The sequence below is a fragment of the Callorhinchus milii genome, unplaced genomic scaffold (genome assembly GCF_018977255.1).
Source record: "Callorhinchus milii isolate IMCB2004 unplaced genomic scaffold, IMCB_Cmil_1.0 Scaffold21, whole genome shotgun sequence".
NCBI classification, from domain to species: Eukaryota; Metazoa; Chordata; class Chondrichthyes; order Chimaeriformes; family Callorhinchidae; genus Callorhinchus; species Callorhinchus milii.
Genome location: NW_024704762.1, coordinates 9,612,220 through 9,676,730, shown reverse-complemented (window position 1 = coordinate 9,676,730; position 64,511 = coordinate 9,612,220). Strand labels below are relative to the sequence as shown.

The window sequence follows — 64,511 nt, the reverse complement described above, 5'->3', positions numbered from 1 at the left end:
TGATCAAATGCAAGGATTATTATTATTATAATGTGGGACAGGAAACATAGGGGAGTGAGGAGGGCCATTGTGACTTAAAAAAACACGTGTACAGTACAGAGGATAGACACTGCTGCCCATCATGTCAATCGTCAGCTGCTGCGTTCAGCTTTCAAGTTTTATTTGAGGTGAAGACTGAAGCTCTATTTTCTGGCTTCTCCCTGTAGAGGGGTGGGGTGGGGTGGGGTGGGGTGGGGTGGGGTTAGGAGCACAGTGAAGCTAAATATGTTGTTGTTGTGACTGCGGCTGTTCAGAAAGGGTTAAGTGGGGCAAAAGGGTTCTGAATGGGATTATGTGGCAAAGGCGGGTAATTGGTGTTGAGGTACAGATCGGCCATCATCTAAAAGAATGGCGGAACAGGCTCGATGGGCTGAATGACCTCCTCCTGTTCCTGTTTCCAAATAATATAATCCTATAAAATATCAGCCTGTTTTGATAACGGCGCCTTATCACGTCTTCCGAGACGCCTCAAAGCGCTTCGCAGAATGTACGGTAAAGTGAATCGACTCTTTATGTCTGGTGGGTGAATAATCCTATTTTTTTATAATGTATGACTACATATTAAAAGAAAAGAGAAAAAAAAACCCCCCACACAGGATCCAAAGAAGAATGGGAAGTTGAGGCTGTGTCTCTCCCCCAACGTTCCCTCCTAAAACAACGCTTCGTCGCGGAATTCTTTTAAAAAAAAGCAATTTCTCCCGCGTCAAATCTAGGTCAGCCGTGTTTGAAGCCAGTTTGTGCCGCGGGATTACATTATACACAGCCACACAGCTGTGTTGGTGTCACAATATTTCAGGGTTGCGTTGTAGGTACCTCGCTCGCTGTTCTCCCTCGCTCGCTGTTCTCCCTCGCTCGCTGTTCTCCCTCGCTCGCTGTTCTCCCTCGCTCGCTGTTCTTCTCCCTCGCTCGCTGTTCTCTCCTCGCTCGCTGTTCTCCCTCGCTCGCTGTTCTCCCTCGCTCGCTGTTCTCCCTCCCTCGCTCGCTGTTCTCCCTCGCTCGCTGTTCTTCCTCCCTCGCTCGCTGTTCTCCCTCGCTCGCTGTTCTCCCTCGCTCGCTGTTCTCCCTCGCTCGCTGTTCTCCCTCGCTCGCTGTTCTCCCTCCCTCGCTCGCTGTTCTTCCTCCCTCGCTCGCTGTTCTCCCTCGCTCGCTGTTCTCCCTCGCTGTTCTTCCTCCCTCGCTCGCTGTTCTCCCTCGCTCGCTGTTCTCCCTCGCTCGCTGTTCTCCCTCGCTGTTCTTCCTCCCTCGCTCGCTGTTCTCCCTCGCTGTTCTTCCTCCCTCGCTCGCTATTCTTCCTCCCTCGCTCGCTGTTCTTCCTCCCTCGCTCGCTGTTCTTCCTCGCTCGCTGTTCTCCCTCCCTCGCTGTTCTTCCTCCCTCGCTCGCTGTTCTTCCTCCCTCGCTCGCTGTTCTCCCTCCCTCGCTGTTCTCCCTCGCTCGCTGTTCTCCCTCCCTCGCTGTTCTCCCTCGCTCGCTGTTCTCCCTCGCTCGCTGTTCTCCCTCGCTCGCTGTTCTCCCTCGCTCGCTGTTCTCCCTCCCTCGCTGTTCTTCCTCCCTCGCTCGCTGTTCTTCCTCCCTCGCTCGCTGTTCTTCCTCCCTCGCTCGCTGTTCTCCCTCCCTCGCTCGCTGTTCTTCCTCGCTCGCTGTTCTCCTTCGCTCCCTGTTCTCCCTCGCTCGCTGTTCTCCCTCGCTCCCTGTTCTCCCTCCCTCGCTCGCTGTTCTTCCTCCCTCGCTTGCTGTTCTCCCTTGCTCGCTGTTCTCCCTCGCTCGCTGTTCTCCCTCGCTCGCTGTTCTCCCTCGCTCGCTGTTCTTCCTCCCTCGCTCGCTGTTCTTCCTCCCTCGCTCGCTGTTCTCCCTCGCTCGCTGTTCTCCCTCCCTCGCTGTTCTTCCTCCCTCGCTCGCTGTTCTCCCTCGCTCGCTGTTCTCCCTCGCTCGCTGTTCTCCCTCGCTCGCTGTTCTTCCTCCCTCGCTCGCTGTTCTCCCTCGCTCGCTGTTCTCCCTCCCTCGCTCGCTGTTCTCCCTCGCTCGCTGTTCTCCCTCGCTCGCTGTTCTCCCTCCCTCGCTCGCTGTTCTCCCTCGCTGTTCTCCCTCGCTCGCTGTTCTCCCTCGCTGTTCTTCCTCCCTCGCTCGCTGTTCTTCCTCCCTCGCTCGCTGTTCTCCCTCCCTCGCTCGCTGTTCTCCCTCCCTCGCTCGCTGTTCTCCCTCCCTCGCTCGCTGTTCTCCCTCCCTCGCTCGCTGTTCTCCCTCCCTCGCTCGCTGTTCTCCCTCGCTCGCTGTTCTCCCTCGCTCGCTGTTCTCCCTCGCTCGCTGTTCTCCCTCGCTCGCTGTTCTCCCTCGCTGTTCTTCCTCCCTCGCTCGCTGTTCTTCCTCCCTCGCTTGCTGTTCTCCCTCCCTCGCTCGCTGTTCTCCCTCGCTCCCTGTTCTCCCTCGCTCGCTGTTCTCCCTCGCTCCCTGTTCTCCCTCGCTTGCTGTTCTCCCTCGCTCCCTGTTCTCCCTCGCTCGCTGTTCTCCCTCCCTCGCTTGCTGTTCTCCCTCGCTCGCTGTTCTCCCTCGCTCGCTGTTCTCCCTCGCTCGCTGTTCTCTCTCCCTCGCTCGCTATTCTCCCTCGCTCGCTTTCTCCCTCGCTCGCTCGCTCACTCCCTAGCCTTGCAGCAAACGTGATCTGCAGTGCTCTGGGGCGCTATCCTGCACGAGGGGGTGCTGTATGAATACACGTTGTTGTTGTTCTAGTTCCACTCGGTGACGCTGGGCCAAGGTTTCACTGCAGGTAGCTCCCCCGCTCTCTCTCTCTCTCTCTCTCTCTCTCTCCCTTCCTCACCAGCCCTGCAGCAACCATTCTTCTGCAGCCTCCCCCCCACTCCCCTCCGCACCACCCCCCTCCCCCCCCCACCCCCCTCCACCACCACCCCCACCACAGGGGATCAGACCCCAAGCGCCTGACAAAAACTGCGACGTGCAACTTTTTAAAGCGTGGGACTAGCGCAGGATAAATAAAGTCTGTGGGGTCTCCCCTCCTCCTGCGTTTCACCCTTAAGCAACACGATTGATAATGGAGGAAGGTTTGGGCGCACACACACACGCACTCACACACACGCACACGCACACGCACTCACACACACACACACACGCACTCACACACACGCACTCACACACACACTCACACGCACTCACACACACGCACTCACACACACGCACTCACACACACACTCACACACACATACACACGCACTCACTCACGCACGCGCACTCACACACGCACTCATGCACTCACACACACACTCACACACGCACACACACTCACACACGCACACACATGCACTCACACACGCACTCACTGAGCGCAGGAGGTCGAAGCATTCAGGGCAGCAGCGAGTGAGCGTCTCTGAATGAATTGAAGCGGGTGATGTGATGCACTGTGTTCCTGCCGCAGCCGCGCCAGGTTTGTCTGGTTCAACCCAAACACACTGCGGGAGGGGCTGGGGGCAGATTTATATATACACATATATATATATATTTTGCCACATCTGGAGGGTGAGGGGTAAGCTGCGGCGGTTTGTTTTTATGTATTGATTGGCTGCCAAACCCCTTTTTTTAAAAAAATATACTGATTACGATTCAACCGCCACTAACGACGACAACGACAACTTGCATTTACGCAGCGCCCCCTCGCGCAGGGCACGGTCCCAGACACCGAGCCTGGCGGTGGGGGGGAGGTGACCGTAGGCACGGTTGAAAGGGAAGGGTCTTCAGGCACGACTTGGAAGATGGGGAAGGAAGGGACAAGGCTGAGACAGAGATGGAGGGAGAGTGTTCCAGACCGTAATCCAATCAAATCTTGTCCTCCTTTCCCCAGGTGCCGCAGTCCGCCACTCCCTCCGCTGCGTCTCAGCCGGTGAAGCTCACCTTCCCGGAGACTCTGGATCGGATTAAGGAAGAATTCCAGTTTCTCCAGGCACAATATCACAGGTAACAGGGGCCCCACACATGCGTGTCACGTGTGTCAGCCTGGCTCAGGGGCTATTCGAAAAGAGAGTTGGAGTTTCTCTCTCTTTCTCTCTCACCATCCCCTCCCTACCTCCCTCTCTACGCACCGGGACCGAGGAGCGCTAACCGAGTTCGGGGTCTGAGGGATTTGCTTTTGGTGATGGGTCTGAAGGGTAAAGGCAGGAGATGGGCGGCTTTCCCGCACTACCCGCTGTCTGCCAGCGGAGGGCGATGGAGTTCCTTTGATGTCCTTGGAAGCCATTCATTTGGCCTCCCCGTTGGCCCCGGGTACAGAGGGCTGAGCTGGCGTTAGACCCTGAGCCACCGAGTGTGAAGGGTCCGGTGTGACCCTCTGCCTCGCTGAGTTACCTGGTGTCAAAGCCGCAGCTGTAACACTGAAATTGGTTTTCGCTGGAAAGGGAATGGCAGTTGGGTTTGGGGGGTAGGGGGGGTGGGGGGTGCGGTGGGGAGGGGATGGGGGAGAGGGGGAAATCGGGTCTGTTTCTGTGCCTGCGAGCGGTGCAGTTTAACCCACTCCCAAGCACCCCCCCCCCCCCCATAAACCCCCCATCGCTGCTCCTGCTGCTATTTCTCTTGAGAAGGTCAGAAGGTTGTAGGTTCAAGCGTGAAGTTCGGGGTTAGGGTCTGGGCTCACAGTCTAAACTGAGGCTCCAGTTTGGCGGAGTGGGGTAGGGGTGGGGGGGGTTTGGGGGAGTGCTACACTGTGAGAGATATCATCCTTGGAGTTGAGATTCTGTTAGAGATTCCGTGGAGACCAATAGACTGTAACGTCTATTGCGTATTTTATGGCCGAAATGCAGCAGCCAATTGCGCACAGCAATGTGAGTGTTATAATTTATTTACTTATTTATTTATTGAAGGGATCAGTATCCCCGGAAACTGATTTAATGACCGTGTTTGGGACACAGAGAGAGAGAGAGAAGTCTGGGACATTGCCGCTGCCAGAACTCAGGCAGATTATTTTAAACAAGCGCTGTGCCCTTTGCTATGTTAATCGATTCGACTGAACCCGTACGTGTGTGGTTCATCCGAATGACTTTGGGGTGCAGTGTTCACACACTTGAGATCAAACCCCAGCTCCCACATCCGCGTGTTATTGCTGAGCACGACACAGCCCAGTGACGTGGGCGAGATCAGAACATCATTAGCATATAATTAGTGCAGCTCAGGAAGGAGTTTTATAATTTAATGGTTTGATGTGCATTAATTTGTCGGGCTGTAAACATGTCGCATATCACACTCAATTAAAGCTCCTCTATTTAACGTCAACTGGCAGGGCTCAGTGTCAACAGTTTGAAATATTACAGCGGTGTGTGTGTGTGTGTGTATGTGTGCGTGAGTCTGTGCATGTATGCACACATGTGAGTGTGTGCTTGTGCGTGTGTGTGTGGCGCTGAGGATGATGGTCATAATATGCAGCGCTTTTCACGTCGGGAGGACGTCGGGAAAGCTCGCAAAGCACTTCCCAAGATTTCACTGTAAAGCGTAGTAACTGTGTGTTTCTTGGGCAAACTCAGCAGCCGGTTTGCGCACAGCGACGTTCTCCGCCAACAGCTTGGAGTGAATGATCGATTTTTTTTTATATAGCGGAGGGAGCAATTAATGTTCCCAATAAAATACTGACGGGTGAAACACATCTGTTGACTCTCTCTACATGTTGTTTCCCCTTCCCACCCCCCCCCCCTCCCCCCCCCTACCCCATAAAAGCAACCATTTTGCCAAGAGCTAGCGAGCGAGTGCTGACCTGCAGGTGTTAATGCGATTGAACGGGAGCGCTGTCATTTTGTGTGTCCGCGTCTCCTGTTAAAATTGATTCCAGTGAGCAATTTGCAGCCAAGTCGTTGAGCTGGATGATTGCATCAAAATGGCTTTAAAACCATTCCTGTGGCTTTTTTTTCTCTCTCTCTCTCTCTCTCTCTCTCTCTCTCTCCTCTCTTAATACTGTTAAGGAGCATGAATAAAACATCCTCGGTTGTCATCCGCGGGGCTGTGTAATTGCTGAAGTACTGCTGGTTGGGTTGCTGGAGTGACCTTGAGCAAAGCAGTAACGTTCCCTGTCTCCGAGCTCTGTGTCCTGCATGCGACGGTTGTCTCATTATACAGTGTATAATTGGGCTTCAGTATTGCCTATTCACACGCTTTGACTGAGGCAATGTGTGTCGCCCTGTACCCTCCACTCTCTGTGATGGTAATTATCTGCCGCTGTTGATTGCTGGAGTCATCGCCGTTCCTTTCTTTGTTTAACCTGCAATGTCCGTGTCGGTGATGACATTGAACCTTCCTATCACTTCCCCCTCCCCACCCCCCCCCCCCACTTTTTTTTTAAACATCTCTCTCTTTCCCCCCCACCCCACACCTCCCTTTCCAGAAAAGGCCTGTCCTGTAGAACCTGCCCCTTGCCCTGGGTGTCGATGTGGATGGGCGTGAATTAATCACACTCTGCAACAAGGTGGTGGAGACTTTCCAATGTGTTAATTCACTGCTGGTGACAGCCCGGCCCGGCCCGGCCCGGCCCGGCTCCTCAGCAGGACTCGGAAGGGCAGAGAGACCAGTCACTAGGGGCAGGGAATCATCCCACTCAGCTCCTGTTAACTAACCCCGCCGGCCAAAGCTCCAACGGGTAGGGTGGTCCTCGCTGGACAAGCAGCGGGAAAGCTTGCCAGACAGTGCTATCAATGGCAAGCTGTGCGGTATTGGCTGGTTAGACTCCAGCAGTTACCCCCATCGCGCACTCTGGGCTCCCCTCCACCCCCCCACCCACCAAGCCTTTGCCAACCTGTGCCTAATACTTGCCGGAATTAGGTGACCAGGATGTGTCCCTCCAGAGAAAGAGAGGAGAGAGCGAGAGAGAGAGAGAGAGCGCACATGCCATTCCAATATTCTAGGTGGGTGTAGGTGGGCTGTGTGGAATTCTCAGCTTGGTTTGGAGCCTGTTAATTTTTTGATCTAATACTTGTTAATTTTGCTGTTAATTATGGTGTCATTATTCAGGAACCCGGCCTGTGATAAATGGAGACCAATTGCCTGGGGTGCTCCTGTCTCAGTAAAGCGTTGCCAACAGCGGATTTGTTACTGTCACAAACTGCCTCAGCTTAACCAGCTCTTCCGTACAATCTCATTAACCTTCAGACCCCAACCGGGGGGATGGATAGCGGGGGACAGAACAGCGCTTATTGAAGTCAAATGTCTTTTTGCTGTTTATCGGAGATTTTTTTTCTTAAGAGTGAGAGGTGTAATACGTACATGAGGTGTGTGTGTGTGTGTGAGAGGGGGGGGGAAGGTGTGTGTCTGTGGGAGGGGACGCATTAAGATTTTCGTGTGGGAGGGGGAGATTTGTGGGCGCGTGTGTGTGTGTGAGAGGTGGGAGGGAGGTCTGTGTGTATCTGGGAGGAGTGGGGGGAGAGATTTTTGTGTGGGTGGGTGAGCGTGGTGGTGGTGGTGGTGGTGGCGGCGGTGGCGGTGGGGGGCAGTGTGTGGGTATTTGGCAGGGGAGAGATTTGTGTGCAAGTGTCTGTGTGAGGGGGTAAGAGTTGTGGGTGTGTGTGAGTGTGTGTGATGGTGCCTGGTTACTGGAAGGTGATATTGTGACATTCATGTATATGTTCCCTGTGTACTGACTGTACGCCCTATGGTGTATTGTATTATCCGTGGTTGTTGCCCGAGGGGTGAGTTTTAGTGGGATGTTGTTCTGCCACCTCTCCCACCCCACCTCCCACCGCCCCCCCAATTTTTTTAAATGTTTTTCTAACGTTCCTTTTCTATTAAACCTAACCTCCGTGTGTTTTTTTTTCTTTTTCAGCCTTAAAATGGAGTGTGAGAAGCTGGCCAGTGAAAAGACTGAGATGCAACGACACTATGTGATGGTGAGTCCGAGGAGCAACCAAACAGTGACTAATATTGGGGTTCAGCATGTCCTTGCCCCCTCCTCCACCCCGGTTGGCTGCCACGTTGGCCCACAACAATATACACAGTCACTACACTTTACAGTGTATCCTGGGAAGCGCTTTGAGAGGTCGCAGCGACGTAATAAGGCGCTGTATCAAATGCAAGAATTATTATTGCTTAACTCGCAGTCTGACCCCAGAACAAAATCCCAATACTTTGTGATATCATTTCCCATTGATCCCAATGAGCAACAACTTGCATTTATGTAGTGCTCTCGCGCAGCCTGACCTCTCACAGCGTCTGCGAGTGAGTCACGATGCTTTTCTCTTGTTGTTTTAATTCTCTTTGCCTCAGATTTTATTTCCAAACGCTCTCCTGACGAGTGCATTTTCTTGTTTTGTTCCAGTATTACGAGATGTCGTACGGCTTAAACTTGGAAATGCATAAGCAAGTAAGTACAAGAGGGAATGGGGCGGTGGGGGGGTGGCTGGGGGGTGTTGATGAGGTTTAATGAGTGGAAATATACAGAGCGGAGCGGTTTTGTGGGGGGGAGTGGGGGGGAGAAGAGGGGAAGATGACTGAAAGGACAAAAAGAGAGACCTTGCGGTGGCTTTGAAATTGAGGTGGGGGAGGAAGGAGTCGGATGGCGGGGGCGGAATGGCTGAAAACTTCATGGAAAAAAAAATACAGGCGTTCAGAATTGTTCACGTGTGAGCGACGGTCAGGATGGTGGAAGGCGAACTGGTTGGACCTTTGGTCTTCTGTGGTCGACCAAATTCTCATGTTCTTGTGTAAAGTCAAATTTGGCAAATGCTGTACGTTCCGAAATGCTACAGATTAGAAACAGGAGGGGGTGTGTGCGTGTGTGTGTGCGCGCACGTGTGTGTGTGTGTGTGTGTGTGTGGTGGGGGGAATTCTCCCTGTTGTTATGTCGTGAAATGGGACAGTTGTTTAATGGAATGGGAGAGGGAGAGACAGATGGGGGGAGAGAGAGAGCGAGAGAGAGAACATTGACACCAGCTCCCACTCTGGGATCCCTTCTCTCGGCAAAAAAAAAATCTGCTTTCAAATCTTGTAAATTTGGATGTTTTTAATCAATGGGGGGAAGAAGTGCTGCAGTAATTGGCGTGTCTCCTGGCCTGTGTCAGCGGGCTGGGTTGGCTTTCTACTTGATGGTGTGACTTATTATGCATGAGAAAGATGAAGCAATGACTCGCTCCAACTCATTTAAGGCCCATTATCGGGATTTCTGTCACAAATGGGGAATCGACTGCGTTTGGTGAGCGAGCTGACCCCCTGCGTCTCTTGGAACTGCTGTGTGCTTGTGCGGGTCTGCCTCTGTCTGTCTCTCTCTGTGTATGCGCCTCTGTGTGTGTGTGTGTGTGTGTGTGTCTTTATTTTTGAGTGTATGTGTGTGCATCTTCCTCTCTGTCTGTCTCTATCTTGTCTAAAATTATTGAGAAAAATGTGTGTGTGTCTGGTGTTAGTGTACCCAGGGGGACATGGGGTGGGGGGGAGTGGGGGGGGGGGGTGTGGTGGAGAGAGGATAAAGTGCTTCCTGTTTGTGTGGAATTGGATTTCCTACTCGCGCTGTTACAACTATTGATGGATCCAAAGTGTTGCCCAAACCCTAAGGGACGTAGCGGTCGATATCCGAACACTGCCTGGTGTCTGTGTGTCTATCTCTTTCTCTGGTCTCACTCTCTCTCTCTCTGACGTCTCAAAGCGCTTCCCAGAATATATCGTAAAGCGGATTGATCTGTGTGTTTTGTGAATGAAACGAGGCAGCCAATTGCGCACAGCAGCGTCCGTCCCCACAAGCGGTGGATTAAATGAAAGTTGTTGTTGTTGTCGTCGTCGTCCGGTCACCAAGTCGGTAGAGAGAGAGAGAGAGAGAGAGTGAGAGCGCGAGGAAGGAGGCTGTGTAGGATCCTTTAACTTATACGAGTTTTCTAATTCGTACACTTAGTGTTTGGCTTTAATAAATAATGATTTGAATAATTGATGCGCACAAGTCTTAATAAGAGGAATGGTTGTCGGAACTAGCAGGGCGTGTGATGAATTTGAAGTGTCCCCCACTGTTCGACAGATCCCACCGCAAACTGTTAGAGCTTCAGCTGGAGGCTGGCAGCCATTTCACCCCACATTCGGAGCAGGTTAAATAAAATTTTAATTACAAATGTACTGAAGTGGAATTTTTTATATATATATATATATATATAAAAAATATATTAAATCTTTGCTTATTCTCTTTGGAATGGGTTAATAATAATAATCATATTATTAATAATAATCCTTACATTTGATAAAGCGCCTTATCAGGTTGTTGAGACGTCTCAAAGCGCAGAGTCTCCTGTAAAGTGGATTGACAGTGTTTTGTGGGCGAAACCCGGCAGCCAATTGATTGATTAATTGATTAGTTAACATTAATAAATGGATGTCATTATTCTTTTGTGTGTGGGTGGCGATGGGTGGAGAGGGGTACAGTGCAGAGCTGGATTCAGTCCAGTACTTTGGGGGATGGTGACAACATGGTTCTTTGGGTGAGACGTTCAGGTGTACATTAAGGATCCATGCGATGCTTCAGGAAGAGAAGGGAGTTCCTCCCGGTGTCCTGACCAACGCTGTTGCAGATAAATTAGTCGCTCACTTTATGGCTGTTTGCACGCAGGCACATCCAACACATTGCTGTTGTGTTCGTGTCCAAACATATACCCAAGTCATAAGGGCAGCTATTCCCTGGGAAACGCTTTGAAACGTTTGGACGTTATCGGTGCTGTATCAAATGCAAGGATGACTGTTATTTTTCCTGTGTGTGTGCGTTTGGGGGGTGTGGGTGTGTGGGGGCCGCGGTGGGTGGGTGGGGGTGTGGGTGCAGGTGTGGGAGGGGGGTATTGAAGAGGCAGATGTTTTCTTTGGAAAGAATGAGCACTTTACACCAGCAACAAGTTGCATTTTTGGTGGTGGTGTTATTGGGTTGGGGAGTGCAGGGACTCTGATTGGTGGATGGAGAGTGGTGGGGGTGCTGTGGGTGTGGGGGGGGGGGGATTGTGGCTGTGTGATGGGGTCTAGATTCCCAGTTCTGTTGATTTTAGATGAGTGATATCCTCTTGGGGTGGGGGTTGGGGGAGAGAGTTTCTTCCCTTACAAAATAGGGAAACGAAATGATGATAAAACATGCATTCCTCACCCTCTCGCGCTCTCTCTCTCTCTCTCTCTCTCTCTCCTCCCCTGTCTCTCACTGTCTCTCTCTCTCTCTCTCTCTCCTACTCGGAGGGTTTAAGGTGCCACCAAACCATTTAACTCGCTGCCTGACACCGTGTATAAGAGAGACGAATCAGCTAGCAAATAATCCATTTGTGATATGCTGGAGAATTTTTGATTTCCCATGGCGAACGCAAATAGCCTGTAAATGATTTATTAATGAGCGTAAGTGCAGCAGGAACCGCAGCCCCAAAGTGCTGCCGCCCGCCTTACACAGGACAAACGTGGAAGATCTATCATCGTCTCTCCTGGGGGACTTTAAATAACACCTTGTTAAATGCTGGCGGCTCCCGAATTATCTCTCCAGCCAGTGAGCGAGAGAGCCAGTTAGCGAGCCCTCTAGTTTGCCCTGCCTCCCACTGGCTTTGTGGCAGCTTTAACCCTTCCCCGCCCGCCTGGCCCCTGCTTGGGTTTGGGACGTGACTGGGGCAGATTTAGAACACAAGGATTTTCTCGGGGTGGGGGGGAAGAAGACTTAAGGCCCATCTAGTTCACCTTCCACCATCCTGGCAGTCATTTGCACATGTTGTGTCCCAAACTATAGACTGTACTGTATCCTGCTTGGCTTCCTTTAACTCCTGCCTCTCACGGGCTTTCCACTGTCTTCCGTGTGGCGGTGGGGGTGGTGTGAAGGGGGGTGTGGGGGAACAGATTGTGGTTGTGTTGCGTGGCTGGCGTGCCCAATTAATCAGGCTGCAGATTAATGATCCGCTCTCTGTTGTGCTTTAATAACGCCGGAAACAGGGCATAATGAAGTCTCCCGGGCCCACCAGCCATTTGGCCTGTCCGTCCGTTTGCTGCTGTTTCCTTCGTTCCAGCTTCGCACAGAGAGGCAGCGACAATAATCACTGACGAGCATTAGTTAGTTAGTCGGTCGGTTGGTTGGTTGGTTGGTCGGTCGGTCGGTCACTGGGTGTCTGGTGGATATATGTTTGTTAGGTCGGGGTATCAAGGCATACAGAGCAATGGCAGGTAAATGAACTTGAGATACAGGTCAGTCATGATCTAATAGAATGGCGGTACAGGCTCGAGGGGCTGAATGGCCTCCTCCTGTTCCCATGTTCCCATATGGACAGTCAGTGGGAAGCTCACACAAAGCTTCTGAGTGTCTCTTGTGTTTCTTTTCAACAATTTTCTGTTCTCTCCACTGCAGACTGAGATAGCCAAAAGGCTCAATGTCATCTGTGCCCAACTGCTGCCTTATTTATCGCAAGAGGTGAGTGTTGTTTCGTCTTCCGCACAGGATTAATTTTTATTTTAGACGTAAACCTTTTTTTCTCTTTAGCCCTCTTGTCTCTGCCTCTCTTCTCTCTCTCTCTCTCTCTCTCTTTTGCCCCCCTGGAGTTGGGTTATTATCAGGCCTCAGTCGAGAACTCTGCTTCGAATTCCCGCTGACTTGGAAGTAAATTGCGACTGAGTTCCTGTGGGCTGACGGGACATAATCTCAGTTACCTTTCCCCCCACAGCCCCCTCGCCCCCACTCGAACCCCACGGCCCCCCTCCTCTCCGCATCCTTGCCATTTGCACAAATGATTCTTTGTTTTTTTTTAAAAATCCGTCAAAACACCAGCAGCAATCCGACCCTTTTAGGTTTGGAGCTGATGAAATGCGAGAACTTTCTTTCTCTCTTTTCTCCGTTTCTCCCCCACCCTCTCTCTCTCTCTCTCTCTCTCTCTCCCTCTCTCTCGTGTCCACCCTCCCCTTGCTGTGACCTCTGTGTGGTTGAGACCTTTGGTGTCTGTTCTCCAGCACCAGCAGCAGGTGATCCAGACCATCGAACGAGCCAAACAGGTGACGATGGGGGAGCTGAACGCAGCCATCGGCGTGCGGGGGCTTCCCATCCTGCCTCCACCGGTACGTACCCTCCTCGCTATTTATGGGGTGGGGGGGGCAGCGGCTGAGGGGCCATGTGCCCACCCACTCTGTTCTGTGGGTTCACAGTCATCTTGGCACAGCTCATGCCTCTCCCCCCACCCCCCACCCCCCTATTGGGGAGCGCCGTTGAGATGGATGTTTATTTGGGGTGAAAGGTGCTGTATTACTGTATTACTGCAGTGTCATCGTGTTAAGGAGCGAGACTTCCTGTCACTGAGATTTACTTTGTTGTCCCATTCCCAGTATTCCTGCATTGTGGAGTCTCCCATTTGAACGCCCTCCAGTGCTTCCCAACAGCTGATGGATGTGTAGAGCAGTGAATCCCTTGGTAGTGCTCTCATGGGCAGTATGCGAGCGAGCGAGCGAGTGAAACATTTGGCTCTCAGTCTCAGGCTCCTGGTGAGCGATTTAGTTGAAAATATAGCCAATGAATCTGGGAGCGTTTTTTTTTTCCGACAGAGAGTCAGTCGGTGGCAATGCTGCCCACTGCGAGAGAAAGAGAAGCAGAATGAAAGAGAGAGAGAGAGAGAGAAAGAAAGAGAGAGAGAGAGAGACACACACACACACAGTCGGTGCTAATTGGACTTGGCTTTGCGATTGGCAATCAATCCCCTTCTAAACTGAAATGTGCAAATGTGGAGTTCAGGGAAACGACAGCCTGTGAGTGTTTCCCCCCACTGGACCCAGATGTGAGAGAGAGAAGGAGAGAGAGAGAGAGAGTGAGCGAGCTTTGCGGTGGAGTTGTTGTGCTGAGGGCTTTACTATCTTACTTTGTGGAGAGCTGCCAACGCTGGGGATGGAAAGGGCTGTCTCTTGTGAACGGCTTTGAAGGCGAAGTGTTGTGGCAATTGGTTGGAGACCTCGGCTCTCAACCCACATTCCCTTCCTTCTCCTCTGCCGGTTTCCTCTCCCCTTTCAGCACAGCGTTGCCAATGTCTTTTTTTCTTTCTATTCTCCTTTTTTTCTCTCTCTCTCTCTCTCTCACTTTATCTCTCTCTCTCTCTCTCTCTCCCTCCCTCTCGCTCTCTCCTTATTTTTATCTCTCTAACACAACTCTTATTTACGTAGCTCCCTTCACGTGCGGAGGACGCCTCAAGTTAATCGAAGCAGATTGTGCGAGCTCTCTGCTCTGTCCCGTTCTCCTGCGTTTCCTTACCTTACCTTCCCCCCACCCCAGCACTTGCACACTCGCGTGCACGCGCACACTTGCACTCGCACGCACGCGCACACTCGCACGCGCACAGCCATTATGAGGTGCGCGCAGAACCCTAATTCTAACGAGTCTTATATTTTTCTCTCCTGTTTGGGAACAGCATCACTTCCAACCCCAGCACCTCACCCACCACACGTCACCGTTCCCCCTCGCTCTCCACCCCTCCGGCCTGCAGATCCCCGGGATGTCCTCCATCGGGGCCGGCTCGGGGCTCCTCGCCCTCTCCAACGCCCTGGCCGCTCACCCCCCTTTTGCCTTGAAGGAAGACAAGAACCATCAAGATCTACTGGAGCATCACCGAGGTGAGGGACATCCCAGCAGCCCATCCCCCAACGTCCTAGCCCGACCCCCAACGTCCTAGCCCGACCCCCAACCTCCTAACCTTCTTGCCAGACCAATGAAACCCACTTTTTTTAAGGCAGAAATGTGACTGTCTAATAAAAACCTTTGTAGAAATGTGACTGGAGGTTGACTGGGTGGGGGGGCTGGGGGGGGATAGAGTGGTGGACAGTGTCTTCCCCCCCCACCCCCAGTACCCACCTCCCTCTCCCCGGATCCTCCTCCCATCAACTGATCGTGTGTTGTCTCGTCTTGAAGACGGCAAATTTGCTAAAATAACATTCCCACGTGGGGGAATGGGAGGCGTTGGGATGAATGCAAACATGCCGAGTCTTTGGAACAGAATCTCCTAGTATTATTATTATTATTCATATTAATAATAATTATCTTTGCATGTAATATACCGTATCACGTGTGAAAGACGTCTCGAAGCGCTTCACAGGATTCGCTGTAAAGCGTAGTGACTGTGCTTTGTCAGCTGGCGTGTTATTAAAAATCTGTGGCCTAATTGTTGTTCGTTCTTGTTTTTTTCCTCGTGGGGGGGTCACTGACGCTGGAAGCAGATCGAGAGCAAAGCACGGTGAGTAGTCGCATTTTGGCTCTTGTATGTTGTGAAATGAAATCAAGTCTATGAACGAGTGAATGAATGAACGACTGAGCTGTGTAAGGCACACAGGGCCTCTCTTGTTCTCTGGTCTGAAGGGCATGCCACTGTCGGTGACCCATCGAGTGGGAATAAATAGACTATCTCTAAACGTGCAACGTGGAAATCGCTGTGATCTGGTTTGACTGATGCGTTTTGAGTTGGGGCTATGATTCTGCTTCTTTCACAACCTTTCCCGGTGCTCTGTGCCTCTTGTTGGTTAAAGGGATCAGTCGTCTTAAATCACGACTTAAACTAATATATCACCCTTTCATTTGATGCGGCGCCTTATCACGTCGTCAAGACGTCTGGAAGCGCACCATAGGATTATACTGCAAAGTGTATTTTGTGGGCGAAACACAGCAGCCAATTGCGCACAGCAGCGTCCCCGCAAACAGCCGTGGACTGAGTGACCTAATTATTATTATCATCAAATCCGATGAACGTCTTATTATTAAAATGGTGCCTGAGTGTAGTGGACTGACCTGGATTATGTTTGTGAGCAAAATTTGATGTGAGCCATGTGGAAACAGCAACAACAACTTGCATTTACGAAGTGTCCCCGTCCGGGGGAATAAAATCTCGGGAGGATATCACAGCAACGCGAATGCTTTGGGGGAGGGAGAGAGAGAGAGAGAGTGGTGGTGGGGAGTGGGGGGGAGTTGCAAATCTCTTATTCGTTGCTTTCCGTTAACGGACGCTGTGTGTGTGTGTGCGTGTTTGTGTGTGTGTGTTTGTGTGTCTCTTTGCCCGCGGGGAATGTGTTGACAGAGATGTAGTACATCTGTCACGCTTGCTTGCCTTGCTTATTAATAATTAGCTGCCTCGGTGTACACACTGATCACGCAACCAGGAAAGAGGGAGACGGGAATCTACCGCTGTTCAGGCATTTAGCTTCGTGTCGTTAAACCGTGGCTTGGCCGAGAATTTAACCCCTTTCTTGCCGGCACGTGGGAGGTTTGCGTAAGGGCGGTGCTTTAGCCCTTTTGATCTCATTGACCAGTCACTGAGGGATTGGGGGTGGTGGGGTGGGGGGGGGGCAGGGAATCCTCCCACTCAGCTCTTGTTAGCCCCGCAAAGCCAAAGCCCTAATGGGTAGGGTGGTCCTGGCTGGACGAGCCGCGGGAAAGCTTGCACAATGTCCCACAATGAGAATCACGCAGCCTTACAGCTCAGAAGGAGGCGATTCAGCCCAGGCCCTCGTGCCCGTGCCGGCTCTTTGAAAGAGCTACCAAGTAGTCCCACTCCCCCGCTCTTACCCCATAGCCCACAGAATCATAGAATTTTAATAGCCACCGCAGCTTGAATGATTAATCTCCCCCTTTCTCCACCCCCCCCCCCCTCCACCTCCCCACACCCCTTCCCCCCGGAGGCTCCAGTGCGGTATGGAACTGAGGCAACAATCCACTTAACATTTGCTGACTCAGTTCCCTCTTCCCACCGCACACATTTTCACCATTTAGACCTGTGGTGAGCATTGATGCGGTCTGGGGTCTGGTTGCATTGCACAGTCTCTGACAGTGGAGCTGTGTGGTCTGGCTTGGGTTACAGCAACACTAACAGGTTCCCCTTTAGCGAGAGGAGTCGGGACTCTTTCTGGTTGCCTCGTGTTCTCTCCTGAGATGATAATTGGACCGGGTCCCAGATCACCGTTCCCGTTCTATCGGTGGTGTTATTAATTTACTTCCTGTCTGGCTGCTTGATTTTCGGGCAGATGCAAAGGAACCAAAATACACCACCCACAAGAAAAAAAAGTGTTCCTGACAAACACGGGCATAACATAGCTGTTTAACTGCTCAGTTTATTGTCAGTGGCCCCTCACGTGGGGAGTAGCAGTGAGAGGGGAGAGCGTGTGTTTGGGTGGGGGTAGGGGAGGGGGAAGTATTTTTTTACACAGAAGATAAACTAACGACTGGAAGGGTGGGATGGGGGAAGAACTGGAAAGCCTCCACAAAAATACCTGGACACTGATGGGAAGATGGTCAGGATGTGGGGTGAGGAGGAAGATTCTCAAAGGGTGAGGTCCATTGGGGCAGAAGGGTCTTCACCCCGACTCCCTCCTTCCCTCCCTCTCGTGATCGTGTGATTAACGTCGATTTTATTTGGTTGCTTCTCGCCCTGTGCCTCGTGAGACTTTTATTTCAATCTAATTTTTTTTTTTCGCCCCTCGTCTCTCACAGAGCTCGCTGCACTCGTCCAACGGGGAAAAACCCCGGAACTCCGCGGATTATCCCAACCACCTCAAGAAGAAAAAGACGGAGGAGAGCGGCTCGGTGAACGACTACGTGAGTTTGAGTTTGGTTTGGTCTTTGTGGGGGTGTGTGTGGGTGTCTTAATGACCGCAGGGGTCTGACCATGTTCCCCAGTGAGTTGCCAATGGCTATACGTTAGACCTGAGGTCAGGAAGTGTTGCTTCCTGGAACGCTCAGCCCTGGACACCTGTGGAGTCGGGAAAATAATATTAATCCTTCCATTTGACCCAGCGCCTCAAAGCGCTTCACAGAACATGTCCCGAGATGTGTGTCCGTGCGGAAATTAACCTGAAATTCCTCGCCTTTGTTTACAGGAAAGCGATGATGACAAAAGCGATGACAACCTGGTGGTCGATGTCTCCAACGAGGTGAGCAAAGGCAATCGTTTATGTCTGGGTTAATTGTGTCAGCCGATCGCTCTATCACCACTGGGGGCTTGAACCCTGAACCTTCTGACCCACAGTGAATGCCCCAATTTCAGAGATCTCGCCTGATGCTCCAGGGCAGCACTGATTGACAATCTAATCAATCAATCAATCAATCAATCACCGCTGGGCTCAATGGTGCGGACGTTGTCGGGAGGAGGCTGGTTGGAAAGATTGTGTTGTGATTCTGAAGGATTGCAGGAGCCCTGAATAAATAAATGCCGCAGATTTGTTTTATAAGTAAATGCACAGATGTGTGTAGATCGCTCGCTTGCTCGCGCTTTCCCCTCTCTCTCTCTCTCTCTCTCTCTCTCTCCCCCCCTCCCCCCCCCCCTCATGATTCAGTGACCGGTTGATGATGGATGTGACCAGCAAAGCGAGCAGCTCATCAGTCACTTGGGGAGAGTGGGGGCTCCCGGGACACGACGGCTCAGTCTCACCGCCATCCATCATGGTGACGGGGTTCCTTGTGTCTGCACAGCCCTGAGAGAGCAGCCCAGCCCAACGCCTCCGCACACCCGCCCTCCCCTGCTGTCGACAGTCTCTCGCTGGCCTGACCTGACTGAGCTTTTTAACACTTCGCTTGTCCTCGTGACCAGGGTGGGTGGGGGGGCGGGGAGTTGGTGGGGGAGAAGAGTCGGGAGGGAGGGTGGGGGGGGTGGTTTGCCTTCTATAACAATAATCCTTGCATTCAAGGGGGAACATCTCCGAGCGCTAGTGATAGCAGTCAGTTTACATACAGAAAAAATACCCACTTTACAGTATTTTCACCCACAAAACACAGTCAATTCACAGTGTATCCTGTGAAGTGCTTTGAGACGTCTCGAAGATGGGATAAGGCACTGTGTCATACGTAAGGATTATTATACAGCAATGTCCATTCCCCCCACCTCCCAAAATTGCATTAAAACATGCGTGTCGAACCTTTGCCACCCCTCTCCCCCCCCGTCCCTGTAAGTTGGGTGGGGGGGGAGGGCGGTGAGAAACAGGCTAGAAGGGGTGAAAGGTTCCCTATCAGCTCCCAGGAAGCCACCACTGTGCGTGTTCATTTTTAACCATCTCTTGCCTTCTCTGGATTAACCTCTTACCCCCCAACTCCCCCCTCTGCACAGGAAGCCGCGTCACCCCACAGCAGCCCCTCCCAGTCGGCCGCGGAGAACGGGTTGGACAAGCTCCACGTGCGGAGGAAGAACCCACTCAACAGCCCCACTTCGCTGGTGTCCTCCAGCAGCACTCCGCCCCTGAAGGGCAAGGAACCCCCAGGGGTAAGCTCACCACAGCCACTCCCCCTGCACTTGTAATCAACAACTTGCACTTGCACAGCGCCCCCTCGCTCAGGGCAGAGTCCCAGAGCGCTTGACAACGGCGGAGCATGACCCCGAGCCGGTGGCCAGAGGGGGGAGGTGACCGTAGGTTGAAGGGGAAAGTCTTCGGGTATGACCTGAAGATGGAGAAGGAAGGGGCGAGGTGGAGGGAGGGATAGGGGAAGAGTGTTCCAGAGTTTCCGCAGTAGCGGAAATCGCGGCCCCCGTCGTTGGAACGGAGGGCACGAGGGACATGTGGGGAAGGCCAGTGCCCGTCGAGCAGAGGCAGCGGGTAGTGGGGTAGGGGGGGTAAGCAGGTCAGAGAGATAGGGAAGGGGCCAGGGCATGTGGCGGAGGTTGGGGTGGGGGGGGGGTCACGGCATGGATGTGGGGTTGGCAGGACAGTTGAGGGTCACTCAGGTTCTGGCCCGGCCGAGTGAGGTGTTGGGTGTATCGGTGGCTGGCGGCTGGCGTCAGCGCCCGCTGTGTGTGTGTATGTGCGTCCAGCGCTGACAGAGTCTCTATGCTAACTCTTGTTGTTGTTGTTGTTATGTTCCCTGTCTGCAGAGTGAGAAAGCCAGCACCCCCGGCCTGAAGTCCCCCCTCCCCAGCTCCCGCAGCGACCCCGCCACGCCCGGTAGCAGCGGCTCATCCCAGCTCGGCTCCAGCAAAGCCCCGTCCACAGACCCCCTCGGTAACCGCAGCCACAACATTACACGTTTACAGCACACACACTCACCCACCCACACACTCACCCACCCACACACACACTCACCCACCCACACACACTCACCCACCCCCACCCACCCACCCACCCACTCACCCACCCACTCACCCACCCACACACTCACCCACCCACCCACCCACCCCCCACACACTCACACACCCACACACACACTCACCCACACACACACTCACCCACCCACACACTCACCCACCCACACACACACACTCACCCACCCACACACACACTCACCCACTCACCCACCCACCCACACACACACACTCACCCACCCACACACACACTCACCCACTCACCCACCCACTCACCCACCCACACACTCACCACCCACCCACACACTCACCCACCCACACACTCACCCACACACACACACTCACCCACCCACACACACACTCACCCACCCACACACTCACCCACCCACTCACCCACCCACACACTCACCCACCCACCCACACACTCACCCACCCACACACTCACCCACCCACACACACACCCACCCACCGACACACACGCACACACCCACCCACACACTCACCCACCCACACTCACCCACCCACCCACACACACCTGCACACACACCCACACACTGTCTGTATCTCTCTCACTGACTGACCCACTCTCCCTCCCCTCGTCTCCAGCTCTAGGACTGAAGACCCCTCTGGCAGTGCAGGGCCCGTTCCCGGTGCCCTTCGGGATGGTCCACTCCTCCGTTAACGGAGGGATGGCGGGTGCGGGGGCGTACGCAGGATTACACTACGCCTCGGCCCAGCTCAACGGGGCCACCTCCGCAACCGCGTACGGTCGCTCCGGTGTGGTGAGTGTCTCTGCCCCCCCTCCTCTCTCTGTCCCCCCCTCCTGCTCGGGCTTTGTGCTTTAGGTTTCTTAACAAGTGGCTTCAGCCTTCAGCCCGGGCGTAAGGGTATTTCGAAACTCTGCGCAGACTTAACGAGGTCAGACGGGTGGAGACCAGAGGGATCGTCAGGTCTCTGGTGCCTGTTGTCAGATGTTCCTAACCATTCTCTCTCTCTCTCTCTCTCTCTCTCTCATTGTCAGTCCGGCTTCGAGTCCCATTCTCACAAACGGGCGTCAGGAGTTCCAGTCAGTCTGTCTGCAGGGAAACCGTAAGTGATGTGAAATAATTCACCTCCAGAATATCTCCCGTGTGTTTGTGTGTGTCTCTCTCACTTGCTTTGTGTGTGTGTGTCTCTCTCTCCTCTCTCTGTGTCTGTATCAGTGTGTGCCCGTGTGTGTATGTGTATCAGTGTGTGTTTCTGGCTGTGTGTGTGTGTGTGTCTCTCTCTCTCGCTGTGTGTGAGCAGCGTACTGTTGAGCTCGGGGATTTGGGAAGTGGCCGCCCGTGTCCTCTCCCACCGTCCTCTCGTGCGGTGACGACCAGATGAAACGTCAGCTTTACTGTACTGTAACCCGGCTTCTCTCTCTCTCTCCCTCTCCCCCCCTCAGCGCCTACTCGTTCCACGTTGGAGCCGACAGACAGATGCAGCCGGTGGCGTTCCCCACGGATGCGCTGAGCGGTCCCGGGATCCCACGTCACGCCCGGCAGCTCCACACCCTCCCGCACGGGGAGGTGGTCTGCGCTGTGGCCGTCAGTCACTTCACCAAACACGTCTACACGGGGGGGAAGGGCTGCGTCAAGGTTTGGGACATCAGTCAGCCTGGCAACCGCAGCCCAGTCTCCCAGCTCGACTGCCTGGTAAACAAACCACCGTTCTGTCCCTTTTATTTCCCCCCCCGCGAGGCGCTTTGAGATATCTTTCCTTTTTTTCCCCCCTCTACTCTTTTCTCTGTCTCTCTCTCTCTCTCTCTCTGTGTGTCTATCCCTCTTTCTCTCTCTTCATCTCACTCTCTCTCCCCCGCCCCAGAACCGAGACAATTATATCCGCACGTGTAAGCTGTTCCCCGACGGCCGGACCCTGATCGTGGGGGGGGAGGCCAGCACGCTGTCGATCTGGGACCTGGCGGCCCCCACCCTGAGGATCAAGGCCGAGCTGACCTCCTCGGCCCCCGCCTGCTACGCCCTGGCCATCAGCCCCGACGCCAAGGTCTGCTTCTCCTGCTGCAGCGACGGCAGTATCTTCGTTTGGGACTTGCACAACGAAACCCTGATCAGGCGAGTTGGCGATTCACAGCCTGAGCTTCTTTCTGTGTGCGAGCGGCAGGGAGGGAGGGAGGGAGATAGAGAGAGGGGGGGAGGGAGGGAGAGAGAGAGAGGGGGGGGGAGGGAGGGTTTGACGTAGAGAGCGCTGAACCGTGATGGAGCTTGACCCAGAGCCAGAGGGAGGGAGACCGTAAGCGCCGTCGAAGGGGAAGGTCTTCAGTCGTGATCTAAAAATGGGGAAGGAAGTGGGGAAAGGTGAAGGGGTTGAAGGAGAGCGTTCCAAAGCTTCGGTGGGGTGGGGAGGGGGGTCGTTAGTGGCTGAAATCACTGCAGGGTCTGTCTTGTTGTTGTGGGGCTCCTCTGTGGCAGAGAGGAGTTGTTGCACAGTTTGTGAGAGAAATGGTCTGGTTTCGACGCTTCTCCTCTGGATTGCAGGCAGTTCCAGGGACACTCGGACGGCGTCAGCTGCACAGACATCTCGAGCGACGGGACTCGGCTGTGGACAGGAGCCCTGGACAACACAGTCAGGTGCTGGGACCTGAGGGAAGGACGGCAGATGCATCAGCATGACTTTGCCTCACAGGTACACTGCGCCTGATTGACCACCGTCTGCAGTGCTCTTACAGCAACAGCCTCCTTCACACAGGGCAGCGTCACTGAGATACAACCGTGGCGGAGCTCGACACCGGGCCGGGGTGGGTGGGGGGGGTTGGGGAGGTGACTGGAATCGCGGTCGAAGGGGAAGATCTTCAGTCGTGATCTGAAAGAGGGGAATGAAGGAGTGGAGGGCAAGGCAGAGGGAGTGTGGGGGGAGGGGGTTATTCCAAAGCTTTGGGGCGTAGCGGCTGAAAGTGGGGCTGGTGGAGGGGACAAGGGACAAGCAGGAGGCCAGAGCGTGTGCGTCTCACTCTCTCTCTCTCTCTCTCTCTCTGTGTGTGGGCAGATATTTGCACTCGGCTGCTGCCCGACCGGGGGATGGCTGGCGGTCGGCACAGAGAGCAGCAACGTGGAGGTTCTGCACGTCAACAAACCCGACAAGTACCAGCTGCACCTGCACGAGAACTGCGTGCTGTCCCTCAAGTTCGCCTACTGCGGTAAGAACCCCAACTCCTTCCTCCCTCCGCGGATTCACAAGAGTTTGCCGGGCGAAAGGAGACCAGGGTCCCGTTTATTTTTGCCAGCGTAGAAGGAGGCCATTCGGCCCATCTTTGAAAGAGCCACCAGCTCGTCCCTCTCTTACCGTTTCCCCCTCACCCCCCCCCCACCCCACCCCGCCCCGCCCCATAGCCCTGCAGATGTTTCCTTTTCACTCATCACTTCCCCCTCATCACTTCCTCCTTCAACCTCCTTCAACGCGGAAAGCAGGAAGTAACCCGGCAGAGACCTCCTGGCCCGGAAGTCGGCGGTTCTTTTTCGCGCAGGACCGCACATGCTCAGTGAGACCGGCTATCGTGTCTCCCCCCACCCCTCACCCCACCCCCCACCAAAAAAAACCACCTGTGGTTGGCGACCACCACTGCGTTTTAACGGGGGCTTCACTGAATGATGGAGCCAAATCTCCCCTCTCTCTGGTAATGCAGTTGACAGTTTTATGTCTGGAGTCGCCCCCACTCCTGTTCGCTTGTGTTGACTGACGTGTAGACCATTGACTTGCAGGTAAATGGTTTATAAGCACTGGGAAGGATAACCTACTTAACGCGTGGAGGGTACCGTACGGAGCGAGTATATTCCAGGTAGGAAACAAAGGAGCTTTTGAACATAGAGATAAGTGGGATATCTCGGCCCGGATTCTGCTCTCTCTTTATTTACAACAATAATAATAATCCTTGTGCCTGATGTAGCGTCTTATCACGTCTTCGAGGCGTCTCAAAGCGCTTCTTACAGTAAAGCTCACATAAGTCGTACCAGTCGGGCCATTTGTTTAATATGACTTATGCAAAGTATGAGTTATGTCAAACTTGCATAGAAGGTAAACTCTTGAACGGGCAGATGTGAGACTTGGGCGATTATACAATTTATGCACATTTATGCGAGTTTTACTGTACTTTACTGTCTGTCACCCGCCATTTCCCCAGTGTGCTTTTACTCTTAATAAATTCCTTTATATAATAATAAACCTTACATTGGATATAGCGCCTTATCACATCATTGAGACGTCTCAAAGCGCTTCACAGGATTTACTGTAAAGCAAATTGACCCTATATTTTGTGGGCGAAACCCAGCAGCCATGTCCCACAAACAACGTTGGATTGAGTGACCGAATTATTAATTATTTATTAATTAATAATAAATCCCTTTCCTTTCCCAGTCCAAAGAATCGTCGTCAGTCTTGTGTTGTGACATCTCCACCGATGATCAATACGTGGTCACGGGCTCAGGGGACAAGAAAGCCACAGTCTACGAGGTGATTTACTGAGGGGATTCCGAGCGGAGGAGAAAAATGATGTACAGAACATGCTGCGAGAGAGAGAGAGAGAGAGAGAGAGAGCTGAGGCACGAACCTGGATCAATTCACCATTTAATCCAAGAAAGAAGTTGCATTTCCACTCGGTCCTCACTGGGCGACTGCTGGGGGTGACTGTGACTCGGATCCTGAAAGCTTTTACTTTAACAGAAGGGGATCTACGACAAGACAAGAGAAGGCCAAACAGGTCGCTGAAGGGGATTCTGAAGCATCGGCTCCCAAGACTGCCCACAACACTTTCATCTCCAGCTTCGGTGTAAAGGTTAGGGTAACAGCGCTGATGTCTTTGTGAATGGGTTTTATTGTGTTATTTTTTTTCAAGTTTTTTTTTGTATCCACACACGCACACGTTACGCTCATCTTTTCATTCCCTTTCCTGCTCACGTTTACATGTTTTCGTCTCTCCCCTAATCCACCTTTGGGATCGTTAACCGGGGGTTGTTGGGTGACGATTGGGGCATGACTGCCTTTTTTTTTAATTCTTAAAAGAAATGTCTTTATTGGAAACGTTAAATGGATCTGTCGTTTGTTTTCTTTTTTTTTAAAAAAAGCTGGCTCAGTCCAAACCTTATTTTTTCCTGAAAAAGAACGGCTATTTTCCGTCCGCTCCTTGAAATTGCTCGAAGCAGCGAGACTCTCATTTGCTCCTCCTGTCCTGTGTGCGAGAGGCTGTTTGCGGCTGTGATTTTTTAACGAGGATTTAATCCGTTTGCTTTTTGGCGGTGTCTTGACACACACTGAAAACCCATCACTGTTGCTTAAAAGAGTCTCCCAAACCAAACTGGGAATTCCATGCCTTCCACCCACCCACGGAGATAGATTGTTGGAATGGAATGCGCTCTCTCTCCCTCCCTCTCTCTTTCCCTGGAGGGACACATCCTGCTTACCTAATTCCGGAAAGTAATAGGCGCAGGTTGGCAAGAGACGAGGCTTGGGGTTGGTGGGGGAGCCCAGAGTGTGCATTAGTGTAACTGCTGGGAGTCTTTAACCGGCTAAAACCGCACAGCTTGCCATCGATATTACGGCCTGGCAAGGATTTAATTAATTGCCGTCGAGACTGAACAGTGAGATCAACAGCCCCGTTCCTTCCTGCCAAATCAATGGAGATGTCCGTCAAGGTGGTGGGTGGGGGGGGGGGGGGGAGATTGTCTTGTGGAACGAGAGGGTCGTTTAGGAGAACGGGGTGTAGATGGCGGTAGCTTGGTACTTGTTTCCGGTCACTGTGTGTGTGTGTGTGTGTTGCTATCTTTAATTTATTTCCTTTTTTTCCTTCTTGCATAAAGGCCCCCACCCCCCCATCTAAGGCCACATCGTGTGCATCAGAAAAGCCGGTAGTTTTAACACTCACAAGAGTTGTTTTGCTTGTTAATCTTTTCATTCTCCTTCGGCCCCCGCTGATCTCCTGGGTATGACTCTCTTTGTCCTCTGCCCCCCCCCCCCCACGGTGGCTTCTCAGAGCCCATGTTGTCCCTGAATCACAAGCCAGTTTCCTCCGCAATTGTCCTGCATCGGTTGCTCTTCCTTGGCCCAAGTCCAGGCTGTTCCCAGGCCAGTCAGTGGGAGACGGGAGCGAGCGGTTAGCACAGTGGGTATCTCTTGTCAAGAAACCACCAAAGCCAACTCCACGGCAGGGCTCAGATCTCACCGCGACCCCAGGCTTGACCATGAGCCCTGGGCCTCGCCCCCTACTCACAATCCACTCGAAACCCAAGGTCATCATCTCTTCCCACCAAAAAAAGTTGTGTATATTTTTGTTTGACTTCCGAATTTAAAAAAAATTAAATGTGGCATCCGCTGTATACATTAAGTGTGCCCTAATTACCGACTTCTATATTCTCGTTGGTTAGTAACTGTGCCTGAAATGTAGCTCGTGGGGTGGGGGTGGGGAAGAATCGTTCCGATTCCTCTGTGACTTGTCTATTAAGGATTTTTTTTTTGCCTGAATTGGTGCATTTGTAACGTCCTCAAAACACCCTCCTGTGTTTCTCGCTTCTACATCCCAGTTTTGGGATGGATTTGTAGTTTACTCCTTTAAAAAAAAGCCCAATAAACTATTTTGTATGTGATTTTCGTTTGCGAGACTTTTTCTATCTCGGTATCTATCTCTTTAGGTCCAATTACTTTACTGACCAAAGCTCTGGCATTCAGTAGCGAGAGAGAGAGATTAGTGTCTGCTTGGCTCAGGGAATAGCACTCTCCACACTCCTTCTCTGTCAGGCTCCAGTGAGGAAAAATGATGGAGGACGATGAGGTAAGAGAGGGGGAGTAGGACTAGTTGGTAGCTCTTTCAAAAAGTTGGCACGGGCACAGCTCTTTCTGTGCCGTAAGATTCTCCGACTTGTATTTAGTATTTTTAAGTATCCATGTGTAAAAATGTCTTGTGGGGGGGGGGGGGGGGGGGAGAAGAAAGAGGAGGGAGTTTTCCACTAGCTACGGGGAGGAGGATTGAACGTCACGTTAAATTGACTATCTCAGCATTAACATTCATTTTGTTTTCCTCCACCTCCCCCCTAAACATCACGCTCCTCGCTCTCTCTCTCTCTCTCTCTCGCACACGCACACACACACGACACCACAGTTTGAACAAGTCTGCAGAGTGAACACTGCAAACAGTTGAAAGCAGGAACAACGATGGTCAGTCAATGAATCCAATCTCCAAATAATGTTATTTCCTCTCAAAAAAAAATCTGTACACTTTTCACAAATATCACGCGCAAACAGCCAGTTCTCGTACAGACCAGAGGCCAAGTTTGTTGTTTTGCTCGAAGGGGAAGAAAACATCATCATCACCATAACTATGACGGCTTCCCCCCCCCCCCCACCCACCCACCCATCTCCCTGCTATAGATCAACACGTGGGCAGTGGCTGATCGGTCAGCAATGTCCTGTTCACACGTCGCGAGATGGTCGAACAGCTCTGGTCAGTCCCGCTCAGTAAATGACCTCGTACACCGTGGCTTTCTTGTCTCCCGAGCCGGTCACTATGTACTTATCGTCCACAGACACGTCACAGCTCAGCACAGAGGATGATTCCTTGGACTTTGGAAAGAGAGAGGGAGAGAGAGGTTAGGCCTCACCTGGAGTATTGTGTCCAATTTCTGGGCACCACGCTTTAGGAAGGATGTCGAGCAAAGCCTTGAAGAAGGTGCAGAGGAGGTTTACCAGAACGGTATCAGGGTATCAGGGGCTTCAGTTATGTGGCGAGACTAGACTTAGAGAGGGTGGGATCGTTCTCCTTAAGAGCAGAGAGGGTTACGGGGAGATTTAACAGAGGTGTTCAGAACGATGAGGTTTTTGATAGAGGAGGTAAAGAGAAACGGTTTCCTCTGGCGGGCGGGCGGGCGGGTAATCAGAGGATACAGATTTAAGAATAATTACCTGGAATATACTGGCCCCGTATGGTGTCCGCCATGCATTCAACAGGTTGTCTTTCCCCGTGCTGACAAACCACTTGCCTGAGCGCAGAAATCAGAGTCAGGTTCGTTCTGGGAAACATCATTGGCTTGCCTACACCCACCCGCTCACCTCACTGCCCCGACCCACCCACCCCCTGTTCTCTCTCCCCCCCCTCCCTCCAGGTTCTCCAACTCCATTCTTTTCCTTTGCATCTTTGGATGAGACGTGGAACTGAGATGTGAGAAGTCTGCCCGTTCAGGAAAAAAATAATAATTTGGTCACTCAATCAACTGTTTGTGGGACACCGCTGTGTGCAATTGGCTGCCACGTTTCACCCACAAATACCTCTCCCCACAAAATAAACAATCAATCCACTTTACAGTATATCCTGTGAAGCGTTTTGAATCGTCTGAGGGAGGGACTAAGGGATAGGGGGAACGGGTAAATTGAATTAGGTTAGAAGATCAGCCATGATCGTATTGAATGGCAGGGCAGGCTCGAGGGGCCGAATGGCCTCCTCCTGCTCCTACGTCTTATGGAAGACGTGATAAGGCGCTGTATCACAGCAAGGACTGTTCTAAAAGAGAAGGCCTATCCCTATGTTCTTACCGCAATAGGCAAACTTGAGGGAGAGCACACAGCTCTCGTGGAGATGGAGCTGGTATTTGTCGGGTTTGTTGACGTGCAGAACCTCCACATTGCTGCTCTCCATCCCCACAGCCAACCACTCCCCGGTGGGACAGTATCCCAGGGAGAAAATCTGTAACGCAAGGCAGGCCTCCCGTTAGCTTTAGCTTTCCCTCTCTCTCCCTCTCTGTCTGTCACACACTCAGTCGTTCCTTTCTTAAAATAAAAAGCTAAGATTCTGAGAGAATATTCCCCCAAAATACACACTCGACCCACTTTACAGTATATTCTGTGAAGCGCTTTGAGACGTCTCAACCACCTGATAACGGGGGGGGGGGGGGGTTGGGGGTAGTGAGGAGAGGGAGGGGTGTAAGGATCAAACGCAAGGATCATTATTAAGGTACCACCCAGCTGTGTAAAGAGCTTTGAGATGTCCTCCCGCCCTGCAAGGCGCTGTGGAAGGTTAGTATTTTATTGCTGTGTCGTATCGCCAACCCACGACTGTTAATGGGACACCACCGGGCGCAATTGGCTACCGCGTTTCACCTGCAAAAATATACAGTCACTACACTTTACAGTATATCCTTTGAGGCGTTGTACCTCAACGATACGTGATAAGGCGCTATATCAAATGGAAGTATTATTATCCTTATTATTTCCCCGCCCGCCCGCCTCGCACCGCGGTACCTGGGAAGTGAAGTCGTGTTGCTGAAGTTGTCGGCCCTCCCTCAGGTCCCAGCAGCGCACAGTGTTGTCCAGGCCTCCGGTCCACAGTTTGGTCCCGTCGTTGGAGATGTCGATACAGCTGGCCCCGTCTGTGTGGCCCTGGAACTGCCTGTGGAGGGGGGGGGGTGGGGGTGACACAATCAATCCACTTTACAGTACATACTGTGAAGCATTTTGGGATGTCTCAACAACATAAGACAACATATCAAAATGCAATAGTTATTATTATGATGATGATGGCCTCTCTGGTTCTCAGAGGGGGAATCGCTTTATTATCGTGTACGAGATGACTTCTGCAGGTTTGACACAACTCATGCTTTGCAACGGAGTCTTATTAAATGGAATGGTCCCAACTGATACGACTCGTGTGAGGTTTACTGCGTTAGTCCATCTCCCTACCTCTCTGACCCACTACCTCCGCTCGACTGGCTCCTGCATGTCCCTCGTGCCCTCCGTTCTGCCATCGGTGGCCGTGTTTCGGGCCGCTACCACCCCCATCCGAAACTCTGGAACATTCTTCCTCTATCAGCCCCCCCCCCCCTCCGCCTTGCACCCTCCCTCCTTCCCCATCTTCAGGTCTCGCCTGAAAACTTTCCTCTTGGACCTACAGTCACCCCCCCCCCCCCCGGCTCGGTGTCGTGCTCCGCCACTGTCAAGCGCTCTGGGACGCAAGTTGTTGTTGCGTTAAGCGAGTCGGCCCCTCACCTGACGAGCGTCTGGTTGTGCAGATCCCAGACAGCGATGTTGCCGTCGCTGCAGCAGGAGAAGCAGACCTTGGCGTCGGGGCTGATGGCCAGGGCGTAGCAGGCGGGGGCCGAGGAGGTCAGCTCGGCCTTGATCCTGGGGGTGGGGGCCGCCAGGTCCCAGATCGACAGGGTGCTGGCCTCCCCCCCCACGATCAGGGTCCGGCCGTCGGGCAGCAACTTACAGGAGCGGATGTAATTGTCTCGGTTCTAGAGAGAGAGAGAGAGAGATTAACAGAGATGTCAGTGAAGGGTTTTGGTCGACGTGTTTTCCTGCGAAACACATAGTCACTCCACTGCACAGCGTTTAACTGTGAAGCTCCCTGTCACCTCCCCCCTCCAACACACACACACACACACACACACACACCTCTTTGCCGCTAGTGACATGGGATCTCTAACCTCCACCTGACACAGACGAGACCTCAGAAGCGCTTCGAGACGTCTCGGCGATGTGGTCGGGCGCCGGGAATATTACGATTATGATGATGGTTATTGTCTGGTTTGCCGCCAGTGACTTACCAGACAGTCGAGCTGGGAGACGGGGCTCTTGCTGCCGGGTTGGCTGATGTCCCAAACCTTCACGCAGCCCTTGCCCCCCGTGTAGACGTGCCGCATGGGGTTGCTGACGGTCACAGCACAGACCACCTCGCCGTGGCTCAGGCTGTTGATCTGCCGGGCGTGCTGCGGGATTCCGGGGCCCAGGAGCGCGTCCGGGGGGAACGGCACCGGCTGCATCTGGCTGTCGGCGCTCACGTGGAACGAATACGCCCTGACAGGCAACGGCAGGACATTGGGCAATAGAGAACAAAAAACACCAACAACAAACAAAACAAACACACAGTCACTCCACCTTGCAATATACTCCGTGAAGCGCTTTGAGACGTCTTGGACAGGTTAGGAACTAGAGGGCGGGGGGGTGGGCGGGGATAGGAGGGTGACAGAAGGCGCTGTCGAAGAAGGGGGTCTTGAGATGGGCCTTGAGGGAGGGGGAGAGGCCGAGGGACTGTGGGATGGAGTTCCAAAGGTTGGGGGTAAGGCTGTGAAGGGCTTTGAAAGCGAGGGCGAGGATCTTGAGCTCTATGCCCTGGCAACGAGGGAGGAGAGGGGAAAATAATAATAATAATAAGAGTTTCATTGTCTGCGTGAATGAGGGGAGCACTCACGGTTTCCCCCCGGTGATGTTCGGGATGCTCCCGGGAAGACCCGAAGTCCGCATGTGAGGGTGAGAGTCAAAGGCCACCTGAGGAAAACAGAAACAAACCAGTTTAGCCTCAGATCTCATGGGGGGGGGGGGAGATATCTTGCAATAATAATAATAATACTTGCATTTTGATATAGCGCTGTATCACCTTGTTGCGACATCTCTAAGGATATACTGTAAAGTGTAGTGACTGTATGTTTTGTGGGAGAAGCGTGGCAGTCAATCGCGCACAGCACGTGCCCCAAACAAGTCGTGGATTGAGTGACCAAATTCCGAATGAATTCATTTATTATTTCACTTATTAATTTCATGAAGGGATTATTACCCCCGCGGGGGGGATGGGGGGGTGGGGGGATGTGGGGGGGGGGTGGCAAAGCCATTCGTTATCCGAATAACAACCGGGTTCCCACTTCCGATTAGGTAAACAGAGAGAAGCGCGTGAGTGTGTGGAGTAAGGAAAACTTGCCCAATGTTTCACCCTGAAGGGGAAATCGAACCCAGATCCTCTCGCTTGAGAGGCGAGGGCTCTAACCCCTGAGCTACAGGACTCTAGGACTTTGCAAATTAGACTGTGAACCCCCCCCACCCCCATTGCCCCCTTCCCTTCCCCCAAACCCACACACTTCTCTTTTCCGATAGTGACATGGGATCTTTAACGTCCACCTGAACAGGGCACAGACGCGACATCAGTTTAACCTCAGTCACGTTTCACCCACGAAGCGTGTGCGTGTGTGTGTGCGTGTTATTCCCCCGCCCTGCGCTGTGAGCTGCCCGTGTCCTCACCAGGGGAGACCGCCCGTACACGGCAGCGGTGCTGAGCTGTGGGGAGATGTGGAGGCTGGCGTAGGCCCCTGGGCTCGGCAGTTCCCCGTTCATCCCCGCGTGAGACATCATAGCGAAGGGCGTGGAATACGGACTGGGCACCGTCAGCGGGCTCCTCAGGGCTGTGCCGGGGGAGAGGGGGAGAGCCAGAGAGAGAGAGGCGAGTCGGGCAAGAGAGAGAAAGGGGATGAGTAAACTGTTATCAGTTGAGCAGACGCTTACATACACACACCCGCAGACACACATACACCCCCCCGCCAGACACCGACACACCCCCCAGACACACACACACCCACAGACACACACACACACCCCCAGACACACCCCCCCGCCAGACACACACACCCCCCAGACACACACACACACCCCCAGACACACACACACCCCCCGCCAGACACCACACACCACACACACACACACCACAGACTGAATGACTTGTGCTTACGTTCATCAGCCACATACAGTGGACTCTGAATTGCAAAAAACTTTTCTAAACATTGCATGCGTGAGCACCACCCCCCCACCCCGACACCCCCACCCACACGCGTGTTTACTGAAAGCCGCTCTTACCCAGCACGTCCGCAGAGGCTTTGCTGCTGATCTGGCGGAGGCGAGGGGCGGAGCTGGGCCCTGGGGTCAGTGAGTCGCTGCGAGGGGTGGGGGTGACCGGCTTGGACACCGGGGTGCTGGCTTTCTCGTTCTGCCGAGATGGAAGAGAAGACCGTCAGGAAACATTGGCGAACCGCGGACCTGACCAACGTCTTTACCCCCGGAAAGCGACCCGACTAACAAAGGGATTCCTACTTACTGCTAAACAAAGAGGTGCGAATGTGTGCGAGTGCGCGTGTGTACGTGCGAGTGCGCGTGTGTATGTGTATACGTGCGAGCGCGTGTGTGTACGTGCGAGTGCGTGTGTGTACGTGCGAGTGCGTGTGTGTACGTGCGAGTGCGTGTGTACGTGCGAGTGCGTGTGTGTACGTGCGAGTGCGTGTGTGTACGTGCGAGTGCGTGTGTGTACGTGCGAGTGCGTGTGTACGTGCGAGTGTGGCTCACCAAGCCGGGGGGTTCCTTGGCTTTGGCGGGGGGGGTGCTGCGGGAGGAGGCCAGCGATGCCGGGCTCCCCGGGGCCTCTTTCCTCAACACGTGGAACTTCTCCAGCCCGTTACCCCGGGGAGAGTGAGGCGGGCTGGGCTGCGGAGAGGACGGGTCCTGTGGTGGGGAGAACACGGAGAGAGAGAGAGAGTGTGTCTTGGCTCCGGTTAGCAGCGGCTCAGGCGATGGTAGGGGTGGGTGGGGGTGGGGGGGGGGCCGTGGGGGACGAGGCTTTGCTGCTGATTAGGGTTAGGAAGGAGGGAAGGAAAGGAGCGAGGGAGGGGGGAAAGGCAGGGGATGGAGGAGCAGCAGCAGAGCCGAAGGAAACTAGAGGAAGGGTCGGGGGTTACCTCGTTGGAGACGTCCACCACTAAGTTGTCGTCGCTTTTCTCCGCGTCGCTGTCCTGCTTTGGGGAAGACGAGACTCGTCAGAGGTAACAATCTCCCAACTCAACGGCAACAGCTCGCGTTCATCCAGCGCTTAAAAGCACTTACAAGAAAAAAGCGCATCACACATTCCCCCAAAGGCGCCTTCTCGAAAAGAAATGGACGCGTGTGTGAACCCGTGCGGGTGGGTGGGGTTGTGTGTGTGTGAACCCGTGCGGGCGGGTGGGGGTGTGTGTGTGCGAACCCGTGCGGATGGGGGTGTGTGTGTGAACCCGTGTGGGTGGGTGGGGGTGTGTGTGTGAACCCGTGCGGGTGGGTGGGGGTGTGTGTGTGTGAACCCGTGCGGATGGGGGTGTGTGTGTGAACCCGTGCGGATGGGGGTGTGTGTGTGAACCCGTGTGGGTGGGTGGGTGTGTGTGTGTGAACCCGTGTGGGTGGGGGTGTGTGTGTGAACCCGTGTGGGTGGGTGGGGGTGTGTGTGCGAACCCGTGCGGGTGGGGGGGTGTGTGCGCGAACCCATGTGGGTGGGTGGGGGTGTGTGTGTGCGAACCCGTGTGGGTGGGTGGGGGTGTGTGTGCGAACCCGTGTGGGTGGGTGGGGGTGTGTGTGCGAACCCGTGTGGGTGGGTGTGGGTGTGTGTGTGAACCCGTGTGGGTGGGTGGGGGTGTGTGTGTGAACCCGTGCGGGTGGGTGGGTGGGGGTGTGTGTGTGAACCTGTGTGGGTGGGTGGGGGTGTGTGTGTGAACCCGTGTGGGTTGGTGGGGGTGTGAACCCGTGTGGGTGGGTGGGGGAGAGGGGGGGTGTGTGGGGGGGGGGGTGTTGCCCAATTGTCCTAAATGCCCAGCAGAGGGCAGTACTGTGCCGCTCGCCAATAAAACCGATTTAACACGTATTTATTTCTCCACGAAAACGTTCGGTTCATTTTAATATTTCAAACGACTTCCTCTCCTTTTTTTTCCCTTCTTCTTCTCTCTGCCAACCCCCTCCCCCCCCTCCTCCTCCCACGCTCCCTCCCAGTCTCAGTCGGACGGTTGACAGTCTTCACCACTATTAAATAAAAGGTCGCACAGATGTTGCGCGTTAAAAATTCTTAAATTCCAGTCTCGATTTGGAAGCCGGTGTATAATTATTATTATTATTATTATTATTATTATCAGAACCAGGGCCTGAAACGCGCCACGACATACGTATCTTCCCACCGAGTCTTTGTCTTCGCATTTACGCTTTTTCACGTCGCTGCTGTAATCGAGTGAGCCTCTGTCTCCTCTCAGGCTGTCGGTGGGCGAGACAGACTTGCTCTGAGGAAACAACACAGACCGTTTTTAAACCACAAAGTTGTCAATCCCCGAAGCCTCAACTTCTACTCGCACTTTACAGCGCATCCCGTGAGGCGCTTTGAGACTTCTCGATGACGAGATACGGCGCTGTATCAAAAGCAAGGATTGTTATTATTATTATTATTATCATCCCCGCTTCACTGACACTCATTGATGCTGATTCACTGACTGTATAATTATTCGGGCGAACCCGGCAGCCAATTTGCTCGCAGCAGCGTCTCACAAACAGCCGTGAAGCAAATGACCCAATTTCATGGGATTTCATCCGGAGGGTGGGGTGGGGGGGGAGAGGGAGAGAGAGAAACTGCCTTCTCTTTTCCAATTGGATCTTGTGGTCTGAACAGGGAGTTCGATTTAGCGTCTCATCCCGAGGACGGAGTCTCCGACGATACGATGACCCCCCCCCACCCCACACGCCCCCCACCCACTGTATCGCGGCTCCATCAACCTAGACGTGTGGGGTTGATGATTGATTGAGCGCAGACTGCTGCCTCGGCAGATGGAAACACAGCGGAGAGAGAGAGATATGGGGGGGAGAGACAGTGAGGCTTATTATGTCCTAACGGGGAATCACTCCCATCTGCCGCGCAGTGAACTTCTGCAAATCAGCAGCTGCCGGAATGAATGAATTTCCAAATGGTTATGGCTCGCGGTGACAGCCGCGCAAGATTCCCGGCGGGAATTTCACCATCGGGAGACCTTCAAACCCGGGGGAAATTTAAAAAAAAAAAAAAATCTACCGGTTTATCCGGCTACAGGAATAACAATATTCCTCGCATTTGGTATAGCAGCTTTGGGACGTCCTCCCAACGTGAAAGGCGCTAAACAAATATAATTTCGTATTGTATTGATCCGGCGCCTCATCACGTCTTTGGGACGTCTCAAAGCCCTTCACAGGATAGACTGCAAAGACTGTATGTTTTGTGGGTGAAATGTGACAGACAGTTGCGCACAGCAGTGTCCCACAGACGAAGGGAACTTGCTAACGCAAGGTATTTCACCCCCCCCCACCCCCACACACACATCCCTCTAATTTAGTTGAATTCTTTCTGTGGGGCGGCTGAGAGGGAGGAGGGAGGGAGGGAGGGAGGGAGGGAGGGAGGGAGGGAGGGAGGGCGAACCTACACAAGTTTTGTTTTGACAAGAATGCTCAAGGGTGTCTTGAGCACAAGGAACCGTGTGGAGCTCAGTCAAGCGTGATGGGCTGCGAGCCAAGACAGCACACACCCACACACCTCACTCACCTCCCGAGGCCGACAGTGAGCAAATACACGCACACGCACACGCACACGTGTTTACGGTGAGATAATAAAATCGGAAATCGCTTTTCCATCCTGACTCGGTCCGGTGACAACGCTAATAAACCTACCATTATACCCTCTTCTGAAATCCAACCCCCACCCCCATTTCCCCCTATCCCCCCCCTCTCTCTCACTCCCCGCTCTCAAATCCAATCTTAAAAACCATCCTCTTCAAATGTTTGACCCCCCTCACCACCCCCCCGCCAACCAGCTACAACACTTTATCACACCAATTGCTCTCTCTCGCCTCAAAGTCAGGAAGTTGTGGTTCAAGCCCTGCATCGGTGGGAGGGGGGGGGGGCGCGGAGAGGGGCTTTGAACTTACACAGTCCAGGCTGACCCTCCCGCACAGCGTTGGGGGTGGGGGTGCGGTTCGGGTGGTGGGGGGGGAGAGCATTGTCAGATGGGTGTAAGATCATCGCGGAGCTGGTCGAATCTTGCAAAGCGCTTTGAGACGTTCTCGCGCCTCAGGTCTAACCCGAGGTTCTGGGTTATTATTTTCTTCAAAGGAAAATACACACAGAGTCTGGCCCGAGGCCCAACCGCACGGAACAGCCTGTACATAAACGGCCTCCGAGCAAAGCCAAACAGACAGTTGACGGAACAGGTTCATCTGCTGAGGTTTTTGCATAACTCCCTCCCCCATCCCCCCCCCCCCTCTCTCTCTCTCTCTCTCTCTCTACCCCGGGGCCAAATGTTGAGTAGTTGACTTTTGCGGTCTGTGGTTTGGCTGAAGCAATGTTTCCATACAAGGCATGCAACCTCGAATTCTCCCCCCACCCCCACCAACTCCCTCCCTTCCTGGAACACGAAAACAAGCATGTAACAGGTCACGCGGGTTCTTGGCGTGCTACAGGCGTGTCCGCAGAGCGCGTTGAATCAGTTTGGACTTGCCAACACGCTACTCATCTTTCTCTCGCTCTCCCTCGCCTCTCAGCCAACTCCCTCGCTTTGCCAGCTCGAGCTTCCTCCGAGGTAAACCAGTCCGAAGCCTCTCCATCGCCACTCCCCCCGCTCCCCCGCCCGTGCACAAATCGGCTAAATTTGCATGCCTTCAAAACGCACAGTCACTACGCTTGACAGTAAATCCAGGGGAGCACTTTGAGACGTCCTCCTGAGATTAAAGACGTTGTATCAAATGCGAGGATTATTATTGTTGCCGTGTGTATGTTTGTGGGGTGGGTGGGGGGGGGAGTGGGGAGGTGGAGAGGTAATAAAAGTCCCCCCCGGCCCCACCTGATTCGTGAGTAACACTCTTATCGTTCATACGGAGTCTCGGCCACCAGAGGGGGTCGGCGCTCGCTCAAAAATGGGCTTAAAATGTAAGAATTTGGGAAAAAAAATTGCGATTCGATTCTGAGCTCAGAACCCGGATCCCAAACACGGGCTCGACTCTCGGGCTGGACTTCGGGCTCAAGGTTTCTGATGGGGGGGGGGGGGGGTGAGCTGGGTTGTGGGGGGGGGGGGGGGGTGGAAACTGGAGGGAGCCTAATTTGGGGAGCGACGAGGCTGGTTGAGTCGGGCGGGGGTGCGGGAATGCAGAGAAACGGCAGGAGGCTCGATCAAAGCACTGCGTGTGTGTGCGCGCGTGGGTGGGGGTGGTGGGGGGGGGGGTGAGAAGGGTTTAACAATAATAACCCTCGAATTTGATATACGGAGCCATATCTCGTCTCAAAGAGCTTCGCAGGACACAACGTGAAGTGACAGTATATTTTGCGGCCGAGTTCACAGTGAATGCCGTTCCCACAGTCGTGAAACGGTGGTCGTACTGAAACAGCTGAGAGCGACTTCCATGAATCCACACAAAGGGGTTAACCACACCAGGCGGCTGGAGACGGAGACCGAGCTGTGCTGGCTCCCCGCCAACCACCAGCATTTATCTGTCTGTCTTGGTTCATTCTTTCCTAAAATAATAACGCATTGTGCTTTTCGTAAAAGAAAAAGAGAGTCTTAATTATTGCTGCTACCTGCGAGGATATTTCCTTCAGCGCCAGGGGGTTGGCGGGTCTGTGCGTGTCTGTGCGCGCGTGCGCGTCTGGCTTTGTGTGTGTGTGTGTGTGTGTGTGTGTGTGTGTGTGTGTGTGTGTGTTTTGTGTGTGCGTGGGGTGGTTGGAATGTAAAATAAAGGAATTATCCCGAGTTTGACCCAACGCCTCGAAAGATTGAACGTCTCAAATTTAGATCAGGAACATATTCTCTGAGGTGCCATCCTTTGGAGGAGACATTAAACCTCAGTTCTACCCGCGCTCTGTTCAGGCGGATGTTAAAGGTTCCCCCCCACCCCCCCACCCTCCCACCCCTGCACCCGAGGCTATCGGAAAAAGAGAAAGGAGTTTTTCCTCTCTCTCTCTCTCTCTCTCTCAGACTGACCACACACTGACAGGGTGACTGCACTCCCAGCAGTCGCTGCCTCCCAGCAAACTGCGAGGTTGGAAGGTCTGGGACGAGCGAGAGAGAGAGAGCGCGAGCTCCGCTCCACACAAGGCCGGCCAGTGCGCGGCCACACACACACCCACGCGAACACCCACGCACACACACACGTACACCCACACACACACGTACACCCACGCGCACACACACCCACCCACGCGAACACCCACGCACACACACACGTACACCCACACACACGCGTACACCCACGCGCACACACACCCCCGCGCACACACACCCACGCGCACACACACCCACGCGCACACACACCCACGCGCACACCCACGCGCACACACACCCACGCGCACACACACCCACGCGCACACACACCCACGCACACACACACCCATGGTCACTTCCTCCCCCCCCAATCCCTGGTGCCAGACTTGGCCACTGTTAAACGCTCCGAAACGCTGGCCTGCACGAGGGGAGGGGCCCCGTGTATTGCAGCCCCCGTTGCGGGGGAGATGCCAGATGCAAAACACAGCCGCGTATTTGATGCGTCGCCAATAACATCCCAAAGCAATTCACGGTTGTGGCGGGGGCTGGGGGGGGGGGTGGGGTAGGGCGGGGGGGGGGGTGGGGAAGGAAAGGGTTGTCGTTAAGCGTAGTGACTCTTTTTGCAAACAAAACAATGGCTGACAATTTGTACCACATCCCACAGCTGTGCAGTGAGTGACTGATTCTACCCAAGGGATTGTCGGCCAGGACACCAGCCGGGAGAGAGAGAGAGAGAGAGAGAGAGAGAGAGAGAGAGAAATCTCCCCCGAACTACACTTGGCAGCTTTCCTTACCCACTCTCCTCCCCCACCACTTCTCATTTCCTCCTCCCACTCACCCCCATCCTTCCCGCATTCTTACCTTAATAATAATAATAATAATAATCCTTGCATTTGATATAGCGCTTTTCACGTCGGGAGGACGTCCCAAAGCGCTTCACAGAACACACTGTAAAGTGAATCGACTGTATATTTGTGGGCGAACGCGGCAGCCAATTGCGCACAGCAATGTCCCACAAAGTGTCGTAGATTGAAAATGACCAATTTATTATTGTTTTTGGTTTTGGAGGGATTATTATTAGGCTCTGTGTGGAGTAAGGAAACTTGCCCGAGGTTTCGCCCTCTGCCTGGAATTGAACTCAGGTCTCTCACTTGCAAAGCGAGTGCTCTAACCACTGAGCTACAGGATTACAGGACACTGAGCTACAGCTACAGGACACTGAGCAAGGACTACCTTGCTACTGAATCCCACGTTCCAAGGCACGGGCCAGGTTTACCTCCCCCCACCCCCCCCCGGAGAATAGCGATCATCACTGTTACGCTTCATGTCTCTCTGACTGCAACTCCATGTGGGTAACTCACCCGGTGATAATACAGACACCAGAGCTGTGCATCAACTTGCAGAGGCCACATCTCTACCGCAGGTAAAACACCGAGTGCATTTTTCTCTCTGTTTCCCACCCCACCCCCCGCCCCCGACCCCACTGAAACTCCCTCTTTAAGGCCTTTTTTTGCTCGTTTTTCATCTGATGGGTCACAGTTTATTGCTACAACAACAACTTGCGCTCATACACAGCGTTCTTCATGTGGAGTAATGATTGAGGATTGAGTGATTACAACCACCTCCCACCCCCCCCCTCCACGCCCCCAAACCCCAACCTCGCACAGTTGACGAGCTTTCCCAACATTCAATCGCAGCCACTTCCCCCCCCTCTCTCTCTCTCTCTCGCCCCCACCCCTCTCCCACCCGCTGCTCAGATAAAATGCGAGAATAAATAAAACGAGTCACTTACTCTGCTTCGCTCTCGCTCCGGATCTGAGTAGGAAACGGCAGCATCGGAGAGAGTTTCCACACCAGGTTCCGGGGGGGGGGGGAGAGGGGGAGGGGAAGGTGTGGGGGGGAATAGGAAAATATTGATTATTGATACAGTTATATACCAAGAGTCTACTTCCTGCACAACAACACTCTCGATTCCCCGCCCAACCCGACCCCCACAATTGAACGTTGGACCCATTCACATTGTCCAGACTGAGGAGGAGAGATATTTGTCAGATCAGAGGATCGAGGGATATGGGGCAAAGGCAGGTAATTGGAGTTGAGGTACAGATCAGCCATGATCTTATCATAGAATGGGGGAGAGGGAGGTGGCGGAGAACAGGCTCGAGGGGTTGAGCTGTTCCTATGCTCCCCCCACTTGCCCGCGCTCCGTCCCTGAACTGAACGTCACTGGAAAGGTTGAGGGGTGGGATATGAAAGGTTTTCACACGCGGCTCACCAGAACGTGGAACCCGTTGCCACCGTTAGCTGCTGAGGTTGAAACTGCAACGGTTTCAAAAGGAATTGGGGAACAGTTTGAGGAGAAACAATATCAGAAGGTTCGGAGAAACAAAACGGCAGCAATTGGGAGATTGGGATTACAGCGGTTTCTCCCGGGGGAGCAGACGGCAAGATGTCAGGGTCAATGGTCTCCTTCTGTACTGAGAAAGAGAGAGGCAGGAATGAAAGAGAAAGTGAAAAAGAGGAAAGAGAGAGGCAGTGAGAAAGAGGAGATTAAAATGGAGAGAGAGAGAGAGAGAGAAGCTACAGAGTGTGCATTATTGGAATGACACGATTGCAGAATAGGAAGCACGATAAAGGGCTAGGGTGGGTTTACATTTCAATTAAACGTTTGAGATATCAAGATAAATATTGACATAAAGTACAGCTGTGTTTAGAACAATTACTCAACACAATTATAATCCAGTAAAACAGACAGGAGAGTGAGTGAGCTGCGCTAGGCTCTGCTTGGGCTGTTAGACCCTTGTCATCCTGCGTGCAATATAAGTGCAATCAAAATGAAACAATAATAATAATTACATTTGATACAGCGCCTTGGCACGTCGTTGAGACGTCTCTGAGCGCTTCACAGGACACACTGCGAAGTGGCTCGACAGCGTATTCTGCGGGCGAAACCCAGTAGCCAGCGGCGCCCCCACAAACAGCCGTGGGTTGAGTGACCAAATTATTCTTTTTTTTTAAAAAAAAGTGCATCCGCCAATCCACTCACAACCGGGTTCCTACTGACCGCCGCGTAAACAGAGGCGCGTGTGCGCGCGCGGAGTAAGGAAACTCGCCCGGTGTTTGGTCCTGACCTGCCCGGGAATCGAACCCGGGTCCACTCTCGCCTCTACCCTCCGGTGACGCCACTAAATGGTCGTTGGGTGACCAGAGAGGCCGGGGTGTAGTGAAGAGCTCGCGCCACCAGGGGGTGCTCTTACCTCGGTGAGGGTCCATGTCCAGGTGGTTCTTCTCATCCTTCATGACGAGGTGGGCGTGTGCCCCCAGACCGCTGGACAGGGCCAGGAGACCGGAGCCCCCGCCCATGGCGGTGACCCCTGCAGCGGCCAGGCCCGAGGGGTGGGGGGTCAGGGGGATGGGCGGCACGTGATGGGACAGGTGCTGGAGCTGCTGTTGCTGTAAGTGATGATGCTTCATGTGAATGAGATAAAAAAAAACAGGGAGATTGGCACCGGAGATGGGAGAATTAACAGGGCTAACACCCCCCCCCTCCCCACGCACCCCCCACCCCACCCCGCACTCTGACTCAAACACGCAACACACCCCACCTTTTTAAAAAAAAATCCTTGTCGTCCCAAAGCGCTTCACAGAACACACTGTAAAGTGGATTGACTGTATATTTGTGGGCGAACGCGGCGGCCAATTGCGCACAGCAATGTCCCACAAAGTGTCGTGGATTGAAAATGACCAATTTATTATTGTTTGGTTTTGGAGGGAATATTATTAGGCTCTGTGTGGAGTAAGGAAACTTGCCCAAGGTTTCGCCCTCTGCCTGGAATTGAACTCAGGTCTCTCACTTGCAAAGCGAGTGCTCTAACCGCTGAGCTACAGGACTCCACGAGCCGAGTCAAAAAAAACACGCAACCCCCCCACACACCCACCCCCACCCCAACCATCTAACCCAGACTGCCGTCCCCTCACCCCTCTCAGCCACCACTGTGTCTCAAAAACACAACCCTCCCCCCCCATTCCTTACCTCCCGAAAACACACACAACACACACCCCCCATCCAGCCCAGGCTGCCCCCGCACCCCCCACCCCCACTCTCCCCCCCCCCCCAACTCAGACCCGTTCCCCAGGGTTACCGTACCCCGATGATAGCGTTCAGCTCCCCCATCGTCACTTGCTTCGCCCGTTCTATCGCCTGCACCACCTGCTGCTGGTGCTGCGTCAGACGAGAGAGAGCATTGTGGTGAATTCAGGCCTTAAACCTCAGACGTTTCTTTCCCTTTCCCCCCCCCCCCCCCCCACCACCCAACCCCTCCCCGCACACCCCGCCCCAGCGTCCCCACCACAGCCGCAGTTATGTAGCAGCAAAGAGATATGTTAATGTTCTTTTTTTTAAAAATAGAGAGAGAGAGAGAGAGAGAGAGAAATTACCAATTCACTCAGGGCGACTGTTCATTTATCTTTATGTTTTAAAAAAAAGAGGGTTTGTCCGTCTCACCCTCCCACCCATTAACAGGTTTGTGCGGAGCTTTAAACAGTGTCAGATTCTGGCCACCCTTTTAAAAGGAGAGATCTTTCGAAACGTGTCTCTCCATCCCCCCCCCCCCAACCCCCCAATTCCTCCCCCACTCACCCATTTCCTCTCCTCACCATCAATCTTCCTACTCCCTCCCCCTCTTCCCTCCTCTCTCTCTCTCGCCCGCAACCCCCCCACCCCCGTCTCTCCCATCCCCTCCCCACCACAGACACAGCTTGTGTGTGAATTGACGAATGTCAGGGTTTCCACTGCCCTGAGCTTGTCACACGCTTCGACGGGTTTCAGAATTAAAATAAACTGGACTCCAATCTCTTCTTCCCTCTCCCCCTCGCTCGATCACACTCCCCAACCCCCCACCGCCCCCTCCCCCTTCACTTCAGTAAATAAATAAACAAACGCTCTGTGGCTTCGGTTAGACTCGAGGGCCATTTTGTGACCTCTGAACCTGGTTTCTCGAGCAGTTTGGAACAACAACCATGTGGCAAACTGGGCTTCACATCCACGTCTTTAGCAATAATCCTGGCGTTTGCCCCGGCGCCTCATCACCTCGTTGAGGATACACTGTAAAGTGAATTGACTGTGCAGTTTATGGGTGAAACGCAGCAGCCAATTTGCACACAGCAGCGTCCCCACAAACAGCCGTGGAGCGAGCCAAGCATTTTATTCGGGGGATTGTTAGCCAGGAAAACGGGGTGGGGATGGGGGGGGTGGAAAACTCCCTCTTCTTTTCCATTAGGGCAGCGGGATCTTTAACGTCCACCTGAACAGGCAGACGGGACCTCGGTTTAACGTCTCATCCGAAAGACGGCGTCTCCGACAACGCAGCAACTCCCAACCCCTCCCGCCCTACCCCACCCCCCCCACCCCAGCGGGGTCTGTAATTGAAGGAGATCTTATACCCCCACCCAACCGTCCAACTCACCTCCTGGGAGAGGAAAGGAATGAGTTGCGCACAGATTGTACTGAGCCTCTTCACGATCTCAGCCTGCGAGAGAGAGAGAGAGGGGAGATTACAGAGAGACAGGGGAGCGGGGGGGGGGGAAAGAGAGAGAGAGAGACACAGATACACGAGAGAAAGAGACACACACACACACAGACAGACAGACACTTTCCAGGGCTTGAAATTCCATCACTTGACCCTAACGGTCCGCGTTTGCACGCAGTTGGCCTGCTCGCCATGGGAAGCAGCGAGATATGTGAGCGTGGCTGGTGTCGGCCACATGGTATTGCTGTGGCTGTGCTGGTGCTGTGCCAACCCAGAGCTTACACTCTGAGGTTTTCATTGCAATTTATAATCCACTCGCCTTCCCCATCGCATTCATTTATACACCGTGATCTCAGAAGTCTCTGAGCCAGCAGCGGTCAGCCAGGCGGCGAATAACACCAGAGACTTAATAATAATAATAATGATAATAATAACACTGCTGCCATTTGATACGGCGCCCGATCACGCCCTTGAGACGTCTCAAAAGTGCTTCACCCGATCCGCTGTTGAAGTGAAGTGACTGTGTGTTTTTGTGGGGGGGGGGGGGAAAACGTACCTGTTTGTGCATTTCAATGTTCAGCCCGTAGGACATTTCGTAATACTGAAGAGAGAGGAAAATCAGGGAAATCAGAAAGGTTTACAGTGGACTGGACAACAACAACTTGCATTTACGTACACAGAGCTTTCCGCTCCCTCAAGCTGTGACCCCCTCAATCCCCAAAAGGGTCCAGTTCCACCCCCAGTGACCCCCAAAGGTCGTGACCGAATCTCAACAACCGCTCGATAGTGAAATCGCAGAGAGAGCGCGAGTCAGTCAAATAGGACTTCAGCCACAACCATACAGTCAATAACTGGTAAATTTCCTCTACGGTTACAAAACAAACCTCCCTCCCTCCCTCGATCTCTCCCTCCCTCCCTCCCTGACCCACTCCCTCGCTCTCCCCGTTCTCTCCCCCCTCTCGAATGCCACTTATTTTGGTTTTCCACACGGCAGTGGGGGTATTTTTAAACTTTTTTTTTGTAATAACCATTAGTTTTACAGGCCTTCATCAGTCTGTGGTTTCCTTTGTCCAATTCCCCACCCAGCGCCAACCGACCGTCCGCTTCAGTCCTTAACAAACAAACACTACAGCTCGACGTCAATCCCCGAGTGTGGGGGGGGGTGTGGGGGTCTCGGAGGCAGGGTGGGTGGGTGGGTGGGTGCAGCGCTGAACCACACCACAACCCTATGTCACTCTTTACTGGGGTAAAATTTGCGGCGTTCCCCAAAGCCTTCCTTATCCTGGCGCAGGCCAACAATTTAAGGAAAGCGTGTTTCAGAGACTGCAAAATAATCCTGCCACTAACATTCTGATTTCCTCCCCCCCCGGCCCCCATTTTGAATCCTTTACCAATCTAACCCCCTTCCTCCCTGTGCTGTCAAATCCAGACCACCCCACATCACCCCTCTCGTAGTCTACCAGGTTCAACTCTGAGCCATTGTGGGCAAGGGGATGGGTGTAGTTACTACATATAAGCAGCCCTGTTAGGGGGTCTCAGTGACACAAATGACGCACTGAGAGTCATTTAGACAAATACATTTCCCTCTGACTGGGGTCCGACACAGAAACCTCTCACCGTGATTTATGAGGCTCTAAACAAGAAACTTCCACACGTCTCTGGTCTGGAATGCACTCTTCCCCCCACCCCCCTCTTAGCCCACCGCCCCCCTCCCCGGCGGGATGGACACACCCTGCTCACCTAATCCCGCAAAGTAGAACGTGACTTGTTTGGCAAGAGCCAAGGCTGAGGAGGGGGGGTGTTGGGGGGAGGAGGGAAGGGAGGGAAGATTGCACAGTGCGAGTTGAGACAGTAACCGCTGGAGATGAACCAGCTCACACACCCCACGCACAGCTCACCACTGCGAGCCCCGGCTGGCAAACTTCCTGCCGCTTGTCCAGCCCTACCCATCTCCAGCTGGGAGGGCCTCGGTTACCAGGAACCGAGGGGGAAGATACTAAACCTTAGGAGACGACACCGGCAAACATACTCGCCCGGCGCACTACACACTACGCACCATGACGTAATGTCTCTGCATCTCCGTCTTGTCATTGGCCAGTTTGTCACACTCCATCTTCAGGCTGGAACAAGAGGAGAGATGGTTATTGGCACTGTGAGGCTGTGTGTGTGTGTGTGGGGGTGGGGGGGGGTGTGGTGCCGTCCTTCAGATGAGACAGTAAACCAAAGCCCGGTCTGTGCCCGTTCAGGCAAACGTTAAACACCCCCCCGGCGCTGTTGAAAGACAGAAGGAAGTTTTCCTCTATCCCGACATCCTAGGCAACAATCACCCCCCCGCCCCCATATAAATCGGTCACGCCCTTATTTGTGGGACAATGCCGAGCTGTGCACAAACTGGCCGCCACCCTCACCTACAAAACACGCAGTCACTTTACCGCAAAAGCAACTTTGAGACATGTCGACTCGATAAAAGCAAGATGAAAAACACAAGAATAATAATAACTGTATCAGCATTATCCAGAGAGACAGAGACAGAGAGAGAAAACTGGAAGCTTTGTGTACAAGGCTCTGCCCTTCACTGCTCACTCCCCCCCTCCCAGGACTGTAACCTGGCTCCGGGCCAGTTCCTGTCACATCTAATCCCAATCTCCTGCATCACAATAACCATTAGTTACACGTCAACAAAGCCTCTCCTCACTTGCCCAGAGCCTCAGTTCCCTGGGGGGGGGGTGGGAGGCGAACCAGCGACCGACAAGACTGACAGACAGACAGGAATCTCCAGCGCCTGAGCGTGGGATGGCGTTTAGAGGACGGGGACACATTTTGGGAGGGGGGTCAGCCGTGTGTCTGACCACACGCGGAAACCCACCACCGTTGTTTACGAGTCCCCAAACCGAGCTGAGAATTCCACGTGGAAATCCCAGAGAAAGATTGTTGGAACGGAATGCGCTCTCTCTCTCTCTCTCTCTCGCGCTCCCTGGGGTAAGGCATCCTGTTTACCTAATTCTACAAAGTATTAGGCTCAGATTGGCGAGAGCCAAGGCTTGGGGGATCCAAGCGCTCTGGGACTCTACCCCGTGTGAAAGGGGCTATGCAAATTGTACAGTGTCGATGTAAATTGTAGTGCGTTGGTGGGGGGTAACTGCAGTGATCTTCACTGATTTTCAGGTGCCATCAATACATTCAGAGATTTAATGTCAGTTCGGGAAATGGTAATCACGGTCTCACCTTTCTGTACATATATTAAAAAAAATCTCTTATGTAAACGGTAGAAACCAATTAGCCCTCCTTAATTACATGTACTGGCAGCACCTTCAGCACCCGGTGTGTAAACATTCCCTGGCACAGCCTCAGCCGCTAACGCACAACATCATTTCCTGGTCCTTGAGATTAAAGTGCAAACATCTGGTGTAAATAGACGAGAGAGAGAGAGAGAGAAGCTCACACATAGACACAGAGAGAAAAAAAAGACAAGAGGCTACAGAACACACACACACGCGCGCGCGCGCGCGCGCGGACGGAGACAGAGAGAGTAACAAACACCCAAACAGAGAGACAAAGCAAGCGCACAGACCTACACCTACAGAGATAGAGACATACACACAGACAGAGAGAGAGAGAGAGAGAGAGAGACACACACCCTGAGACACAGACCGGGGACTGAACCCAGGTTTTCTCGCTTGCGAGGCAATTGCTCGAAGCGCTACTCTACAGGACTCTGTTGCTCGCGCCTGAGAGGCAACGAACGGTTTCTTCTGTCCGACCCATCGCTCAGCCCTCGGCCGTGGGGTCTCAGGACACAGACGTGTTGCTGAGTCTCAGTTCGACATTGAGCGATGCCAAGGACCTTGCCGTGCGGCCTGGCTGCCGAGCGAGTCTGGCTGCTCCCACTCAGTCCCTGGGGCACACAGCGAGCTGACTGACTGCAGCCCCGAACAGTGCTGAACGGTTACTCAATCCCCCACTCAGCTCCCTCTTGTCAGCTTCACACATCATTGAGCTGGTCACCACGCGCTGCGGGGTTAACCAGGCTTTACACATGAAACACAACAAGAGGCAGATCCAACTCTCAGCCACCTACTCCCGGCATTGTACAGAGGTCTAAAGACAAGACAGAGAGAGAGAGAGAGACTCACACACAGGGGGAGGTAGAGGGACACACACACACATACAGGGAGACAGAGGGAGACACACACACACACACACACACAGGGAGGCAGAGGGAGACACACACACACGCGGAAGCAGAGGGAGACACACACACACACACACACACAGGGAGGCAGAGGGGGAGACACACACACACACACGGAGGCAGAGGGGGAGACACACACACACACACAGGGAGGCAGAGGGGGAGAGACACACACACACACACAGGGAGGCAGAGGGGGAGATACACACACACACACACAGGGAGGCAGACACATACACACAGACTCACACGCGCACACAGGGAGGCAGAGAGAGAGAGAGAGACACACACACACACACAAAGCTGGAGAGGGAAAACAAAGACACCAAAAAGAGGGAGAGAGAGAGTCTGTTAAGAGTACAGGCGGCAATTTGGTATCTGACAATCTCAGCTCTGCTCAGAGAGAGGTGTTCAAGGTGGGTATTTAGACGTCGGTCCAGAAAAATGTCAGATTTCAGCAGGTATAAATAGGCCACTCACCAACGCATTTCCCACCTCCTGGCACGGAATAATAATAATCCTTCAATTTGAGACAGTATTCACTGAATATGCTGTGAAGTGTCGTGACCGGATACCGTGTTCGCGAAAGGCGGCAGCCAATTGCGCACAGCAGCGTCCCACAAAAACAGTCACGGTGTGAGCGACCTATTTTACTTGGGGGAGTTGTTGACCAGGACAGCGGGAGAGAGAGAAACCACCTTCTCTTTTCGAATAGGTGCTGTGGGATCTGTAACGTCCACCCGCACAGCTTAGACTATGCGATTCCCCACGGCCCGAAGTTTATTAACAACAACAATAATAATAATAATGCTTGCATTCGGGGGCGAGGTTACCTGTGATACTGAGCTTGCAAGAACTGGAATTCTTCTTTGATGCGATCACATGTTTCCACCACCGTGAACTTAAACGGTTGACCCGGCTGATGTGCCACCTGCGATTCAGAATAAAACACAAAAAGGCGCTTTTAAACCCTTTGGATGTTCTTTCTTCTTTTCCGATCTGAAGAAACCTCACAGGAACCTCGATTTGCATTACCACCGCAGCGCAAGCACACTTTCCCAGTGGGGTGCGCGCGCGCGTGCGTGTGTGTGGTGTGTGTTTGTATATATATACACACACACACACACACACGTATGTGAGCGTGCATGAGCGTGCATGAGTGTGCAAACATCCACCCACATTCACATCTTTAACAGCGCCACAGAAATCAACACCTGGCCCTCCCCCCCAAAAAAAAAAACCTTAATAAATAAACAAACAAACAAACTCTCTGGGTTCAGTGTAGCCGACAGACTTCTCGCTGGTGTTAGTTTCTTGACCAGCAAAAGGAAATTGTTTTTTATTTAAAAAAATATGTATCTGTTGCAAGTGCATTCTTTTGGCAACAAAGGATCCTTCTCTGATCTTAATAATAATAATAATAATCCTCGCATTTGATAGAGCGCTTTTCACGTCGGGAGGACGTCCCAAAGCGCTTCACAGAACACACTGTAAAGTGAATTGACTGTATATTTGTGGGCGAACGCGGCGGCCAATTGCGCACAGCAATGTCCCGCAGACAGTCATATGGATTGAAAATGACCAATTTTTATTATTGTTTTTGGTTTTGGAGGGATTATTATCTTAAGACGTCTTAAGACATTCAGACGGAGCTGATCGGATCAGGGATGATGATCAGCCTCTCTCTCTCTCTCTCTACATCCTCCAACCGCCCAAAGCTCCACACTTGCTTAGACGGAATTACATTGTACATCTTCTAGACTGGAGATGACAAGGACCAGGGAAACCGACAAGGCAACAAGTGTCAGTCTGTAACCGAGCCGAGTAATAATAATAACAATAATATTATAATAATCCTCGCATTTGATACAGGGTCTTGTCACACGTCATTGAGACGTCTCAAAGCACTTCACAGAATATACTGTAAATTGGTCTGACTGTGTACTTTGTGGGCAAAATGCAGAGTCCCACAACAGTGGTGAATTGAGTGACCAAATATATAGATATATATATTTTAAAATGTTGTGTGGCTGCTGCAAGTCTCGGCGTTACTTTACATGTGCGGTATTAAATAAAAGTACTGTTTTCTGGGTTTCGCCCACAGGATTTACAGTCAATCCACTCCTCAGAATGTACAGTCCGTAGACGCACTGTGAGACTTCTCCGAGACACGGAAAGACGCGATATCAAATGCAAGGATTATTGTGATGATGATGATGATGATTTTTCCTCCTGGCAAACAGGAGGATTAAGGGAAGAGAGGTGGAACCGAGAGCAAACCAAACCTCGGCGGAAATGTCACTAACTAATGCCACCTGCTGGATCTCAGACCAGCAGTTTATAAATAAAATGGCAAACACACACACACACACACTGGAGGAAATAACACCGGCATTTGCATACATTTGCAAAGGCTTCTTTTTCACACCACCCTGAGGCCCCTTGTGTTGGATCTTAAGAGATCAGAAAATCCCCAGCCCCCCCCCTCCATCCTCCTCCTCCCCCCCTTCCATCCTCCCCTCCTCCCCCCCTCCATCCTCCCCTCCTCCCCCTCTCCCTTCCCCACATTAAATCGTATCCCCAAGAGACAGAAGTAACCCACAAACGTTTTTATTTACTGATGTTGGGGGAAGGGAGCGGGAGGGAAAGAATTTCAACTGCTTTATTACTCTGTGTCTAACCTACAAACTCGACTCGTTAACACTTACAAATCCCCCCCTCCCACACCCCCACACCCTCCATTACAACTCAAACCATCAACAAAACGCCCGGTAACCAAAATACACAGTCACTCCATTTCACAGTCTGTTCTGTGAAGCGCTTTGAGACGTCCCGGAGACGCGAGAAGGCGCTGCCACAAAATGCGAGGATTATTATCATCAATTATTAAGACAAAAAAAAATAATAACGATCCATCAGGAGAGCACCAAACTCAAAGCAAAAAAAAAATCTTATTTCCTTTTCTGTGCGAGTGCTGTGTTCCTCGTTAAGCAATAAAATGGGAACCTCGACCTCCTCTAATGAAACACCGGGTCATTAAAGAATATATAAAGATAATTAAAATGCATCAGAGACAGAAGACATACCCCCCCCCCCCCTCCTCCCCACCCCTCCCCCAAACCCGTTGCTGTGTAATTCGATTTGAAATGCTGTTCGAGTTAACTGGTACTTACTGCATGTCTGCCTTGTGGATACATCCTCGACTGTGGTCTCTCTCTCTCTCTCTCTCTTTCTTCAACACAAGACACTCTCTTCACGGTTGTTCAAAAGGAAATCTCTCGACAGGCGAGAGAGAGAGAGTGAGAGAGAGAGAGAGAGAGAGGGGAGAGGGGAGAGGGGGGGAGAAAAAAAGAGAGAGCCAGACCCCCAAAGCGGACCGACTCGTGGGAAAGCAATAAAATGCAAACAGCCACTCAGTCGGTGGTAACTTTCGAGATTGGAAACTGCACAGGAAATACAGTAGTGTTTCTCTGGGTTGGTTCACCACAAAACCATCCCGAGCAGTCGAGCCGCTCGGATCTCATAGCCGACTCCTCCGAAACAAAAAAAAAATTTTAGGCTCTCAGTCAGAGAAACCCAAGAGACTTGACGATGGTCACCGGGAGTCACTGCGGCTGTAATCCCCGAGAAAACGTACAAAGAAAACAACACGATGTGTTGTGGTGTCCATGGGAAAAAAAAGGAGAGAGAGAGAGAGAGGGGGAAGGGAAAGAGGAGTGGAGGAGGGGTGGAAACACACACACACACACACACAGAGTCCACTCCCCCCCCACCACCACCACCACCAAAGAGGGGATCGGATCTAAAACGTGTCTGTAAATGTGTGACACAACACAAGCTGCCAAGTAAGACCCCGGCGATCGCCGCTCTCTCTCTTTTTTTTGGGGGGGGGGGGGGGGGAGAGAGGGAGAGAGAAAGAAAGCGCGAGAGATAAAAAGAGGCCGTTTGCTTGAGAGAGAGAGAAGGTGGTGAGTGAGGAAAGGAAGGAGACAAGGAGGAGGGGGGGAGGAGGAGGAAAAGAGGGGGGAAAAAAGGAGGGGGGGGCGAAAAAAAAACAACAGAAAGCGGATGTAGAAGAAAATAGAAGTGATCTGATCCACTCACTCACTCACTCACCGCTTTTTTTTACTCAATGAACCTCTTTGGCTACAACAGCGCGGAAGTTCCTCAATTGGATACATTCGCTTGGATACATTGCGTGTCTCGGCCAATCAGCGGCCGAGGTCCCCACGTGGGGCTTCCCCCCCCTCCCGCCCCCACCACCACCCGCCCGGCCCCGCCCACCGACTCCGCGCCCCGGCCAATCGCCGGCCCCGGCGCCGCCCGCTGATTGACAGGTAGCCGCCCCCCCGCGCGCGTGGGCTTCCGGGAGCCGCAGGCGCGGCGGGCCCGGGGACTACAATTCCCGGCGTGCACCGGCGACGCGCAGGCGCGCCGTGCGCCGACTGGAGAGGTGTCAATCAAAGCAACGTGGGTACAACACAGATAGAGAAATAGAGCGAGTGAGTGTGTGAGTGACTGAGAGAGGGTGTATTTCCGCCCATTTGGCAGGGCGTGTTAATTCCTCGGCGATCTGTGGCTCTACCTCTTGTTCTGCCTCCCAACAAATCATTGTGATTTGCATTAAAATAGAGAAATAGAGAGAGAGAGAGCGAGAGAGGGAGGGAGGGAGGGAGAAAGCGACTCAATGTTAACAGGATTGTCATTTTTCTAGGAGCTAAGGCCAGGGAGTCATTTTTTTTAAATACAGTATTGTAGCTGCAGAGATTAATGAATAACAACAGCAGTAACAAGTGCAAAAAAAAATAACATTTAAAGCTGTCTCCTTCCTGATCAGATCAGGCATATTAAAGCGAACTTCAAAAGCTTTTTTTTTCCCCTGGACTAACAACAAAATGAGACACAGCATTGATTGAATAAATAGGGGAGGGGAAGGGGGAGAGAAACCAGGCAAATGGGAACAGGGTGATCACATGGCATGATAACCCCTACAATGCTGCAGATTCTTTTCAGATTTCTCCAATTGTGTTTCGCCCTGATGTGCATTTCGCAATAACCACACCACAAAGATCCCACGGTTCCTGCCCAGTCTGTGAGCCACCCTCCCTACCTCTTCGACCTGCTCTCTCTCTCTCTCTCTCGCTCCGCTTCCCTACACCGCCGACTCCAAATTCTCAGTTTGGTTGGGAGACTCTCAAGCAAGGTTTCTGCGTGTGTCAGACACCCAGCTGACCGAATAAAAATTGCATGGAGACATTACATTAAGACCCAGGTTCCCCCATCCGTCTAGTAGAGGGTTAAATGAATCAAGCGCTTCAAGGGGCAGGGAGAAAATCTGGAAAGAGAAGTTTAATTTTTTTTAGTTGCTTTAAATCTATATGAAAATTCTTGAATTCTTGAAGCGGGGGAATCATCCACCCAGTCTGGGGTTAGTGTTCTCCATTAGCTGTCCTCCAGGCATGACAGCAATCCATTGATTATTTATCTTCTTATTTTTAGTTTCTTTGTAGCCTCGGATGTGTTAAGTAGACGACGTCGAAGTCTGGGCCCAGGCTGATGCTCAGGAGAGAGGGCGGAAGGGGGGGGGGGCGCGAGCACAGCATTGTTACTGTCCCTCCGATAAGACGTTGAACAGAGCTCTCGTCTGTTCCCTGTTGCAGTGGATGTTAACAATCTCTCGGTCCTATTGGAAAAAGAGAAGAGAGGTTTCTCTCTCTTGGTGTCCTGGCCAACAATCCTCGAGATAAAGTCGCTCGCTCACTTAATCACAACAAATTACGGTGCCTTTCACGTCGGAAGGGTGTCCCAAGACGCTGGGGTTTGCACCTGAGCTGGGGGTTGGGATCAGAGAGGGGTGGAGGGCGAGGGAGGTTGGAGGAGTGAAGCTTACTGAAGGTGCAGTCGAAAAGGAGGGTCTTGAGATGGGTCTTGAAGGAGGCAAGGGATGGGGCGAGGCCGAGGGGCTCCGGGATGGAGTGAGTTCCAGAGGGTGGGGGCAGAAAGACTGAAGCCGAGTGGAGGGAGTGGACAGGTTGGTCAAGCTTTAATAGGCTGTTTGAATTGTGAGCAAATTGGCTGCTGAGTCTGCCTACAGATGACACAGTCACTACACTTGACAGCAGTTCCCCGTGCAGCACTTTGAGAGCCAGGGTGTTTATTAATTGCGTGCCTCTTAAGTCTGTGGCTGTTTCTTTGTTTCCTCAACCCCATTTTTTTTAAAAAAAACGTCCTGTCTGCGAATCTACAACAACACGTCCCCAAGCTCGTGGTCACGTGTTTCACCACAAGAGCCGAGGGTCAAACCAAACTCATGCCGAATGTGCTGCAACGGGCAAAATAAAGAGCTGGCGTGTCCGGGGCTGAAGGAAGTCGAACCACAGTCTTTCATGTTGCACTGAGGCAGCACATTGTGCAGGGAGCGGGGGAGGGAGGGAGGGTTGGCCGTGCGATTGCTATTAGACAGTTTGCAAATAGCTCAGCTGCACCATTTACCACAAAGAAGAAGTGGCTTTGAAACGGAATCTGTCATCAAGCAGCCCTCGCTCCCCGACCGATAAGCTCTTATCAGGAGGCGCTGGGTGTTGTGCATGATTTGTTTACTGTGCTGAGTGGTGGGCGGGGGGAGGTGGTGGGGCTGGGGGGCATCTGGTTGACAAATGCAACAGGATGTCTTTTTTGTCTTTGCTTCCCTCTGGATGTTATGTTGCTCTGTGTGTGCGTATCTGTGTGTGCGCGTCTGTGTATCTCTGTGCGCGTCTGTGTATCTCTGTGTTTTATCGGAGGGGGTGTGGGGATCAAGGGAATATTCGGTCAAGAGACCGGGAGAGAAAGGAACGGGATCTTTAATGTCCACCTGCACTGGCACAGATGGAGACCAGGGTTTAACATCTCAGTGGAAGGACGGCGTCTCCGACAATGGGGCGGGCGGGCGCTCTCTCTCTCCCCCGCTCACTCCGGACCTGACGAGGCGGATTGGGGGTTACAGACCCACAAACTCTTTGACCCGCAGGCTGAGCACGCGGGCCGGTGGCTGAGCCAGGCTGAAAGTAATTACGACGCATCATTCAAATGCGAGCAGATTATTATGGATTTATTATCATAATTACAGCTGTCAATATCATAAATCCTTGGCGTGCCGGAGCTTAATTTTTTCCCCCATCCACCAGGACAGAAAAAGGGCACTGATAAAAGTGGGGGGGAAAAAGAGTGACACTTTCCCCTCCATCCTCCTGCCTCCCTCCCCACTCCCCTCCCTCTTCCTACTGTTCTCTCTGCTAAACCCATGCCACGTTTGACAAGGCAGGAAGCACTGGAGCCATCTGCCAGGGATTGTTGGACCAGGAGTCACTTTGGGAAGGTGCCAAGCCTTGCCAGCCTCAGTCAGCAGTGTCACAACGAGCAGCAGTACCCGCTCTTTGCCTGCGTGTGAGCCTGAGCCTCTGATTGCTGACTTTACAGGTCAGGAAATGCACCATAGCAAAAATAAACCTATTCATTTATAACAGCATTAAATCTAACTGCATCTGGGCAAGATCCAAGCTCCGTCCTCCCCCCACCCCTTCCCCCCCGCCCCCTTCCCCCGCCCCCGCTCTCACCCTTCATGGACCAACGTCCCGGCCATGCGCTATAACAAGGATTAATATCATTGAACATCCACAACAACAACAACAATTTGTGCTTATACAGCACCCTCCACGCTTAGAAGTGGCGGAGCCTGACTCCGAGCCGGTGGGGGGTGGGGGAGGGGGAGAAGGGGGGAGGTGGCCGTAAGCATGGTCGAAGAGGAAGGTCTTCAGGCGGGACTTGAGAAAGGGGAAGGAGAGGGCGAGGCGAGGGACTGAGGGAGAGTGTTCCAGAGTTTCGGGGCTTAGTGATTGCTAGAGTCCTGAAGCTCACTGGTTAGAGCACTTGCTTTGCAAGCGAGACACCTGGGTTCAATTCCCGGCCGGGCCAAACCTTGGGCAAGTTTCCTTACTCCACACACCTAATAATAATCCCTCCAAAACAGAACAATAATATATTGGTCATTTTCAATCCACGACTGTTTGTGGGACACACACTGCTGTGCGCAATTGGCTGCCGCGATATATACAAATATACGGTCAATTCACTCTACAGTCTATTCTGTGAAGCGCTTTGAGAAGACGTGAAAAGCGCTATATCAAATGCAAGGATTATTATTATTATTATTAGTGGCTGAAAGCCCGACCGCCAATGGTGGGACGGAGGGTGCGAGGGACAGGAGGCCGGTGCCAGTCGAGCAGAGGCCGGGTGGTGGATTGGGGAGTGAGGAGATCAGAGAGGTATGGAGGTGCCAGAGAGTGAAAGGATTAGGGTTATATAATATATAAAAATGATCTCTCAGCCAGTGAGGGGAAGCAGCTACACAGATCCCGTGGCCTCTAGTTCTTTGGCACAAGGTCCCAGAATGAATCTGAGAGGTTGGAGATCACACACTTGTATTTGCAGTTGGTGAAGTGTACTGTGGGTCATTGTTCGACTACTGTGAGTCAACATGTGCCGTCCCAATCTCCTGGTTACAACTCTCCAGTCATGTGCGATGTGGGATGGAGGAGTGGGGGGGAGGGAGGAAGAGAGAGGATGAATAGACAATTGTTCCATGTAATGCTGTATTTTGTTTCGCCCACGAAATACACAGTCAATTCACTTTACAGTGTATCCCCGTGAAGCGCATTGAGATGTCTCGAAGACGTGATAAGGCACTATATCAAATTCCAGGATTATTATTATTGTAGGGACAAGTTCCATCTGGCTCTGGATTGACGTTACCCAACAAAACATGCAGTCACTACACTTTATGTTGTGTTGTGTGATGCAACTTGAGACGTCCTCCCGCCGTTTTCACCCAACGGAGATTGAGTTACACCTTAATTGCTCTTAGCGCCGTTGACTTCCTCCATTCCCCAACCAGGAAACCAGGATAATACTCCTTAATGGCCTTCGGAATACTCGCGTTCTTAATATTGTAGGGACAGCCTCATTAGCTTAATTAATGAACACATTAATTAACACACTAACTAACTTAATGACTCTAGCCTTTGCGATTGGAGTGAGGAGAAAACTATTTTCTAATCAACATAACTTAGCTATGCAAATTGAGTCTATTTATAAACCCATCGGTCGTGCAGGGTTTTCAGAATAATTACAATCAATTATAACCTCTAAATGTCAGGAACTCAGGCCCCACGCGTCAAAGTTAACGCGTCTTCTACAAATACCTGGTCACTGCGCTGTCAGCCTGGCCTTCGTCTCTGAGTCAGAAGCCGCCCCCCCCACGTTGGGGACTTTGAGCTCATGGTCTAGGCTGACGCTCCAGTGTAGTGCTGGGGGAGGGGGGGAAGCACTGCATTGTCGGAGGATTTGACGTCCGTTCGGGCGGACGTTAAAGATCCCGGGGCATTATTCGAAAAGAGACAGGAGTTTCTCTCTCACGGTCTTCCTGGCCGACAATCCCCCGGATAAAAATTGGTCATTCACTCCGCGGCTGTTTGCCAGAAGTCGCTTTGCGCAAATTAGCTGCCGTGTTTGCCCAAACGCTAAACACAGTCACTACACAATACAGCAATTGAGATTTGAGACATTCTGACGTTTCAGGCACTGTATCATTACTACTGTTTGAGGAAGGTATTAAAGCGCATTGAGAGGTTGGAATTTAATTATAGAGCCTTCCCCCCCATCCCACCCCATATAAAATAACAGCGGCCAACCCCCGGAAACAGAACTTCCCCTTTCCTAATGTCACGTGAAGGGTTAACACGTCTGCTTCAATGTTACCTGAGTTCACAGCCGGATTGCGAGTGGCTGATCTGAGATCTGGAAGGGGAAGGGTTAATTTATAACGGGAAAGAAACGGGTTGGCGTGAGCTCTGACATCGAACAAGGGTCTTGCAGACGTGAGGCCCGCCCGGGATGGTGGCGGGGGGTGTTGGGGGGAGGGCGAGATAAGGGTGGGGGCGATTTACAATGTCACAGTGAACTGTTACACTGTCACCGTGTGGTGAACCACAGGAGTAATGTTCTTAGCAAACTTATCATAACAATAATAATAATAATAATCTCTGCATTTGCGACGTCTCAAAGTGCTTCGCGGGATTCACTGTAAAGTAAATTGACTGTATATTTTGTGGGCGAAACGTGGCAGAGTCCCCACAAACAGTCGAGTGACCCAATTTTTTGGTGGGGTGAGAGGGATTATTACCCCCAGAAAACCCATCCGCTAATCGACTAACAAAGACTGTGGGTTCCTACTCACCGCTAAGTAAACAAATGGTGTGGAGTAAGACAATAAAAGGCAGTGCATCAGATACTTGGATCAATATTATTGTTATTTTATATCTAATCGCTTCCTTAAAACACCTATGTTGTTAAAACATAGGAACATAAGGATTTGCTGGCGAAAGAAGATCAAGGTCCCTGGTGCACCTCACACCACGCTGTTATGTCTGTCTGTGTATCCCTGAGATATTATTTATTCCTAACAGAAATGCATCGTGTTTGTTCTTGAAACAAACAACACTTTCTGCTTCCACCATCTTGTGGGCAGATGTGTGTGCAGGTGCGCGTGCGTGTGTTTGTGCGCGTGCAGGTGTGTGTGTGTGTGTGTGTGTGTGTGTGTGTGTGCGTTAAAAATAAATCTTGACCTTCCCCTCTGCTCTCTAAGCAACAAAATCCATACAGTGGCAAAGGGGTTAACCAAACCCTGACAACCCCAGTGACTCAGGTGAAAAGTGAACAGTTTTTCCCCAAATGAGGTTTTGCATTAGCGAGCGGGTTCAGCGCCCCAAGCCGGCTCTATAATTAACGCCTCGTCACCAATAATACTCTTCCCCTCTCACCCCAACTTCCTGACATCTGCCGAGTGTTATGGCCTGCGGCTGAGGGACTGGTTGTTGTTTTATTTTGATCTAAACCTGGTCTCGAGCAGCTGCAATTGACACCCACCACAAGAACCGAAACGTCTTGTGGGGGGGGGGGGCGGGGTGGGGGAGGGGGGCGTGAGAGGGTGGGGCGCGAGGGAGGGGGGGGTGGTGGGGGGGATCACGGTCGTCAAACACGTTGATCCGATCACTACACCATCGCTCCCTCTCACCGATCTTCTATAATTGTATTTAGGAATACTTACAATTAAGTACTTTACCACTCTTTGGGACGTCTCAAAGCGCTTCACAGAATATACTGTGAAGTGTAGTGACTGTATTGTGTGGGGGAAACGCGGCAGCCAATGGCGTACAGCGGCGTCACACAAACAGCCGGGGATTGCGTGACCAAGTTATTATTTTTAAAACATTCTTCTTTTTGGAGGGATTATCACTCCCGGAAAAGCGAACCGCCCATCGAATAACAACCGGGTTCCTACTCACTGCTCAGTGAACAGTGGTGTGTGTGTGTGTGTGGAGTAGGGAAACTTGCCTAAGGTTTCGCCCTGACCCGCCCGGGAATCAAACCCGGGTCCCCTCGCTTGCGAGGCGAGTGCTCTAACCGCGGTGCTACAGGACTCCACACTAAGTTACAGGAGTTTCATCTGTTTCAGTTGTTGTCACTACGCTGTAGGGAAAAAAAAAGGGGGGTAACAGGACTTTGTGGTCACCCTGTATTAGAGGCCTGAACTGGTCTCTGAATGACTGTGAGAACAGATGGGTTGGCTTTGGCAGAGCGCAAGTCAGTGCGTGAAGGGTTAATCGGTTGCGCTTCCTTTCCTCTTGACGTGAAGAGGGCTGAAGAGGTTTTCTGGATTGAATAATTCACAAGTTATTATTAATTTACTTCGGGGAATCTAAGCTGAGTTCACATTTTTTTGGTCAATTAAAAGAAAGAAACACTATCTCTCAGCGTGAACGTAGTCTCGAGATCCTTCACTTCATCTCCTCGGAGATTTGATCTCACCACCTCCTTCCCCGACCTCTCTTTCTCCCCCTCGTCCTTATTCCTTCCACCTCCATAACGATAATGAAAATAACAACAATAATAATTCTTGCATTTGACGTCGTGTCTTTCACATCGGGAGCAGGTCTCGAAGAGCTTCACCGGTTTTACTGCGAAGTGTAGTGACTGCGCCACTGTTTTGGCTGCCGCGTTTCGTCCACAGAATACGCAGTCAATTCACTTTACGGTGTATCCTGTGAAGCGCTTTGAGACGTCTCGAAGACGTGATAGGGCGCCGTATCAAATGCCAGGATTATCATCATGTAGGTGCAAACTGGGATGTGCTAAAGAGGGCTAACTTGCGCCCCGTTCAACCCAGCCCAGCACGCAGCCCATGAAATATGTCGCAGTCCGGGTTCAGCCATGTATCAGCGGCTTTGAACTCACTCAGTCTAGACTGACACTGCAGTGCAGTCCTGGGGTGGGTGGTGGGGGGGGGGGAGGTGGGTGGGTGGGGAGAGCACGGTATTGTCGGAGACACCGTCCTTCGGTTGAGACGTTAAAGCTCACTCCCCGTTCCGTGCCCTGTTCAGGCGGACGTCAAAAAGATCTCTCGCGGGGGGGCGTTCGAAAAGAAAAGGTAGTTATAAATTACGGGACTCCAAGTTGCTTTTATAGGTACTGTAGGTATAAAAGCAACTGAGATGCGTGTGTCACCTACACGGCTCTGCTCAGTCCTGTGACCCTCTGCATTGGAGATGCCAATCCTCAGACTGGTTACTCTGAATTCAATTTGCTGCCCAGACCTCTCTCGCTCTCTCTCTCTCTCTCTCTCTCTCTCGCCTGATGAAATACACAGACAACATCATGAATAAAAGATAAAAAGGAAATATGATCTATAAAATATTTAAGCCTTGGAGAGTTGTTGGCTGGCACCCGCTAGCAACCAGTGATTTAAAAAATTTAAAGCGTTGCTTTCATATTAAACACTGTGGACACCCATCATTGATCCTCGCTCTAGCCCGAGTGGGACTGATTAACTCTCTGCGTGCCACACCCCAGTTGCGCTCCACCCTTTCTTTCCCCCCTCCCGCAAGCAAGTTATTCAAACCGTGCCTTCTAACACCTTCCTACCCCCCCACCCCCAAGCCTCCACGCCCCCCCACCCCCTCCTGATCCCAACACCCAGCTCGGGTCCAAATCCCTGACTGTCCAGCGCCTTGGGACGTCCTCCCGAGGTGAAAGGCTCAGCGTAAATGTAATTTGTTGTTGTGTGCGGGGGAAGGAGGGGGGAGAGTAATGGGCGGTGGGGTGTGTGGGGGTGGGCGGTGGGGGGGTTCAATTACAATCAACTCCGCTCCTTTCTTGCCCACTTTCCACTTGCACACAGTTACCATCAGGGCTCGATTCCCCATACAGTGGGAACGAAGGAACTTGCGGATTTTTTTTTAATACCGTCTCACAGTAGAATAATAATAATAATAATAATAACCTTGCCATTCGATACAACGTCAAACCCATCTCCCACAGGGCTGCAGGGGCGACGGCTAGGCAGTGTAGTGACTGTGTGTTCTGGCGGGTGGGTTTGAAGTTGGTTTGATGGATCTCCTTGGCCCTCACCCTGGGGCTGAGACACCCAAACCTAATAGGACTTCGCCACCTGCCGGCCAAGGGGGTGAATGAACACTTGCAGCTGGAAGGCCACGGCGCTGGTGGCATCCAGGCTGGAGCCTGACTCGCCCCCCCCCCCCCCCCCCCCACCCGATGAGGGGGAACGAACCACAGCCCCAACTAACAAATGCCCGAAAGAAGCGGGGATTCACTGTACAGTGTAGTGCATTTTTATAAGCGAACGCAGTAGCCAATTTTCACGTAGCCTCGAACAGCCGTGAAGCGAATGATCACTTTTTTTTTAATCTATGGGGCAGGGGAGGGGTGGGGGGGAGTGGCGGAAGGGGAGGGGGTGTTGTCGGCTAGGACACCGAGAGAGAGCGAGAGAGAGAGAAACTCCTTTCTCTTTTCGAACAGCGCCGCGGGAGAACCTTTAATATCCACCTGAACAGCGCACAGACGGGGTGTGGGCTGGGGGGGGAGGCAGGGGGGAGATACTGAGGTCTAACGTCTCGTCCGAAGGACGGCTCCAACATCAAAGCACTCCCCCCAGTGTTGCGCTGTAGTCTCAGACTACATGAGTTCAAAGTCCTGAGCGACAACGGTATGAGTCGGAGGCGATTGTGCTAACGATTGAGTTGGGCCATCACCTAACTTCACGGCCACAGACCGATTTAAAGGCTGAGACCACCCAGAATTTCTAGGGTCTGGACTGGGGACCACAACATAATCTAGTAAATGCTGTTTAACCATTCCTCTTTAACAGGGAACACTTGGGGGCAGTTTATATTCCCACTGTAAGCCCCGCAGCTAAATCTATTGTCTTGTGTAGAATTATTCAAGGCTGCTTTCGGATGTGTGTCTCGCTATCGCCTCCCATTATAGACATCGAAACCCGATCAATTATTGATGCCGCTTTTCCCTTTGACCTGAATTCATTTGCGGTGGGCCTGGGATCCTGTATTAGTGGTGCGCCTGAGATAAAAGCCTCCCATATCTCTCTCTCTCTCTCTCTCTCTATCCCTATCTCTGGCCCATACTCCAGGGGAAGAGATAACTGATTTCCCCTCAGTTTTTTATCAAATCTCACAAACTCCAACGGGGATCCTCAGAGCAAAACCGCGGGCAGAGCAGGCGGGGGCAGGAGGTTGATCTAAAGAGGGTTCGATAAACACAAAGGGGCTTTGGGGTAAACTTTATGGCGGAGTCCTGTGACTTAGTGGTTAATGGGCAATGTCACGAGCGAGAGGACTCAGGCTCAGTTGTCGAGCAGGACAAAACGTTGGGCAAGTTTCCTTACCCCACTCGCCTCTGTTTACTGAGCAGTAAGTCAGAACCCTGGTTGTCAGTCGATAGTCAGATCACTTTCCGGGTGTAATAATACCTTAAAAAAACACCACTACTGTGTACATTTGATTGCCGCATTTCACCCCCAAAAGACACAGTCACTCCACTTTACAAGTATATCCTGTGAAGCGCTTTGAAACGTCTCGACAATGTGATCAGGCGCTATATCAAATGCAAGGATTATTATCAGTAGTAGTAGTAGTATTATTAGTGCTGCTCACGTTATATCAGGAGCTTTGCATTTGATGTTATCGCGTCTTCGAGATGTCTCAAAGCGCTTCACAGGGTGTACTGTGAAGAGAATTGACTGTGCATTTTGTGGGCGAAACCCGGCAGCCAATTGCGCACAGCAATATTGTTCATTATAACAGAAGCCACTTACATATATTCCACCTTTAACAAGGAGCCGCTGGGAAGATTGAAAGCAGCTGGCACAGGAAAGGCTCTGATCCTCAGCCAACACAGTGAGCAGCTCACCTGGGCCCTATTCACAGCTGCTTTGCCATAGGTCACGCTAACGTCGAGAGCGAGCATCAAGTACACGGCCAACCCGCGTCCCATTAATCTACCGGCTGGCACACGCAATAACACGGCTTGTGAGGCTTGGATTGTACGGAAGATATTTACTGTCAAATCATTCCGCCCGGGGATGAAGTGACCTTTTCATGGCTGCAGTGTGTATGAATAGCAAACTGTGTGTAGCCAGGGAGTTGGGAGAGTTCATGTCTCACACACACAAGATCTTGGCACTCAAAGGGATTTTTCTGTTGTTGTTGGGGTTTTCTCTCTCTCTCTCTCTCTCTCTCTCTGGCTGCGGGAATCAAACAGAGAATTGTTGAGCTTGATCCAAACCCGTAAAACTCTCTCTCACACACTGCCAATATCTCCTCCAGCTCAGATAATCAAAGCCACCCAATGTGACACTCAACAGCTAAGCCAACCTTCTCTCTCCCTCCCTCTCTTTCTCTCTCCCCCCTCCCCGATTCCTTCCTCCCTCATTTCCCAGCGCCTCTCACTACCTCCATCTCTGCACATCCCCCAGAGCGATAATAATAATCCTCGCATTTGATACAGCGCCCCATCACGTCTTCGAGACGTCTCAAAGCGCTTCACAGGATACACTGTAAAGTGTAGTGACTGCACCCACAAAATACGCCGAGAATCCACCTTACACTATGTTCTGTGAAGCACTTTGAGACGCCTCCATGAGGAGCTGCATCAAATGCAACGATTTTTAAAATAATTATTATTATTATTATTATTATTATTGATGTGGAAATTTAAAGAGCGATAAAGAGGGGGGGAGGCAACGGGAGAGACAGTC

General features: G+C 52.4%; 2 protein-coding genes across 4 annotated transcripts; one reads left to right on the top strand and one right to left on the bottom strand.

The window, feature by feature from the left end:
* The first annotated feature begins 3,876 nt into the window (after positions 1-3,876).
* Positions 3,877-25,349, top strand: LOC103182103 (transducin-like enhancer protein 1). Of its 2 annotated transcripts, XM_042342730.1 has the most exons (19): positions 3,877-4,000; positions 7,839-7,902; positions 8,331-8,375; positions 12,342-12,404; positions 12,938-13,042; positions 14,377-14,578; positions 15,179-15,195; positions 17,439-17,543; positions 17,825-17,878; positions 19,048-19,200; positions 19,807-19,933; positions 20,620-20,795; positions 21,035-21,102; positions 21,443-21,692; positions 21,862-22,109; positions 22,533-22,680; positions 23,041-23,191; positions 23,754-23,830; positions 24,406-25,349. In XM_042342730.1, the coding sequence occupies exons 2-19, from the start codon at positions 7,846-7,848 to the stop codon at positions 24,511-24,513; spliced, it is 2,154 nt and encodes a 717-aa protein (XP_042198664.1). In that variant the 5' UTR covers positions 3,877-4,000; positions 7,839-7,845; the 3' UTR covers positions 24,514-25,349. The 2 variants fall into 2 exon arrangements, with proteins under 2 accessions (XP_042198664.1, XP_042198665.1); XM_042342731.1 differs by lacking the exon at positions 12,938-13,042.
* A 1,859-nt stretch (positions 25,350-27,208) lies between these two features.
* On the bottom strand, positions 27,209-52,049 carry LOC103182069 (transducin-like enhancer protein 4). 2 transcript variants are annotated; one of them, XM_042342728.1, is made up of 20 exons: positions 51,520-52,049; positions 49,180-49,277; positions 46,211-46,274; positions 44,711-44,755; positions 44,092-44,154; positions 42,774-42,848; positions 41,884-42,094; positions 40,419-40,441; positions 34,746-34,856; positions 33,522-33,575; positions 33,133-33,288; positions 32,650-32,779; positions 32,041-32,201; positions 31,220-31,296; positions 30,576-30,825; positions 30,016-30,263; positions 29,272-29,419; positions 28,567-28,717; positions 27,940-28,016; positions 27,209-27,600 (listed from the first exon to the last, which is right to left on the bottom strand). In XM_042342728.1, exons 1-20 carry the CDS (start codon positions 51,541-51,543, stop codon positions 27,493-27,495), a joined length of 2,274 nt encoding a protein of 757 aa, XP_042198662.1. In that variant the 5' UTR covers positions 51,544-52,049; the 3' UTR covers positions 27,209-27,492. The 2 variants fall into 2 exon arrangements, with proteins under 2 accessions (XP_042198662.1, XP_042198663.1); XM_042342729.1 differs by having other exon boundaries at positions 34,758-34,856.
* Between the last annotated feature and the right edge of the window lie 12,462 nt (positions 52,050-64,511).

What these genes read in the sequence shown, in the direction of transcription:
- LOC103182103 (XM_042342730.1), top strand. Translation starts at nt 7,846, where the DNA reads ATGGAGTGTGAGAAGCTGGCCAGTGAAAAGACTGAGATGCAACGACAC. An exon ending in TGCAACGACACTATGTGATG is followed by an intron (nt 7,903 to 8,330) that starts GTGAGTCCGAGG and finishes GTTTTGTTCCAG; the next exon opens with TATTACGAGATGTCGTACGG. An exon ending in CCCGTCCACAGACCCCCTCG is followed by an intron (nt 19,934 to 20,619) that starts GTAACCGCAGCC and finishes CCTCGTCTCCAG; the next exon opens with CTCTAGGACTGAAGACCCCT.
- LOC103182069 (XM_042342728.1), bottom strand. Translation starts at nt 51,543, where the DNA reads ATGTATCCACAAGGCAGACATGCA. An exon ending in CGGAGCGAGAGCGAAGCAGA is followed by an intron (nt 34,857 to 40,418) that starts GTAAGTGACTCG and finishes TTGTTTCCTCAG; the next exon opens with AGCAAGTCTGTCTCGCCCAC. An exon ending in CCTCAAGTTTGCCTATTGCG is followed by an intron (nt 28,017 to 28,566) that starts GTAAGAACATAG and finishes TTCTGCGCTCAG; the next exon opens with GCAAGTGGTTTGTCAGCACG.